Below are 72,089 nucleotides of genomic sequence, written 5' to 3'. Positions count from 1 at the left end.
ATTAACTCTCGTACGTCTTGTTATGAAAAATGATCATAAGTTATTAATATATACAATGTAGAATCAACCAGGGCTTCAAACTCTCAGAATCTAAGTAGAAACATAATTCTACCATCCCGACCTGGAACGGGCTTCACCAGCACAGGCGTGCTGTCTTTCTGTAAACCTGGCGCGGGCGCGTGCTAGCGCGGATGCGCCGACATTCTGTAAAAACTTCTACTTTTTATTTTCTTGCTGGTTTAAGTTGGCCTTTTCACGAGCAATCTTCTTGACACATTCCTAACATTATTTTAGCATCAAAATAATGCTAAATCACCTGAATCCCTGTTATATGCCTAAAATTCAAAAACACTACAAAAACATATCAAATACACAAATAACTCGAGTACAAAACACCAATTCAAGCCTTTATAGAGCATTCTAAGTGGACATAAATGCCACTAAACACTTCTTGAAGCATCATGTGATGTTCTATAATCTGGAATGCTGCTTGTAGGGTTTTTGGCCTTTTCTCAAAGATTTCCTCTAGGAGCAACCAGTGTCGAGATTTGTCGATATCCGATGTCAGGAAGTTGATAGCCATCTGCTCTATTAGATCTGAGATTTCTGCTATCTCTTCTCTGAATCGAGTTAAGAAACTTCGGAGACTCTCATTCGAACGCTGTTGCATTGTCATTAGGGACGCTGTGACTTTTATTCCTTTATAATTACTAGAGAAGCGAGCTTGGAATTTACTTTTTAGTGTTATCCAGGAGTCGATAGATCGAGGTGGTAGGTTGCTGTAGAGATGTACCTTATAGACATGTGGAGAAAAATTTGCATCGAGCAATTTCTGAGTTACCAAAAAAGCCATGCGGCCGTCGAATGTGTTGAGGAATGCCAACGGATCAGATGACCTGTCGAAATGGTTGAGGGCAGGTATTTTCAACATCTGGTCAATGCGTGCCTTCTCAAGGACCAGAGATAGAGGACTCTCACTGACGGTCTTGAATCCCGACTGATTGCGCGTTATGGTACGCATCTGCGCTATTTCCTCTTGCATTTTCGCAAATTCTTCATGGGAGATAGATTATATGGACTCGGTTTATTGAGAGATGTCGGCAGATGATACTGTACGTTGTCGATGCTCACGCGGTTGTGAGTACGTCGATTTTGCTGATGGTTCATACTCGTATTCGGTGTCATCATCTTCGTCATAGAGTTCACCCCTGGCCCTTGGTTTTCTATCGTCGTTCGTTGAAGCTCTCGCGGCAGGAGATGAATTTCACGCTGTTGTTCGAGCTTGGCTTGGAGTATTCGAGTCTCGCGCTCTATAAGTTTGAGTTATTCATCGAAGTAAGATAGATCCTCTGGATCTTCAGTGTTTTGAGCTTTTAACCTCTCGACCTTTTTGAGGTGAAGTCGCATGTCGCTGGAAAGCACCTTTTTACCCTTGGATGTTTGGATCCTCAATCGCCGATTTGATTTGAACTTTCTCTTCTTGTCTTGTTGATCTGTGTTTGTTAAGTTCAGCGGTTGATCATGAGAGGCTCCCTCCGGTTGGGGTAATAAACATTTCGGCTGTAGTGTCGATTTTCTAGGCAGTGCCTGACCACCGTGGCCTTTAGGATTGGCGACGATCTCTGCTGTCTGTTCCTTCACCTGAGTTGGTCCCGCTGTTGTCGGATCAATTTCTTCTACAATCATATCTCGGTTGGATCTTCAGAATAAAGCTCCTTCTAGCGCCAAATGATAAGCCTCGAATATTATTAATATATAAGACTAGTCTTTAAGGAGGTACTCTCTTTATTCAATTAGCCAACCTCTTGAAATTAGGTTGTGCCTTTATATATATAGGGAGTCCCAAATGGGATATTCTTTACAAATGGGCCTCTTGGGCCTTTGCATAAAATGTTATATAATTATTATAATTAAGTCTTGGTTTCCTCTTCCCTCTGGTCCAAGGTCCAACACTATGTATTTTTGTTGTAGTAGCCCGAAAATCATCATTGTCTCTCCACCTCAGTGTTCGTCGGAGATCAAAAAGTACTTACGATCCCTTGAAAAGATTTAACTTTAAAGGTAAAAAGATTTGTACTTGGAAATTTTCCAAGTAAAGAAATATGAGTAAGAAACTACCATTGTATCTACTTTTAATGACTGTGCTGGTTGTATCTAGTTTAGTTCCAGTTCGGTAAAAAAAATGGTGTTGCCGAATTATAGGATCTGACTTTTGATTAGGGCCGAGATAAACCGAACCTAAATCGAAAACCAAATCGAACCGGTAACATTCGGTTCGATTTGATTTAACTCTTTGTTAAAATTTCGGTCATTTCGATTTTTAGCGAAATAAAATCGGTTCGGTTTTTCAAAATTTTAATTTGATTTTTACCGAAATAACCGAATAATATATATATATATATTTTTGAATTATATTTTATATATAAAAAAAGTTTTTTTTATGGAGACCACATTTTTATCGGATACCTCGGAGACCACATATGTTTTGCAATCAAAACACTATGAAATATATTATTTTGTGAAGTATGTTTTACGAATATCACTAATTCATTAAAGATGTTGAAGATCATTTAAGTTTAATAAGTATAATGTGTATGTTCTGCAATTTGAACAAATGTTCTACAAACTAAATATGTTTCGTAGAATAAAATATTTTGTAATGTTCTACCTGCTATACATGTACGATATTCAATATTTTAAAAAAAGTAATGATCATTATAGAACATAATGCACAAAATAATACATTTTTCAATGTTTTTATGCAAGATTTTAGTTGCAAAATAAAAGTGGTCTCCGTGGTCTCCAACAAAAATGTGGTCTCCATAGAACTTGACTCTTTATATATAATATAATATAGATAATTAGATATGGTTAGTAAATATTAATTGAAAATATTAGAATTAGATATACATACACATGCGACTCGAGACTAACAAAGGCAACATATCCTATTATCCTAACCTAATTCACAATTTCACATAGACTTGCCGCGCCGCAGATTCTTCCAGACAACTCCAAGTATCAAATCTAATCTCCCGGTATCATTAATTCTTATTTTTCTTCAAAATCAAAATGGTAAATTTATCTCTTCTAATTTGGTAGTTTGTTCTTCATCTCTTCGATGCTACTTGCTAGTTTGTTTAATTAATATCATGTATGATGTATAAGTATAACTATATATAATCAATATTGCTTGCTGAATTTATTTTATTATTCACTAATTCACTTGTAACTTTATGCAGCAAGCCAACACTCAGTAATTTGAAACTTCAGGTAAAATGTCACAATCGCAACCTCAGACTTTTGAGACTGAGATGAGAGATTCGAATGATCTGAATAGTCAGGCAACCTCTGCAAAAACGAAGAGAAAGCCTATGAAAGAAAGGTCGATGGCTTGGGATTATTTTGACAAGTTTACGGATACGGATGGCACTAAAAAAGCAAGGTGCAAGTATTGTGGTAAGGAGTATTGTTCTAATAGTAGTTCAAATGGCACTTCATCACTCAATGTATGCTTTAAAGTTTGTAAAAAACTTCCACTTAATGGTGAATTGAAGCAAACACAACTATCTTTGAAACCGATAGGAGAAAACAAGAGCACTCTTAAGAATTTTTTTTGATCAAAAAGCTTTTAGACATAAATTAGCTTCTATAATTATTATTGATGAGTTTCCGTTTAGATTTGTTGAGGGTGAGGGATTTATTAATTTTATGCGTATTACCCAACCACTTTTTAAGGTCCCGTCTCGTTTTACCATCACACGAGATTGTTACCAATTTATTTTGGATGAAAAGAAAAGATTGACCACATATTTTAAGATGTTGGGTCAAAGAGTAAATATCACCACGAACACTTGGACTTCAATACAAAAGATTAATTATATATGCATCACGACTCATTACATTGATCAAAATTGGAAGTTGCACTAGAAGATAATTAACTTTTATCCTATAGAGGGTCATAAGGGTGAGCTCTTAGCTAAGGATATTGATTTGTGTTTGAAAGAATGGGGAATTTCAAAAGTGTTTGCGATAACGGTTGATAATGCAAGTTCAAACTATAGTTGTATTCAATTTTTTAAAAAAAGATTTACTTCTAGGGGATGTGATTTCTTGAAAGGAAAATATATGCACATGAGATGTATTGCACAGATAGCTAATTTGATGGTGAATGATGGACTTCAAGAACAAGATTCATCGGTTGTGAGATTGACAAAGGCGGTTAGGTTGTGAGGAAATCTCCGTCTAGAATAGCCAAATTCATGGAATGCATTGACTTAACAAATATTGCTTGCAAATCTATGTTGTGCTTGGATGTAAAAACAATATGGAACTCCACTTATTTAATGCTAAATGTTGCTCAAAAATTTCAAAATGTATTTGAATTGTTTCAAGGAATGGATCCATACTATGTTAAGGAGTTAAATGAGGCCGATGGGGTTCCTACTTCTTAGAATTAGGATAATGTTAGAAGGTTAGTGAATATCTTCATTCATTTTTATGAACTAACCTTGAGAATTTTGGGTTCTTTGTATGTCATATCTAATATTTTCTATCATGAGATTAGTAATGTTAATTACTTGTTGAAAGATTGGATGATTAGTGACGATGATGAAGTGAGATTGATGGGTAAAAAAATGAAAGAGAAGTATGATAAGTATTGGGGTGATATGCATAAAATGAACAAACTTATCTATGTGGTGGTGGTTGTTGATCCTAGGTACAAATTAGAGTTTATTGAATTTGTATTTTATGAGGAATATGGAAAATATGTTGGTTGGAAGTTGGCTAGTGACACAATTCTAGTGATAAAAGAGTTATTTGAAAAATATAAAAAGACTTGTCAACCTAAAACTACTCAATTTAATCAAGAAGCACAAACTTCAAGTAATTCCTCGAGCATAAATTCAAGTACATCTTCAAGAACGCAATCGGCATTGGGAGCTCGATTCATGAGACAAAAATGGAAAGTGGAGAAGTAGAATCTAAGAGTGAATTGGATCTTTATCTTAATTGTGTGTATGTTACGAAAGATGATGATGATTTTGATATTTTGAAATGGTGGAAAGTTAACTCAAGTAGATTTCCCATCATCTTACAACTTGCTCGTGATGTACTAGCAATTCTTATTTCAACTGTAGCATCGGAATCCACTTTTAGTATGGATGGAAAAGTACTTGATCTATATAGCAGTTCTTTGACTCCTAAAGTTGTTGAGGGTTTAATTTGTGCTCAAGATTGGTTGCATCGACCAAACGATAAAAAAATATTTGAAGAAGATATAGATGACCTTGAGAAATTCGAAGAAGGTATATGTTCATGTGTTTTGCTATTTGAATTGAATTCCATTTGTTTGCATGTTCATTTTGACTGAGTTTATATGTCCTTTTGATTTACAGCTTTTTCTGCCCTTAATATAAATGTGAACAAGGAGGGAGACAAGGCAGGGGAAACTATTGACATGGACAACTAGGTATGATTTTTTATCTGCTGTATGCTCTCTACTATTATCTGCTTTCTGCTATTTTTTTAATATATCATATTTTTTAAGATTGTGTTGACAGCTTTTGGATATAAATAGACAGTAGTAGTATTGTTTGGTGGCCTCTATTGGAGACCATTTCCTTTCATGGTTATACGTAAAAGGGACAATTGGCCCCTGAGATCTATGGAAGCAATATTCAAGGAACTGTTAGTTAACTGAATGTTGGATTGTGGTCCATTTATGCGACGCCCCCAAATCCACCCTTTCGTAGATTCGGGTCGCCACGATATCAAGCTTCGCACACCTGTATTATTATTTCAAACATAACCAAAATATGACATTTATAGTGAACACCATTCCACAGTTCCAAGATCGAGTCTCCTTCACAATTTGATTATTACAGGTACCATGGGAACCTACTACAAGTCTAGTTCATAGCTAAACATTATTACATAGAGATATTATATAGCAATCCCGTAGAGGCTGTCATCACGAACATGTTCCTTTCCTTTCCTCTGCCTTGGATAATTAGATGTTCTGCCCTCTTCATTCTTCACTATTTTGGATAAATACAAGTATAGCAAGAGTGAGCAACCGAGTGCTCAACAAGTAAAAATAAATTGACTTAACAATTTAAGTTCATGGGAATAATAGGTGCCAAGAGCAACAATAATTTATAGCACGAAGAGATAATGATATCATCAAAGAACCTCTTATCTGGCACAGTGCCATCGAATTTAAGAATAGCTGGTCATTTTCCATCCTCGATACATCAATGATGCAATCAACTATCACAGTGTACGTGACGGCCTCAACCCCGGGGTCAGGGGTTGATGTCACTAAACACAATTTCCAAAAATATAAACAACAGAATTATTATTAAAATATACTAACTTGACCCCGAACCAAGATCCGATCCAGGTTCAAGTATAATTCAGGTTCTGAATACTAGAAACTCGTTATTCAACATCTAACACACTTTAACTTTATTCAGCAACTCTTCAGACCTCATGGCCTGATACAAACTACCTCAGAGGAGCCGGGTCCAGTAGGGGCGGAAATATGGGTCGGTATAACTGATCTTCTAGGCATCTGCAAAATATACATAACAGTTTGCAAGGGTGAACATAATCGCTCAGCAGTACCAAAATATGAATAACAGAATAAAACAGTAATGTAACAAAAATAGGAACAGAACTGTAATCATGATATCAACATTATGCAACAAAATTAGAGAAAACTGGATATCACTAACTAGCATGCTTCATCAAAACAACATAGCAGTGTGCTGTAAAAACACCAGAGTCCAATTTTAGCATGCTAGTCACACTTATAAAATTACTATATCAACTATTCGTACCCTTACGGGAATCACAAAACCAAATCAGATACGTAGCGGATATGTGAAGACAGCTGATCAGGCTATCAACACCAGATGGCTCCAACTGCCATCTCATTTATGGCTCCAACTGCCATCTCATTTACCTGTTCAGGAACTCAGAGACTAGCTAGGTCTCTGACCTGCTGGACTAATCGGTTATACAGTGCGCGCAACCGAATTAGCCTCTTATGCCACCTCAATGGGCCTACTCTGGCCCCAATGTCTCCCATATCTGACTGTTTTATCCAGTTTTTAAAACACTTGTACCTATCTCATTTTCAAAATAATTTATTTAACCAGCACACATATAAAATCCATTTCGCAAATCATTTCATTCGAGATAGGTACCTTTCGAGGTTACTTCTCCCCAAAACAATTTGAAAACAGTGATTTATAACTACAGGGGATACGTAACTTAAAACGTTTCTGTTCCATTACGAGAATAAAACATTTAGCTATTCATATGCACTGAACCATAAAAGAATGATCAGGGGTACTTGCCTTGCAACGCTTTACAAAACCCTAAGTAGCTTTCACGCTGACTTTAATCCTGGAAAAACTCGATCAGAATCTACAAATACAGAATACCCTAATTAGTTACACCGACATGCTTGATATCCTCAAATTCTAACAACTCAATCCGATAGACCGACTCATATTATTATTATACACATAAACCCGTAATCACATATCCCGAACATAAATAGGGTAACACGTAGAATATAATTATGTACATTTACAATATATTTTTAGAAAAATTTTGGCAGCATCTTATTTGTTTATAAAACTACCTGTCGATTACGATCGACGTCAATAATCAAAATAATCCACAATATTACTCCACCATTTATACAACATACATTCCAACACCAATCAAAATTAATTATTTAAGTCCGAAAAAAAATATTTTACATAATCATTTTATTTATTTATAAAATTTAGGACTCAAAACATCGTCATCACCGTCCACCGTCCGCTCGTAATGAGTCATCGCGGTACGGCGGAAAAATTTATTGGTGCCCGAAATATTCGGGTATCCAAATAAATTCCACCGATTAACTAATAATAATTTCCCACACGAATTAATAATATCACGAATTTTACTCAGTAATTCCTGCATAAAAAGGGAAATAAAATTTCAGGGTTATATAAAAATGAATCCACTGCACAACTCGGCCCAGCAAGGCCCAACAGCAAAAAAATATCAATAGAAACGAACAGGGGAGCACACCCACGACCACGCGCTGCCCAAACACACACACACACACACAGTCGACACACACACACAACACCTCACACACATGCACACAACAATACAACGATGCACACACATTTATAAACACACATATACATATGTATATATGCATGTAATAGACTGAAATGAAACCGAAGCACAAGAATTGAACCCACCGGAAAACAACAGCGGCGGCTGTAAAAAAAGAGAAAGAAAGGACAGCAACTGCAACCAAGCCGAAGAAGAAAGGAAATAACAGAAGGGAAGAAATGAAGGAATGGAAAAGAGAGAAAGATGAGATCGAGAGTGAGAGACTGTGAGATTAAACCGGGGCACCGAGATGAACTGGAGAGGGAGTAAAAAAAATTTATTTCCTTAACAGGTGTAGCAACTGGACACAGGGCACAAACACATGTCCCTAACTTTATGTATAAAACGTACACGTAGCTGCAAGGATAAATATAAACTTTCTAAAGTCCGGGTTGCCCCGAATTCGAAATTAACGGACCGAGGTGCACGCAAAACAATTCCCGAAAATTACGAAAATAACATCAAAATGTCATAAATATCCCGAAGTTTACAAAGACATAATTTTTGAAATTTTTAAAACACTTTTTTTAAGGTGCTCGTTGTACCTGCTTTTTAACAAATAACGAAACGACGCGCGGGTGAAACGATTCCCGAAAATTTCCAAAATAATTTTAAAATTCTCAGAATAATACAAACTTAATAAAATATAAGTTTCATGATTTTTAAAGAATTCCTAAATTAAATATGGATTTTACAAATAAACACACTCAGAAAATCATTTAAGGGTAAATAATTAATAAAATATCGATTTCTCAATTTTATAAAGTCCTAAAAGTAAATATTGAAATTATAAAATTAGAAAACCAATTTTAAAGACAACCCAAATATTTATGGAATTAAAACTACAATAAAATCACTTTTACAAGCGAAATAAAAACATATAACTCACTAATAAATCACACAATTCCAATCCCACATATCAACAGATCTTAAATAATTAAATAACAACCAGTAACCGCTGCCAAAAATCAATAGACACATTTTATTTATTTGTTTAAACCTCTATTACATTTCCAAATAAAATAAAATACATGAGTCGTTATATCCTTTCCCCCTTAAAAAAAGATTCTGTCCCCAGAATCTGACTTAATTAAACAAATGAGGATATTTATCAAGCATGTCTGACTCTAATTCCCATGTAGACTCTTCTACTCGAGGATTTTTCTACAAAACTTCTACTATAGGAATCGATTTATTCCTAAGGACTCGTTCCTTACGATCTAGAATTTGGACCGGTTGTTCCACATAGGACAAATCTAACACCCCCAAATCCGGGGTCGGGGATCCGGGTTGTCACGAGTTCCATTTCCCTTAATAACACCCAATCTAAATAAACAATCAACTACTCCGTACTGTGACCCCACAATATACACACACACGCCACAAGTTATAGTCTCAGAGATGAATACCAAAAATAACACAAGTCATTTTATTCCACAATTATAAACCGTTACACCTTAAAAGGGTTTCTGAATAAATTTACATTTCTTTTCCATTATTACAATTCATATAGATACATAAGTCCGGTACAACAAAAGTTGAAAGCCTAGCCTACTGGTAGTTCCTACCTCAGCTACAACGACATCAACGCCGACAGGAAACTGCGGAACGTTTCCTATTCACTCGCGAATTGGGAGCTTGATCCTGTTCATCTTGTCTATCTGATGTTATGTGATGAAAGAAGAAAGCAAGGGTGAGCAACAAGCCCACCGAAATAATATGTATAATGAATAACAATATATGAGCATTCTCATAACACTCATGAAAGTCTTGGTCAAGAAGAATTGAACCAAGTTGATATCTTAACGCGACCAAGTCGCAAAATATTCAGTATATACATATATACTTTTCAAAATCTTTGAAATGCTCTGCCATGCATAATACACCCATAGTTCCAGTTTATAACTGTATAAAAAAAATCGTTGCAAGGTGATCTCATATATCTACCCTTGTCTCAACGTTTTTCTGAAAATCTTTGACATGCATAAGATAATCATTTACTAGATATAAGTTTAAAAGATGAAGTTACAAGATACTCCAGTATGCTTATATCTTTTCTGAATACTACTTGAACTACCACCGTTCAAGTTATAATTAGCTCATCACATATATAAAGCTACAAGGCATGACTTGTATAGAATCAATCTTTGAAATATCATTCAAAAGAAATGAAGTTATGAGATACTTCATTTGATGGAAACATCATTTTGAAAACTCGACCCTGCCAACACTCAACAATCGCCCAGCCGTAGCCTTTCTATCGAAGTGCTCTGGGTAGTGTTACAGAAATATCCAACTGGATGATGAACTCATTATGGGAGTTTGCCGCGCCAGGAAGACCACTTACGATGATCAGTCGTAGTAGTGCAACCCCACCATTTTCTACATGTAGAGGAGAACCTGTCGGATTTACTTGTCAACCGAACACTGGACTCCTAAGGAATGGACCATCTTAGCGGAACTTCCGGGCCATTTGGGCCAATAAATAAGGCTGGGCCGGCGCCGCTCGACCACTTACGCCACTCCTAGTTTAGATGAAATCCATGACTCTGAAACGTAAAGCTCGTCCCTGCTTTCCCCAAGTAGAAACTTGTTGATACGGCTCCACCAAGAAGTCGTATCTAGTTGGAAAGGAAAACTCACCGATATTTCCCAGGCGATGCCTGTTAATGGATTAACTTGTTCCAAGAATTTTACTTCCCGAGTGTTGGGTAAGTAATCAAAAATTCTTTTATCAAAATAGCAACCTTGTTGCGAATATAAACCACACCACAGAGCCGGATCCCTCAAGTTTTGAGCGAGTATTTAAATCCCCTTCGAAAGGAGGATCTTAAATATAAAAATGAGTTTTGGGATCCGCCCTAACTTTTAAAATCATTTTGAAGACTCGAAAACATTTTTAAGAATGTTGGAGTAATGCTGATTTAATAAAATAAATCAGTCCTAATATATTAGAAAATATCTGAATATTATTATTTAAATAATATTCCCATTAAGAATAATCTTTATAAAAATAATTGAAGTAGAAGTTTTAAAACTTATACTTGAAACGAATAATAAATAACCAAAGATATACTTATACGAAAGTATGATCTTTATTTGAATAATCGAAAATAAGCTTGATTATCGAAACATTATTCTTTAATAAAATAAAGAATATTATTTAGTAAATAAGCGGAGTCATAAGTCCTCGAATGAATATTAAAAAATAATATTCATTAAATAAAATAAACGGAGTCATATGTCCTCGAATGAATATTCAAAATAATATTCATTAATATGAATAAACGGAGTCATAAGCCCTTGAATGAATATTCAAAATAATATTCATTAATAAAAATAAAGTTATCGAATAAACCTTATTCGATTCATAGTTTTGAAAACTATATCTATATATATATATAAATAAATATATATAGTATACTCGGGAACATCGACTCCCGGTTTTAGAAAATGTTCATCTTTGGGTCCCCTATACTAATCGTATACACAATTACTGCTTATCTCTAGTATATGTATTATGCAACTAATAAGCATTAGAATCAATAGATATATATCAAGATTACGAAATAGGCATGCATATATACCATATCACATGCTCCAATATATCGCAAGATTTGCTAATTAATAATCATGCACTTATCACAAGATAATGCATATACATATATACATCACAACAACAGTATAACGGGTAGAAAACTTGCCTGAGTGCTCCGGGATAGACTTAAGCTTAGAGTGGGTCCGGTAACCTATGAACAACAACATAAGCTGAAATTAAACCACGGTCGCTTAAGAAACTAGACTTTAACCAAGGTTTCAAAGTAAGGCGAGGGGTAATGGCGCCGTTACTTAAAACGGTCGTTTCTCCTAAACCGTACATCGGATTCAAGCGAACCACATATCAAAACGAAGCTCGTAACATGAACTATCTAAACATGGCAAAGGTTAGAATCTTTCAGTGAGTTCACGGGTCCTAAAGTTAAGAACAGAACAGTTAAGGAAAATCGGGCATTATGACGTTTATGTTTACGCGATTTCCAATTTAATTAACACTCTAAATTATCATCAATTCACTCACAACCACCAATACAACAATATTCAACCATCATGCTACAAACTCTGTCCCCAACTCCAAGTTTTACCAATTTATCCAACCAATCAATGACCCAATATTCAAAACCAATACAAATCCACCAAAACTACTTATAATCAAAGATCAAGCCTTAATACTAACAATGCTTCAATAAAACTTAATGGAATCATAAAATCAAAGCTAGGGTTTGAAGTTGATACCTTCCTTGGTAGGTGTTAAGTTGCTAGAAAGCCTTAGGGAGCCTTAATCTAACCTCCTACAAGCTTGATCTTTCCAAAGAAATCAAGAACACAAAGTTAGGTTTTGAAGTTTCTAAAAGTCAGATTGAAAGAACTGTCAAAACAAGGGTCTTACCATGCTTATTTGGATGAGACTTGTGAACAAGATTTGTAGGCCATCTCAATACCTTTCCAAAGAGCTATAGAAAATACTATTTGAGTGAGTATTGAAGGAGATATGACAGTTTGAAGTTTCTGGGTTTGTCTTGGCCGAGAGCTTCTCTTCATGGGAGCAAAGTCAAATTTTTAATTTTTGTGTTATGATATTTTGCTTGGTTGATTTCCTTTTTTGGCTTGGCAATTTTTGATCTTTTACCATGGTAACTTTTGCATGGCCAAGAATCAACCAACAACACACTTCTTTTTGTCATGCTTATGTCACCATGCTTGTGTCACCTTTTTAACACATGTCCTTTCCTTGTGGTTTGATGATGTCACAATCCTTGGCTTCTTGTACAAGCTTGTCTCTTGGTCGCTTATTTGTTTTACGGTTCGCTTAACTTTCGTTCTCGTTCGTCGTTTGAGGGATCATATCCGAGATCTTATTACTTGGGTTCCCCTAAACCTTTCTCAATATTTTATATTCCTTTTATGATCCTCTCTTATAATTCTTGAATTTAAATCCTTTTAATCATGTTACCTTATACTCATTTCTTTCGGTATCTGGTGGTTTTCGGGAAAAATCAAAGTGTCCGGATTCGAATTCTAACGACCTTTACATACACTCATTTACTTTATGGAATACTAATACGATCTTAGAATTTCCATAACAGTACTCCTATATAGCATGGTCTGATAATTTTCCTTAATCAGCATCATCAGCAAAAGTTACTATTTATCCGTGTTTCAAAAATTCCAAAAATTGGGGTTATTACAGTCTCCCCTCCATAAAAGGATTCCGTCCCGGAATCAGATAGAAAATAAATAGGGATACTTTCTTAGCATTGCACTTTCTAACTCTCAAGTCAATTTTCCATATTGTGGTTCTACCACTAAACTCTGACTAGTTTGATAACCCTTCTCCCAAGCACTTGTTCATTTTCGATCTATAACCCTTCGTGGTTGCTCCATATAGGTTACGTCTGGTTGCATGTCGATGCGCTCATATGCCCCTATATATTTGGCATCCGGATTACACTTCCTTAACATAAATACGTGGAACACGTTATGAACTTGCTACAGGTTCGGGGGTAGGGCTAGCTCATATGCTAACTTCCCAATACATCTTAATACCTCAAAGGGTCCAACAATTCGTGGGCTTAGCTTTCCTTTCTTTCCGAACCTCATCCATCCTTTCCAAGGGAATACCTATAACAGCACTAGTCCCCTACTTCCTACTCTTTGTCCTTTCATGTCAAATCAACATACTTCTTATGTTCATCTTGGGCTACTACCAGCCGTCCACTGATTAGATCTATTATATCCCTGGTCCTTTGGACCACTGCTGGTTCGAGCAACTTGCGCTCTGCAACTTCATCCTAGTGTAAGGGAGATCGACATTGTGTTCCCTCAAGAATCTCATAAGGCGACATCTCTATAATGACATATGATCTATTATCGTAAGAAAACTCAATCCGCGTTAAGTGATCATTCCAAATTCTTTCAAGTCTATTGCACAGACTCTCATCATAGCTTCTAGCATTATAGCTTTTGCTTCTCAATACTCCTTCTTTTCTGGTTCGTAAGCGTTACTATCTTCCGTACAGAATACTATTCTAGATATACCTTTACTCGCTAGAGTTTTATAACCTTTTAATAACCACATCAACCTTAGTATCACGAACGTGTTTCCATTCCGAATACCACCATAACTTTACTACTCCTTTTTCAGCTGTTTCTATTTTCCAAAGTTTGATCAATCATATAAAAGTAAAGGAATTTGTTGAGAGATCACTATGATCATGAACACTTGTTCTATTGCATAGTTAGTACAGAAGGTGGCCAGCCTTTAGTACTTGACAAACAATTAAACAATAGATGGTATCCTACTAGGCTTCTATCACACAGATAGATAGTCATTCGGCAATACCTCCCCTTCTGGAAGGGTTGTTCTTCTCAGCTTATACGAAATGAAAAGAAATGAACGAATTGAAGAGAATTGTATATATGAAAAAAATACTGCCATACAATATCTGGCTTGGAATATACCTCTGAACTATAGAGGTTTGTCATAGGAGAACAAAACATATACGTATATATATCAACATCAAGTATTATAGCATCGCAATTCACGTGCCTGAATATCTACTGTTCCGTCCATCATTCTATGGACCCATGCTCTTGCTCGAGCTTATAAACCATCACCTTTGAAACTCCCTTGATATCGAAAATCGAATCTGAGATTTCATTCTAGACATCATCGTTACTAGAATTCTATGCTTGCACCGCAACCTTCCTCGTATAGTAATACGACTCTCTATTGATAAGAAGGAATAAGTATTCAATAGGTAGATAATCTACTTAATTAGTCTATCAATGATAACTTATACACCACCACGACCCGATTAGTGGTACTCAATCTCAACATCCATTCCAATACCACTCTCACGGTTGTAAGTAATCGGTTCATTACTCGTAGAATCATTCCTGCATTACTATGGTCCACCGTTAACCTACTGTAGTCATTCGCTTTCCATGAAGTCTTAATAGCTAACCATACAAAGTCCATACATATCGTATCGAATTCTTCTAAGGAGGTAACATGATCACCGTTCATGATTCATGAAGGACATCTCCTGAACTTGATGTATATATGACATGAAGTAGATAAAATTGCAGAAGAATATCAATCAAAGCAATAATAGCAGGTTATTACCGTTAGTAATCATATGTCCTCAATAAGAGACTGGAAACTCAAGGGTTCATTTATTCCTTTCATAATATGGCCCTGGCTTATCTCAAGATATGACCTTCTAAGATAGATAGCCCTCTTACGGCGTTTGCATAAATTAAATCTTTACCAAACTATTATTACGGTTGAGTATCGCACAATCATCAGAAGGAATGTCAATCTTTCATACCATAATACAACCTTCACGGCTTTAACCATCATCGCTGTATTCCTTTGGCACGAGCGCCTATAATTGTCCTCTTACACTTAAAGTGTCGGCCACCTCTTTGGCCTTTCCTGATAGTAAAATTTCCTTACAATCAATGTCATTTTAACCCCCTCCAACTAAATTTTCTACCTCATTTCAATCACTTCTTATGTGAAAATGCTTTTCTTAAGTCATGGTGAGAAAAAAAATCACCATTTTTCCATAAGTCATTGCCTTAGTCTTTAGATGTGAACATTGCCACGAATGACTCTCGATCATACTTAGGTAGTCTCTTATCTTGGGTCCTTTTTGTTTTCACCAATCTCGACCCTCATTGGATCGATCTATACTTTCTTATGGTTCAACACGTGCCCCACCTGGCATTATTATAATTACGTCATATTTCCTTTATCAAAATTTCTATGCTTGAGAACTTTGAATACTACCTTTCTCCTGGTAAAACCTCTAAGGTTATCCTTAAATCCTTCATCAGGTACACCCTAGGTACATGGAATATCAAGATACTATTTACTAATACCAGAATCATTGTCTATATAGTTCTGAAAACTTTCTCCACTGATCTTTAAAGATTGTTGTTGCCTTAATCCTTCATTCCGTATTACCCAAACTCATAATGTCCCTATTAAGGGTGAAATGCCAACCTTTATGAATTCCCCTATGATTCATCTCAAGTTATCGAGGTTCCATCCTTAATTCCACCTTTTAAAAAGGTACTTGCATCCTTCCATAGATAAATCAAGTCATGTATCCCTGATAAGGGTGTCTTATTCAATCATTCCCACCTCGATAGTATATGCCTAATTTCACGATAACATCTGCATTCAAAATGAGGTCAATCAATATGGCCTTCAAAAGATAACAACAGTTATCCGCTTTTCTTGCCTGATTTACTAATGATAACAGGGATGTTCTAGAAGATATTGGTCGTGTTCAACGTGAACTTCTTCTTAATAATTCCTTATTTACTTTTGTTGTTTATCTCAACAGTCATCTCAATGTTGGGATATCTTTCATACCTAGCGTCTCCCTTTCTGGGTATCAAGCCACCGGTCTTACACTTCACATTCTTGAAGGTCACTTCCTTCATCCAATTTTCCTAATTTCTTACTTCTATGTCTCCTCAGTCTATCCGCGTCTCATTATTTATCCTTCGAACTATCTCAAGGTTTCCTCGAATCCTCCCAACTTATAGGGGATAAAATATATGTATCTCTTATGCCTTCAACCATCAATTTTAACTCATGGTGAATCACCCTCATCCTGACGATTATATATTTTTCTATTTCTATTGCTACGAGTCTTTAGGGTTTCCTCATACCCTACTCCCTTATCATTCCTCAAACTCTATTGCCTTTATATTCCTTTCCACTTCAGTTTCTTTTTATTTTCCTTTCTCTTATCATTATTTCATGAACCAACACAACATAAGCATTGATTTCAAACATCCCGTCATTCTGGATTCGTGTCCTCAGAATGAATCTTGACAACTTTTACAACTTAGATTCATAATTCATCATACTCGTCTGCCTTTGTTCTGACTCTAAAGCTTTTACACTATCTCCATAACCTTGGAAATTACTTTCCCAAAAACAATTGACAGAACTTTAATCGGTTTATTATAACCTCTGGCCCCGTGTCTTTCTTGGCCTTTCACCAGTGGGTGGCCTCTCTCTTAGGAGGGTAAGTGACAAAAATAGTCTTTTGTGATTCGTCAATCATTTAGAATCTCAAATGATTCCTATATTTCCTCTAGCCAGGCTCTTGCCTCGACTGGGTCAGCTTGTTCCTTGGAACTCTGAGAGCTTAGCGACTTAAAGGTCCTGAAAGAATTTCTCACCATATTGTTTCCTCAGGGTGGTGGTTGGGGATAATAGTCTAAGTTCTGTCTAGAAAGGTCCATAAATTATCGTATAGGAGTACCGTATCGGGTCTCCTTTCCTTACTCGACTTCTGTTTCCTTAGTCTGAATGTTTCCTCTTCCTCCCCGTAATCGGGGTCATCCTACATGTTTTAAATCCTCATTTTCCACTTCATTATGTTATGGGTTCCTTCTATCTTGATGGCGACCTCCCTGACTATCACGTTCAGGGTTTGCTCTAAATCTTATTCCTCAAACTAGCTTTCATCTAAGATCTCATCTTTAAGCTCTTGAACATTTGGAACCCAAATTATATAGGAATACCTCATTATTCCCTTATCATCTTTCTCGGTATTAATCTCTTATCTATTTGTTGGCTCTCTGCCTTCATTCATCACTTTTTCTGGCATAATATGTTTTTTCCAATAATTCGGGCTGTATTGAAATCTCAAACAGCTTTTCGGTACCGGCTCCGGTTACCTTCACTTCTATTTCCATTTTCTCAAAATCTCTTATAAACTCTCCCAAATACATTATCATCTTGAGTTTCTCCTTTTTACTAAGGGCATCAGCCACCACATTGGCTTTCCCCGAATGATAAAGAATCTCCCAATCATAATTCTTGATTAGCTCTAACCGCCTCCTCTGGCGTATGTTGAGCTCTTTCTACGTAAAAATGTACTAGAGCTCTTATGGTTTGTGTAAATCTTGCACTTCTCTCCATACAAGTAGTGCCTCCAATCTTTATGGAAAAACTATTGCCACGAGCCCAAGCTCATGGGTGGGGATATCGAATTTTATATTCCCTTAATTGTCTTGACGCGTACGCGATTACCTTGTTGTGCTGTATAAGAAGCACCCTAATTCCTTATACGAAGCGTCACTATACATCACAAAATCTCCTTTTCCGTCCGGCAATGCCATCATAGGGGCCGTCACCAATCTTTGCTTCAGTTCTTGAAAGTTGTTCTCGTATTTCTCTGTCCATTCGAACTTCTCAGTCTTACGAGTAAGCGCGTTAAAGGGGCTACTATCTTTAGGAACTTGAACGAACCTCCGGTAGTAACCGGCCAATCCTACCTCTGGTAGTCGCCCTAACCATAGTCATCAATTCCTCAGTGGTCCTTTATTCATTCTTGTCAGGATCCTCCACGGGATTCTTCTCAGCAACAATCCCTTCTAGGACAACATCCTCAACCGCTACATCCTCAATGTGAACATCATCCGGTCCCGCGTTAGGACGCTCTATCGGATCCATAATCTGATCTCCAATAAGTAATAAAACATCATCGCGTTGTTGCTCCTCAACCTCAGGGTTCGGAGTCCCGTTACCATATACGATAACGAACTACGCTTCTATCACGATATTTATAAGGGTTCCCATAAGGGTTTTAACTGTCAGTACTACGTTAGGTAGTCCGACTATGAACTTGGCAAGTGTTCTTATTATCTTAGTGAACTTATTATTTATAACGTCATATCATCTCTGAGGTTTATAACGCTTAGCTCTGATATCATTTCTGTAACACCCCCAAATCCGGGGTCGGGGATCCGGGTTGTCACGAGTTCCATTTCCCTTAATAACACCCAATCTAAATAAACAATCAACTACTCCGTACTGTGACCCCACAATATACACACACAAGCCCCAAGTTATAGTCTCAGAGATGAATACCAAAAATAACACAAGTCATTTTATTCCACAATTATAAACCGTTACACCTTAAAAGGGTTTCTGAATAAATTTACATTTCTTTGCCATTATTACAATTCATATAGATACATAAGTCCGGTACAACAAAAGTTGAAAGCCTAGCCTACTGGTAGTTCCTACCTCAGCTACAACGGCATCAACGCCTACAGGAAACTGCGGAACGTTTCCTATCCACTCGCGAATTGAGAGCTTGATCCTGTTCATCTTGTCTATCTGATGTTGTGTGATGAAAGAAGAAAGCAAGGGTGAGCAACAAGCCCACCGAAATAATATGTATAATAAATAACAATATATGAGCATTCTCATAGCACTCATGAAAGTCTTGGTCAAGAAGAATTGAACCAAGTTGATATCTTAACGCGACCAAGTCGCAAAATATTCAGTATATACATATATACTTTTCAAAATCTTTGAAATGTTGTACCATGCATAATACACCCATAGTTCCAGTTTATAACTGTATAAAAAAAATTGTTGCAAGGTGATCTCATATATCTACCCTTGTTTCAACGTTTTTCTGAAAATCTTTGACATGCATAAGATAATCATTTACCAGATATAAGTTTAAAAGATGAAGTTACAAGATACTCCAGTATGCTTATATCTTTTCCGAATACTACTTGAACTACCACCGTTCAAGTTATAATTAGCTCATCACATATATAAAGCTACAAGGCATGACTTGTATAGAATCAATCTTTGAAATATCATTCAAAAGAAATGAAGTTATGAGATACTTCATTTGATGGAAACATCATTTTGAAAACTCGACCCTGCCAACACTCAACAATCGCCCAGCCATAGCCTTTCTATCGAAGTGCTCTGGGTAGTGTTGCAGAAATATCCAACTGGATGATGAACTCATTACGGGAGTTTGCCGCGCCAGGAAGACCACTTACGATGATCAGTCGTAGTAGTGCAACCCCACCATTTTCTACATGTAGAGGAGAACCTGTCGGATTTACTTGTCAACCGAACACTGGACTCCTAAGGAATGGACCATCTTAGCGGAACTTCTGGGCCATTTGGGCCAATAAATAAGGCTGGGCCGGCGCCGCTCGACCACTTACGCCACTCCTAGTTCAGATGAAATCCATGACTCTGAAACGTAAAGCTCGTCCCCGCTTTCCCCAAGTAGAAACTTGTTGATACGGCTCCACCAAGAAGTCGTATCTAGTTGGAAAGGAAAACTCACCGATATTTCCCAGGCGATGCCTGTTAATGGATTAACTTGTTCCAAGAATTTTACTTTCCGAGTGTTGGGTAAGTAATCAAAAATTCTTTTATCAAAATAGCAACCTTGTTGCGAATATAAACCACACCACAGAGCCGGATCCCTCAGGTTTTGAGCGAGTATTTAAATCCCCTTCGAAAGGAGGATCTTAAATATAAAAATGAGTTTTGGGATCCGCCCTAACTTTTAAAATCATTTTGAAGACTCGAAAACATTTTTAAGAATGTTGGAGTAATGCTGATTTAATAAAATAAATCAGTCCCAATATATTAGAAAATATCTGAATATTATTATTTAAATAATATTCCCATTAAGAATAATCTTTATAAAAATAATTGAAGTAGAAGTTTTAAAACTTATACTTGAAATGAATAATAAATAACCAAAGATATACTTATACGAAAGTATGATCTTTATTTGAATAATCGAAAATAAGCTTGATTATTGAAATATTATTCTTTAATAAAATAAAGAATATTATTTAGTAAATAAGCGGAGTCATAAGTCCTCGAATGAATATTCAAAAATAATATTCATTAAATAAAATAAACGGAGTCATATGTCCTCGAATGAATATTCAAAATAATATTCATTAATATGAATAAACGGAGTCATAAGCCCTTGAATGAATATTCAAAATAATATTCATTAATAAAAATAAAGTTATCGAATAAATCTTATTCGATTCATAGTTTTGAAAACTATATCTATATATATATATAAATAAATATATATAGTATACTCGGGAACATCGACTCCCGGTTTTAGAAAATATTCATCTTTGGGTCCCCTATACTAAGGGTATACCCAATTACTGCTTATCTCTAGCATAGGTATTATGCAACTAATAAGCATTAGAATCAATAGATATATATCAAGATTACGAAACAGGCATGCATATATACCATATCACATGCTCCAATATATCGCAAGATTTGCTAATTAATAATCATGCACTTATCACAAGATAATGCATATACATATATACATCACAACAACAGTATAACGAGTAGAAAACTTGCCTGAGTGCTCCGGGGTAGACTTAAGCTTAGAGTGAGTCCGGTAACCTATGAACAACAACATAAGCCGGAATTAAACCACAGTCGCTTAAGAAACTAGACTTTAACCAATTGAACACTAACGTTTGCTTATGGTCATTTCTACGCTTAACAAATCACATAAGTCATTCGAGTACCCTCGGCTCCACCATTTTTAATAAATTAACCGTTACGAATTTTAAGGCGACGCTTTCGCGAATACCCTACCAACTGCCTAGTCCACTTTACATAATTTTTTCATACTCCAATTAGTCATTTAAGGACCTTAACCAAGGTTTCAAAGTAAGGCGAGGGGTAATGGTTCGTTCGCGAAACGCCGTTACTTAAAACAGTCATTTCTCCTAAACCGTACATCGGATTCAAGCGAACCACATATCAACACGAAGCTCGTAACATGAAATATCTAAAAATGGCAAAGGTTAGAATCTTTCAGTGAGTTCACGGGTCCTAAAGTTAAGAACAGAACAGTTAAGGAAAATCGGGCATTATGACGTTTATGTTTACGCGATTTCCAATTTAATTAACACTGTAAATTATCATCAATTCACTCACAACCACCAATACAACAATATTCAACCATCATACTACAAACTCAGTCCCCAACTCCAAGTTTTACCAATTTATCCAACCAATCAAAGACCCAATATTCAAAACCAATACAAATCCACCAAAACTACTTATAATCAAAGATCAAGCCTTAATACTAACAATGCTTCAATAAAACTTAATGGAATCATATAATCAAAGCTAGGGTTTGAAGTTGATACCTTACTTGGTAGGTGTTAAGTTGCTAGAAAGCCTTAGGGAGCCTTAATCTAACCTCCTACAAGCTTGATCTTTCCAAAGAAATCAAGAACACAAAGTTAGGTTTTGAAGTTTCTAAAAGTCAGATTGAAAGAACTGTCAAAACGAGGGTTTTACAATGATTATTTGGATGAGACTTGTGAACAAGAGTTGTAGGCCATCTCAATACCTTTCCAAAGAGCTATAGAACATACTATTTGAGTGAGTATTGAAGGAGATATGATAGTTTGAAGTTGCTGGGTTTGTCTTGGCCGAGAGCTTCTCTTCATGGGAGCAAAGTCAAAATTTTAATTTTTGTGTTATGATATTTTGCTTGGTTGATTTCCTTTTTTGGCTTGGCAATTTTTGATCTTTTACCATGGTAACTTTTGTATGGCCAAGAATCAACCAACAACACACTTCTTTTTGTCATGCTTATGTCACCATGCTTGTGTCACCTTTTTAACACATGTCCTTTCTTGTGATTTGATGATGTCACAATCCTTGACTTCTTGTACAAGCTTGTCTCTTGGTCGCTTATATGTTTTACGGTTCGCTTAACTTTCGTTCTCGTTCGTCGTTTGAGGGATCATATCCGGGATCTTATTACTTGGGTTCCCCTAAACCTTTCTCAATATTTTATATTCCTTTTATGATCCTCTCTTATAATTCTTGAATTTAAATCCTTTTAATCATGTTACCTTATATTCATTTCTTTCGGTATCTGGTGGATTTTCGGGAAAAATCAAAGGGTCCGGATTCGAATTCTAACGAACTTTACATACACTCATTTACTTTATGGAATACTAATACGATCTTAGAATTTCCATAACAGTACTCCTATATAGCGTGGTCTGATAATTTTCCTTAATCAACATCATCAGCAAAAAATACTATTTATCCGTGTTTCAAAAATTCCAAAAATTGGGGTTATTACAACAAATCTGGTTGAAGCTCAATCGGTTCGTATTCTATGACTTGATTTGAATTAGGGACATAGGGCTTTAACATAGACACGTGGAACACATTATGGATGTGCTGCCACTGCGGTGGTAACGCTATCTCATAAGTGACCTTTCCCACTTTCTTCAAAACCTCAAAGGGTCCTATGAATCTAGGGCTAAGTTTACCCTTCTGACCAAATCGTACTAACCCTTTCCAAGGTGATACTTTAAGTAACACCAGAGCTCCTATCTCAAAGTCCATATCTTTCCTATACAAATCTACGTATTTTCTTTGTCTATCTTGAGCCGCTTCCAACCTTTTCCGAATCAACACTATGGCCTCTTTGGTTTGCTGAACCAACTCAGGACCTAACACTTTCTTTTCTCCTACCTCATCCCAATACAACGGTGACCTACACTTTCGTCCATACAAAGCTTCGTAAGGTGGCATCCCAATACTGACATGGTAGCTGTTATTATACGAGAACTCAATCAAAGGTAGATGCTCATCCCAATTACCTTTAAAATCTAGAACACAGACTCTCAACATATCCTCTATGGTCTGAATCGTTCTCTCACTTTGGCCATCCGTCTGAGGATGATAAGCGGTGCTCATATTCAGTTTCGTTCCTAGGCACTCTTGGAATTTAGTCCAGAATCTGGAATTAAATCTCGAGTCTCGATCCGACACTATAGAAACATGCACTCCATGTTTGGTAACTATCCCATCCAAGTATAACTTAACTAGCCTTTCCAACGAATACCTTTCATTAATCGGAAGGAAATGCGCCGACTTAGTCAACCTATCAATGATTACCCAAATAGCATCATGATTCGCTCTCGTCTTTGGAAATCCCACTACAAAATCCATAACAATCTCTTCCCATTTCCACTGGGGAATCTCCAAAGGTTGTAACAATCCACTCGGTCGTTGATGCTCTGCTTTCACCGTTTGACACACGTGACACTTACTTACCCAATTGGCAATATCCTTCTTCATTCCTGGCCACCAAAAATTTCTCTTCAAATCCTGGTACATCTTGGTACTACCAGGGTGGATAGAAAACCTAGAGTTATGCGCTTCCTGCAATACTTTGTTCTTCAATTCCGTTACATTAGGAATCCAAACTCTGGACGAAAATCTATACAAACCTTGACTATCTTTTTGAGAACATAACTCTTCTCCCGTTAACGTATCCGATTCCTGTTCCATAACTCCTTCTTGACACCTTTTGATCTTTTCCATCAATGCCGGCTGGAAAGTAACTTCATATAGTTGCTCCTGACTTTCATTCAGAACTCGAACTTCAATTTCCATTCTTTCCAAGTCTTGTGCTAATTCTTCTGCAATCTTAACCAAATTCAACCTTTCTTTCCTACTCAAGGCATCAGCCACAACATTGGCTTTACCTGGGTGATAATTAATCGAACAATCATAATCCTTAATCAACTCCAACCACCTTCTCTGTCTCATGTTCAGATCTTTCTGCGTGAATATGTACTTCAGGCTCTTATGATCGGTGTAAATATCGCATTTCTCTCCATACAAGTAGTGACGCCATAATTTTAAAGCAAATACTATAGCCTTCAATTCAAGGTCATGAACTGGATATTTTTGCTCGTGAGGCTTTAGCTGTCTGGAGGCATAAGCAATCACTTTGTCATGCTGCATTAACACACAACCCAATCCTTTCAAAGAAGCATCACTGTAGATTACAAAGTTCCCCGTCTCATCTGGCAATGCTAATACTGGAGCCGTCACTAATCTTCATTTTAATTCCTGGAAACTTTCTTCACACTTTTCCGTCCAAACGAATTTCTCATTCTTCCTGGTCAACTTGGTTAATGGGGATGCAATCTTCGAGAAGTCTCTTACGAACCATCGATAATATCCTGCTAATCCAAGGAAACTCCTTATTTCCGTTGGTGTCTTCGGTTGCTCCCACTTTGATACGGCTTCGATCTTTATTGGGTCTACTTTGATACTTTCCTTACTTATTACATGACCAAGAAACTGTACTTCCGTCAGCCAAAACTCACACTTAGAAAACTTCGCATACAATTGCTTTTCTCTTAACTTCTGTAGGGAAATCTATAGATGCACTGCGTGATCTTCTGGGTTCTTTGAATATATAAGAATGTCATCAATAAATACAATAACAAACTTATCCAGATACTCCTTGTATACCCTATTCATCAAATCCATGAAAGCCGCTGGTGCATTCGTCAATCCAAACAACATCACTAGAAACTCGTAATGGCCATACCTTGTTCTGAATGCAGTCTTGGGGATATCCTCAGGCTTTATCTTCAGTTGGTGGTAGCCAGATCTTAAGTCAATCTTTGAGAAATAACATGCTCCCTTAAGCTGATCAAACAAATCGTCGATTCGTGGCAAGGGATACTTATTCTTTACTGTCAACTTGTTCAGCTCTCTGTAATCAATACACAATCTCATGCTTCCATCCTTTTTCTTCACAAATAGCACTGGAGCACCCCACGGGGAAACACTGGGTCGAATAACTCCCTTATCCAATAATTCCTGAAGTTGCTTAGCCAATTCTTTCATTTCCATCGGGGCCATCCTGTATGGAGCCTTAGAAACTGGTTCAGCTCCAGGTATCAAATCAATGGAAAACTCTATCTCTCGATCAGGTGGCAATCCTGGTAACTCTTCTGGAAAAACGTCAAGGAATTCTCTTACTATAGGGATCTCATCCTAAATAGGGGTCTCTTTCTTCGTATCCACCACATGAGCCAATTACGCTTCACATCCTTGCCTCAGCAATCTTCTTGCTTGCATCACTGAGAGGAACTTCCTATCTTGCCTCTACCCTTGGTAACTGATCCTTTTATTATCCGGGGTGTACATAACAACTCTCTTTTTCTTACAGTCTATATTCGCCTTATGTAAAGATAACCAATCCATGCCTAAAATAACATCAAAGTCACCCAACTCGAAAGGTATTAAGTCAACAGGGAACATGTACCCTGAAATCTCGAGGGAACATCCAGGACAAAATTATTTTACAGGTACTTTATCTTTATTAGCCACTTCTATGGTTAGAGGTTCATCTAGGTCTTCTAACATCATTTGCATTTTATTCACACAATTCACAGATATAAAAGATTTGGACGCTCCCGAATCAAACAAAACGATAACAGGTACGGAATTAAGAGTAAGCGTACCTGCAACCACATCAGAGTCATGAACTGGAGACTTCTGGGTCATCTTAAAAGTCCTAGCTCTCGCAGTACTGGTTGCTGGTCCTTGAGGCACACTCCTTCCCGCATTACCTTGGGTCACTGACTTGTAATTCCTAGCTATGTGTCCCACTTTGCCGTAACTAAAACAAGTAACTCCTTGAATCTCAGACTTATATTCCGTGGAATAGTGACCTTTCTGTCCACACTTAAAACAATTAACATTCTCTCGGCACTGTCTACTGTGCTTTTTCCCACACATCCTACAATTAGCCACTGGCTTACTCATTCTCATCGGGGCAGAGTTAACTGAAGTAGTACCGGGTTTAGCGTGGGGAAAATCCTGCCTCTTGAACCTCTTATTCTTATTCCTTCCAAACCAACGCTGGAACTTCCGACTCGCTATTCCTGATTCTGATCTAGTGGGTCCACTTTCAAATTTCCTTTTCTTCTCACCCTACTCCTTTGCAGCTAATTTTTGATCACTAGGGCAGCCTGAACTACCGAAGTATACATCTTGAGTTGTAAAGCTACAACTCCACTCCTTATTTCTGGCTTCAACCCTTGCTGAAACCGCTTCGCTCATTGAGCTTCTGAACTCACATATTCTGGTGATATACGGGCCAGCTCCGTAAACTTTGCTTCATATTCCGTGACACTTTTATCCCCTTGTTTCAGTTCCAAAAATTCCACTTCCATTTGACTATGGAGATAGTCTGGAAAGTATTTCTCAAAAAAAAAACTCTGTAAATCTGGTCCATGGAACTGGACCTTCTCCTTCTAGGGCTCGCGTAGACTCCCACCAATAATTTGAATCATTCCTTAGAAAATAACTAGCGTAATCAGTCTTTAAATTCTCACTCACCTTGGTGAGCGCAAACGCCTTTTCCATCTCCTTTAACCATATCCTGGCAACAACAAGATCTACCTCTCTTTTAAACTCTGGGGGCTTCACCGCTTGAAAAGACTTAAAACTAAACCCCTGATTTGCCCCTCTTACCTCATGCTGCTGCTGGATTTGTAGTTGCTGCTGTTGGATTTGCTGTTGTTGTTGTATGAGTTGTTGTTGCTGTTGTTGTTGTTGCTGCTGGAATTGTTGTTGCTGTTGGGCCAGCTGTACAAACTGCTGACGCAACAAGTTCATCATGTCACTCACGGAAGGATCCCCAGCAGATCCGTTATGGGGCTGAGAATTTCTCTTTGGTGGCATCTCCTGAAACATAACAGTCATATATAAGAAAATGAGTTGCTCCAACAGTTGATATTTATGCATCAGGAGAGCGTTGCCACTAAGACAATATTCTCATCCCCATTTTAATTGGATCCGTCCTGAGTGAATGATTATAATCTAAAAATACCATCAACAGAAACAATAATAATAATAACAACAATAATAACAATGCACAATATATAAAAACTGAACAATAAGATAAAGCAGCTGAAATACAATAACCAACAGAATCCAACCAGTACAACTGAAAATCCAACTAAAAAGAACCATCCGAATACACACCAAAATTGGCTGTCATAACAGCCTCGCCTACTACAAACTATCACAACATAATGTACATATACAAAGTAAACAACTACAGAACTCCTAGAAGTCACTCTGAGCTCTGCATCTCTCTGCTGCGACTCTGTCTAGCCACTACCACTGCCACCAATGGAACCTAGCTCAAACACTAGCCAGTTCACTAGGTTCTGATACTGCACCGCTCTGAACTCTGAACTAATGAAACGGTCAACAGATCTAGCCCTCTCTACAGCCATCCGGGTCAATGCTCGCACACGGGCTCGCACCTCAGGGGAATGGGAAGAAATACCCTGAAATGGTGCAATAGGTACCTGATCCAACTGAGCGGCAAACTCTGGACTCTGATCTCTGATAAAAGAAGTATTCACCGCCCTATGGACATGGTAAGGGATTGGTGAAGAAGTACCACTAGGGGCTACAAGAGGTACCAGAGGTCTCATCATGGAAGAACTGGGACCGCAGCCGGGAGGGAAATCCCTGACAGCAGACACAGACTTACGTACCCAACGGGGATGAGGACCAGATCCAGGGATGTCTCTCGGCACAAAGGAAGGGACTGGGGGAGGAGGCATAGGGGTCTCCTCAGTAACAGCATCCGGGGGTCTCTCAGAATCTGAGCTATCCAAATCAGAAGGATTCTCCTGAGATGGAGAACTCCAAATCGTAATAGGCTACTGCCAATATAATAAATATACAGGCAAGACACAACCAGGTCAAGGAAATTCTATCAAAACATTTAATCGATGCCAGGGTAACACCGTCGGAACCCTCGACTGACTCTAAAGGTTTGCTCCTCTATATGAGTTGCTGACTCACACTTAAAGTCTCACGTTATCACCTACTTGACACAATCCCTAACCTGAATCAGGGACTTGAACCTGTAGCTCTGATACCAACTGTGACGGCCTCAACCCCGGGGTCAGGGGTTGACGTTAGTAAACACAATTTCCAAAAATATAAACAATAAAATTATTATTAAAATATACTAACTTGACCTCGAACCAAGATCCGATCCAGGTTCAAGTATAATTCAAGTTCTCAATAGTATAAACTCGTTATTCAACATCTAACACACTCTAACTTTATTCAGCAACTCTTCAGACCTCATGGCCTGATTCAAACTACCTCAGAGGAGCCGGGTCCAGTAGGGGCAGAAACATGGGTCGGTATGACTGATCTTCTAGGCATCTACGAAATATACATAACAGTTTGCAAGGGTGAGCATAATCGCTCAGCAGTACCAAAATATGAATAACAGAATAAAACAGTAATGTAACAATAATAGGAACAGAACTGTAATCATGATATCAATATTATGCAACAAAATCAGAGAAAACTGGATATCACTAACTAGCATGCTTCATCAAAACAACATAGCAGTGTGCTGTAAAAACACCAGAGTCCAATTTTAGCATGCTAGTCACACTTATAAAATTACTGTATCAACTATTCGTACCCTTACGGGAATTACAAAACCAAATCAGATACGTAGCGGATATGTGAAGACAGCTAATCAGGCTATCAACACCAGACGACTCCAACTGCCATCTCATTTATGGCTCCAACTGCCATCTCATTTACTTGTTCCGGAACTCAGAGACTAGCTAGGTCTCTAACCTGCTGGACTAATCGGTTATACAGTGCGCGCAACCGAATTAGCCTCTTACGCCACCTCAATAGGCTTACTCTGGCCCCAATGTATCCCATATCTGACCGTTTTATCCAGTTTTCAAAACACTTGTATCTATCTCATTTTCAAAATCATTTATTTAACCAGCACACATATAAAATCCATTTCGCAAATTATTTCATTCGAGATAGGTACCTTTCAAGGGTACTTCTCCCCAAAACAATTTGAAAACAGTGATTTATAACTACAGGGGATACGTAACTTAAAACATTTCTGTTCCATTACGAGAATAAAACATTTAGCTATTCATATGCACTGAACCATAAAAGAATGGTCAGGGGTACTTGCCTTGCAACGCTTTACAAAACCCTAAGTAGCTTTCACGCTGACTTTAATCCTGGAAAAACTCGATCGGAATCTATAAATACAGAATACCCTAATCAGTTACACCGACATGCTTGATATCCTCAAATTCTAACAACTCAATCCGATAGACCGACTCGTATTATTATTATACACATAAACCCGTAATCACATATCCCGAACATAAATAGGGGTAACACGTAGAATATAATTATGTACATTTACAATATATTTTTAGAAAAATATTGGCATCATCTTATTTGTTTATAAAACTACCCGTCGATTACGATCGACGTCAATAATCAAAACAATCCACAATATTACTCCACCATTTATACAACGTACATCCCAACACCAATCAAAATTAATTATTTAAGTCCGAAAAAAATATATTTTACATAATCATTTTATTTATTTATAAAATTTAGGACTCAGAACATCATCATCACCGTCCACCGCCCGCTCGTAATGAGTCATCGCGGTACGATGACAAAATTTATTGGTGCCCGAAATATTCGGGTATCCAAATAAATTCCACCGATTAACTAATAATAATTTCCCACACGAATTAATAATATCACGAATTTTATTTAGTAATTCCTGCATAAAAAGGGAAATAAAATTTCAGGGTTATATAAAAATGAATCCACTGCACAACTCGGCCCAGCAAGGCCCAACAGCAAAAAAAAATCAACAGAAACAAACAGGGGAGCACACCCACGGCCACGCGCCGCCCAAACACACACACACACGGTCGACACACACACACAACACCTCACACACATACACACAGCAATACAGCGATGCACACACATATATAAACACACATATATATATGTATATATGCATGTAATAGACTGAAATAAAATCGAAGCACAAGAATTGAACCCACCGGAAAACAACAGCGGCAGCTGTAAAAGAAAGAGAAAGAAAGGACGGCAACTGCAGCCAAGCCGAAGAAGAAAGGAAATAACAGAAGGGAAGAAACGAAGGAAGGGAAAAGAGAGAAATAGGAGATCGAGAATGAGAGACTGTGAGATTAAACCGGGGCACCGAGATGAACTGTAGAGGGAGTAAAAAAAATATATTTTATTTCCTTAACAGGTGTAGCAACAGGACACCGGGCACAAACACGTGTCCCTAACTTTATGTATAAAATGTACACGTAGCTGCAAGGATAAATATAAACTTTCTAAAGTCCGGGTTGCCCCGAATTCGAAATTAACGGACCGAGGTGCACGCAAAACAATTTCCGAAAATTACGAAAATAATATCAAAATGTCATAAATATCCCGAAGTTTACAAAGACATAATTTTTGAAATTTTTAAAACACTTTTTTAATGTGCTCGTTATACCTGCTTTTTAACAAATAACGAAACGACGCGCGGGTGAAACAATTCCCGAAAATTTCCAAATTAATTTTAAAATTCTCAGAATAATACAAACTTAATAAAATATAAGTTTCATGATTTTTAAAGAATTCCTGAATTAAATATGGATTTTATAAATAAACACACTTAGAAAATCATTTAAGGGTAGATAATTAATAAAATATTGATTTCTCAATTTTATAAAGTCCTAAAAGTAAATATTGAAATTATAAAATTAGAAAACCAATTTTAAAGATAACCCAAATATTTATGGAATTAAAACTACAATAAAATCACTTTTACAAGCGAAATAAAATCATATAACTCACTAATAAATCACACAATTCCAATCCCAGATATCAACAGATCATAAATAATTTAATAACAACCAGTAACCGCTGCCAAAAATCAATAGACACATTTTATTTATTTGTTTAAACCTCTATTACATTTCCAAATAAAATAAAATAAAATAAAATACATGAGTCATTATAGTGTACCGTCCTCTGGTGAATCTTACACTCACCCGATCACGGCTCATCGTAAGAACGCCCAACACACACTTTCTAGCATAAAAGAAGGGTTAACGTCTTAACCCTCGGCTACATTCGAGCCGAATAACAAGTCCACACATCGGACTTGTCACATTATAGATACCGTGGTTATTCCACGTTGACCAGTATTGATGTACACATCCGGATTCAATTTTCACATCACTTTACATCACACTGTTTATAATTTCATCACATAACCTGGTTCGAACAATAAACCAGTTTTCACACTTATAATATCATTGTCACATCGATATGAATGTTATATGGATATCTGTATAGTATGAGGGTTATCTCGAACAAATGAGATTAACCATGTCAAACGATGTTCTTGAACGTCTTCATCAAGTGAATAGCTCTGAACAAATAATTGATTTACAAGTTGTGAGTTTTGGAAAGAGTTCAATAAAATTGATAAAAGATAATTCACATTTAAAGATGATTAATAATCAATCTGACTGACGATCAATGTAGATTCAAAAATGATTTAGACTATTATAAAAATTTAAATTCGTCTGATATGGAAGAGATGACTGATCTGAATGATAGAAACAGTCGGGTATCTAAGTAAGGAATTCATTGACGGAATTAAGATTTAGAATTATCGACGAAAGGAAATAATCGTAATGAGGTCTTCAGAATTTAAATTCACAATATTCATCATTAATGAATAAGACATATAAGTCATAAAAAAGAACAGAGCAGAGAAAACTTGTCTCGTATTCGACAATTCGCGTTCACGCAACAATACTTCCTTCCCAGTTAACAAAAATATTCTCGCTTTGGATATTTTTCTAAAATAATAAATTGCATTCAAATCAATTTTAGAAACAATATTCGAAATATGATTACTCTTATAAATCTTAGCTTGTAATATTTATTTTGACGTGTTATTCAATAATAGAATATAATCTAGCGGTCATTATGAGGTATTTAATCACCGAATAAAATAATCCTTCTCTTGAGAAAACATTACAAATTATCAATAAGTGTCATTCATTAAAAACTTAAATTTAGTGTAACGCTATTTTAAATAAGCGCAAAGTGGAAACAAATAATATTTCTCCGACGCACCATTTACTTTTATATTCTTAGTAACTATTCGTTTATTAAGCAATAATTTTAAGAAATATATTTCTTTTATTGGTTTGTCACTTGATCCGAGTTATTTATTCTTTAGCGATTCATTCCAACACGGCATACAACTAGTATTTACGCTCTTTTTAAGTCTCATTATTTTATTAGAAATTTCCAATTTATTATCTCCTCTTTTTTTTATTCCAAAAAAGTATGCTTTTTATTCTCTCCCATTTATTAAAGGAACGAATCTATTAAATCTTTGAACGTAAAAATAATACCCATAATTATATCCACTCTCTTTTATTAGATCCTTAATTACTAAATCAACTAATAAATTAATAATTCTCCACTTATTCATTTAATTTTATTAAACACCCACAATTCCATTTTAATCCCTTTTTATTTTTTTATTCCTATTATAAAATATTAACCAACCAAGGATTTACCAAACTACCCCTCCCTTTTTCTTCCTCATATCACCACTGCCATGGCGGCACCGGCGATGGCTGCCGCCCGGTGGTGTCCGTTGAGCTAAATAATCATGTTTTCTACTCTTGTTTTATTCCTCTTCCTCGGATCTATCTACCTACCCAACTCGTTTCCCAATAAACTTCCCGGAGTTGGTTTTCCAGCCAAACTCCGGTTCTCTCTCTCTCTCTCTCTCTCTCTCTCTCTCTCTCTCTCTCTCTCTCTCTCTCCCTCCCCCTCTCTCTCTCTGTTTGTCTCCCTCTCCCTCTCTCTTACTCTCTTTCCCTCCTTCCTCCTCTCTCTTCCGACTTCTCTTTCTCTCCCTCTCTCTCTCGCCCCCCTCTCTCTCTCTCTCCCTCTCTCTTCTCTCTTCGCTTCTCTCTTTCTCTCTTCTCTTTTCTCTTCTCTCTTCTTCCCTCTCTCCCTCTCGGCTTTTGCCGATCACCACCACCACCGCCTCAGGTGGTGGTTCCGCCCCTTCCCACTCACAAACCAAACTCAACACCCACTTGTTTATTCCAAAACTCCAAATCACAAATCAATACAATCAAAACCGCAATTTCACACTTCTACCAAATTTCAACCAAACCACAAAATTAATTTACTAGTTCTAATTTTATTAGCCTAATTATAAACATATACACATGAATTGGGTTCTACCCTTTATTGGGACAACTATCCAAGCCCAACTACTACTAATTTCCTAAATCAATTACTAATTATCCATAAATAGATTAAGAGAAATACTAAAATCAATTAATTAGCAAAACCCAAAAATAATCAAGATATTCACATTCTCATAGATTACTAGTTCTTTCAATAACATTTAATACACATAGCAATGATTAGGAATACTAATACAACTCAATTAATCATACAATTTATTTACAAAATAATCACTCAAAAATGAACAAAATATTAAGAAAATAAAAATAAAAATAAAAGGGGTAGCGTAATTACCTTAGTAAAATGAGGGGTTGATCAAGAACTCTTAGAAATCACTTCTTCTTCCCAAATTACTTTGCTAGATCTTCATTCAATCACTCTTAATTAACCCAACTTACACTCTACCTAATAATTATATAGATACTTATTTAAGGTTTTTTTTTCTTAGAGGTAGTAGATGGATACAAGTCTCATATTTATACCCAATTCTAACCATAGTTAGTTATTAATTAATCACTAACCAAAGAGGGTTAGTATTCTCTAGAACCACCTTTAAGATTTTAGAGTTTACTAGGAGAATTTTAGAAACTATTTTTTTATTATTTTTTATACTATTAATTCGAATAATTCGAAGATAAAGGAATAAAAATAAAAAGAAAAGAAAATAAAATAATAACAATATTCGCATATATATAGACCAAAATAAATCCTCCTTTATTATTTCTACAAGAAAGAATAGAAATCAATGCCATATTTCAAAGAGATAAATTATTAGTCGAGAGAAATAATAAAAATTGAATATTTGCAAATAAAAGAAATACCCTTTAATACACAAGTTTTTTCGCAGAAATTAGCATACTACCTTTGGTTTATTACATAGCACGAGTCATTTATTAATCTAATATTAAGGGTTCGATATTTAATCGAGATACTAAGTAACCAATAATAAAGCTTATTAAAAATAAAATAAATTGGATTCTTGATTTATTTGAATAAAAAAACGAAGGCGTCGCTATCGATTCCAATAGTAACACGAAGTTTCTAAGGGTTAAACGATCCCTTGAAATAAAAAATATTATTCCTGAATATCTTTTTCGGGCATTACATTCTCCCTCCCTTATAGGATTCCGTCCTCGGAATCACCGCAAACTGAGAATAATGAGGGGTAATTCTTTCGCATATCCTCTTCAGGCTCCCAAGTCGCTTCTTCTACGGAATGATTTCTCCAAATTTTCTTAACCAACCTGATTTCCTTATTTCTTAGCTTCTGGACCTTTCTATCCACAATTCGAACAGGTTGTTCTTCGTACGTCAAGTCCGATTGTACTTCAATTGGCTTGTAGGCGAGTACGTGACGATTATTAGGATGGTAAGCTTTTAAAACATATATGTGAAATACATCATGGATGTATTGAAGATCTGGTGGTAATTCTAACTGGTAAGATACAGTTCCTACTTTCTTCAAAATCTCGAATGGACCAATGTATCTAGGACTTAATTTCCCTTTCTTTCCAAATCTCATAACTCCTTTCCAAGGCGATAACTTTAGCAATACTTTATCTCCAACCTCAAACTCTTTGTGTCTTCGCTCTAAATCATCGTATTTTCTTTGTCTATCCTAGGCGGCTATTAACCTTTTCTTTATAATTCCGATAGATTGAGTTGTTTGATGAACTAATCCAGGTCCATAAATCTTTCTTTCTCCCACATCTTCCCAACATATTGGAGATCTGCATTTCCTACCATAGAGTGCCTCAAATGGAGCCATTCCTGTGCTTGAATGATAACTGTTGTTGTAAGCAAATTTTACCAATGCCAGATGATCATCCCAATTTCCTTTGAAATCTAAGACACAAGCTCTTAACATATCTTCTATTGTATGTATAGTCCTTTCACTCTGTCCATCTGTTTGGGGATGATATGCCGTACTCATTTTTAATTTCGTGCCTAAACATTCCTGGAAACTTTTCTAGAATCTTGATGTAAACCTCGCATCTCTATCTGGCACAATTGATACTGGTACTCTATGTCTAACGACGACTTCTCTCAAATATAGGTTGACCAATTTTTCTATAGCGTATCTTTCATTTATTGGAAGAAAATGTGCAGATTTGGTGAGTCGGTCGACTATAACCCAAATGGTGTCATGGTTAGTCTTAGTTCTTGGTAAACTGACTATAAAGTCCATGGTGATATGTTCCCATTTCCATTCAGGGATCTCTAAAGGTTGTAACATGCCAGTGGGTCTCTGATGTTCAACCTTTATTTTCTGACACGTTAAACACTTACCTACCCATTCAGCAATTTCTCTTTTCATGTTGGGCCACCAGAAATTTTTCTTTATGTCTTGGTACATCTTTGTGCTCCCAGCGTGGATAGAGTATCTTGAATTGTGGGCATCGTTCATAATCTCTTCCTTTAGTTCTGACACATTGGGAATCCAAATCCTTGATGCAACTCTTCGAACTCCTTGGTTATCTGTTACACTTAAAATCTCTTCTCCCGTCAGGTTAGCCTTATTAGTTTCCATGATCCCTTTTTGTCAACGTCGAATCTTTTCCATTATTTGGGGTTGTATTCGTATCTCATAATTTCTTTCATTCGCGTTGACATGAATCTTTATCTTAATTTCTATTTTCTCAATTTCTTGTATCAATTCCTTAGATGTCACAAGTATCTTCAACCTTTCTTTTCTTCTTAAAGCGTCCGTGACCACATTTACCTTTCCAGAGTGGTAATTTATGGTACAATCATAATTCTTGATCAGTTCTAGCCATCTCCTTTTCCTCATATTTAATTCATTCTGGGTAAATATGTATTTCAAGCTTTTATGATCTGTATAGATTTCGCATCTTTCTCCATACAAGTAGTGTCTCCATAAGCACAAAAAATATCGCTGCTAGCTCCAAATCGTGTGTGGAATACCTAGTCTCATAATCCTTCAATTGTCTCGAGGCGTAGGCAATGACGTTTCCATTTTCCATTAATATGCAACCTAGTCCCTTGAGAGATGCGTCACTATAGATCACAAAATTTCCCGAAAGGTCTGGTAAGGTTAGTACCGGGGCATAGGTCAACCTTTTCTTTAATTCTTGGAAGCTCCCTTCGCATTTCGAGGTCCATTCAAATTTTTCACTCTTCCGTGTGAGATGGGTCAAGGGCGTAGCTATCTTCGATAAATCTTGTACAAATCTTTGATAGTAACCGGTTACTCCCAGAAAGCTTCTAACTTCGGTCGGCGTCTTTGGTCGTTCCCAATTTGCTACAACATCAACCTTTGCAGGATCTATTGAAATCCCTTCACTACTGACGATATGTCCTAAGAATTTCACTTGGTCTAGCCAAAACTCACATTTTGAAAATTTTGCATACAACTTTTCCTTCCTCAGAGTTTCCAGTACTAGTCCTAGGTGTTTTGTGTGTTCCTCGCGAGACTTAGAATAAATCAAGATATCATCGATGAAAACTATCACAAACTTATCCAAATATTTCTTGAATATTCGGTTCATTAAATCCATGAAAGTGGCAGGGGCATTCGTTAATCCAAATGGCATCACTAAGAACTCGTAGTGTCCATACCTTGTCCTAAACGCCATCTTTGGCACATCCTCGAGCTTAATCTTTAACTGGTGATAGTCAGATCTTAAATCAATCTTTGAAAAATATGTAGCTCCTTTCAGTTGGTCGAACAGATCGTCAATCCTGGGTAGAGGGTACCTATTCTTGATGGTAAGCTTATTTAGTTCTCGATAATCTATGCATAATCTCATATATCCATCTTTCTTCTTCACAAATAAAACTGGTGCTCCCCACGGTGATACACTGGGTCGAATCACTCCTTTATCTAGCAATTCCTATAGTTGCGTAGCCAACTCCTTCATCTCTACGGGGGCCATTCGAGATGGAGTTTTAGAAACAAGTGTCATCCCTGGAGCGAGATCGATTGTGAATTCGATTTCTCTATCGGGGGTAATCCGGGTAGGTTTTCGGGAAATATATCCTCAAAAACCTTTATGACAGGGATTTCTTCTAGCCTAGGAGTAGACTTTACTGTATCTATAACGTGTGTGAGATATGCTTGACAGCCTTGGCGTGGTATTCTTCTGGCTTGCAACATAGTGAGAAATTGACGGGTTTGCTTCTGACCAGGAAGAATTACTTTCTTATTATCCAGACTTTTTAAGCTAACTCTCTTTAACCTACAGTTGATCTGAGCATCGTATCGCGTCAACCAGTCCATTCCCAATATTACATCAAATTCTCCCAGTTTAAAAGGAATAAGATCCACAACAAAAGGTTTTCCTTGAATCTCTATCGTACAATTAGGGCATACTCGGTTAACAGGTATAACTTCTTGATTTGCAATCTCTACCATCATATCTTCCTCTAACGATGTTAATTCTAATCCCAACTTATTCATAAAATTCTCAGATATGGAAGATCTAGTAGAGCCAGAGTCAATTAACACACAAGCATTTACAGAATTTACTAGGAGCGTACTTGCGATGACATCATTATTGTAATATCTGGGATATATCGTGTAATTATTTTTGCTAATAAATATATATTATGCATGTTCAGTATTTATTCTGTGAATTATGTGTTAAGTGGTATATGTGTTTGGATGTTTAATATTGATATAATTAGAGTATTTTAATTTTTATATCTTCCTAATTATTTTTATGATGATTTGTGATTTTATAGGAAATTTATGGATTTAATAAATTCTTTTTCCGAGTATCTATAAACTATTTTATATAATCGGGAACCAGCCGACTTACCCGTTTTTATGTTTTTATAACCCGAAACTCTTTCGAGAACTTCTTTAACCTAATTGCGATATTCCGAGCATTTTCCATGTTTCGACTTTTTGGATCCGGCGTACGGTTTGTCCTGTGCGGGTCCCGGCGCAATATTTTCGATACAAAATTCGTTTCGGTAATTAATAAAACTCGTATTTTCGATAAATGAGATCTTTTTATTAAAATATTATAATTATCACCTCGTAATATGTGTAACCAAGCACTGAGACCAAGACCGCAGTACAAATTGTACATATTTGGATAATTATCCCGAAGCCGGTACCGTTTTGGATCTGTTTTTATAAATAAACGTACTATTTTATATCCGGAATGATCCAACGGGGTACTAATTTTCTGTAAATATAAATAACCCTTACCGTATTTATTTCCGTACAGAAAATCAATTGCAAACTAGTTAAATCTTTATAAAACAAAGAAAATTCTATATTTATATTTCGTTCTTCGTAATCAAACTCAAATCCGGAGGCGTTATTGATATCGGATTTTGGCGTGCATATACTCAAAACGAAGCTATTGATTTGTACTTTCAAAATCATCCATCAGAATCACTGCAGAATCAAAGGTTAATTTCCTATAAACTGATTTATATTCAAATTTTTAAGAATTAAAATTTGGGTTTTGAGTTCGAGCAATTGTTTGGATGATTTGATGATTTCATGTTGTAGAGCTTCTCTTCCTGATGATTTTGGTATGTCATATGATCAATTTGGAGTCCAATAACATGTTCAAATTAGGGTTTATACTCGTTTGAATGTTCTTGACTGAATTTGGGGGTTTCTTATTTAGGGATTTATAGACGTTCTAGAGGGGTGGGTAACGTTCCTTATGAAATTTGCAATCGATTAGTATAAGTCTTGCCAATCGACGAGGTGTTAGGGCGAAAATACGCGCTAATAACACACGCAAGTATACGCGTTCACAAGTAATATAGAATACTTTCTAGTTCGTTCCCACAGAGACTCAGACTAATTATGTTCAATTAAACTCACTCACCAATGTATGATTACTTCTCAATGTTAAGACAATAACACTTATAATTGATTAACTAATTATTAACTACAATTAACTACTAGATTTAAGCACTTAATTAACACTTGAATTAACAATATTAAAACACTCATGAGATCACAACTTCATTACTACTTCCTTCAATAGCTATTGTTCTTACCCTTAGCATGCAACAGTGATGATATTAATCGAATAACATGAAACTGATAAAAGCCAACTTTCATTATACTAATACCATTATACCAAGCATCCACAATTAAGATAGAAGTTGAATAGGCATCAATTATGTTGAGTCCCTATATGTCTACAGAAATTGACAACATAACGATTTAAGCACAAGTTATTCCTTTTGATTACATAGGGCGAATAAAACGGTTAGAGTTACCCACTAATCATGCATACTCGTACATGAACCTATACTAGCATGGCAAGTTCTAAATCTCAAGATCCACCGTCGCTTCACAAGAGATTAACACCCTATCTTATATGTTCGCGATGTAAATAAGACGATTACGCACAACCAATACTAGATATCATACAATCATCACACACTAAGGTATTAAACAACTAACTAAAGAATTCCATAGTAAATCCGTTACGACCCCATGATCACGATTAGCCCATGATAGCACTCATCGTCATCATGGGTTCATATGAAAACAAGATAATAACACACGAGAATAATAACTAAAACTACTTATATTAAACCAGAGTACGTCACAAGAGTAAATAGGTTCAAAGTAAAGAAAACTAGCATCCAACATTACAACGAAACAAAGAATCATAAGAAAATATGCTTCCTCATCGTTGCAGTGTGCTAAAACGGTCTTCTTCCTTATCTCCTTGCTCTTTGATTAATACTACGATCCAACCTTTTTGAAACGTCTCTGAAATCTACTTATATAGGAGTCCCATAAAGCCTAGCTAACTCAGAAGTTGGAAGTCAAACAGAAATAGGAGTCTAAAATAATAATTCTGAAAATTCGACCCTACGCGATCGCTCAGCATTCCTGAGTGGGCGCTCAACTTCCTGAGCGGTCGCTCAGCAGAGCTGAGCGGGCACTCAGCCCCCTTCTAGAAACTGATCTATTTTTCTTCAGTTTTTTCGCTGCAATCTACTCCTATCTTCCCTCTTACAATGCTAAACACATGCCAAGGCTTATTATTGATGAATTCTCTCCCGAAATGCAATTAATACCCTGGAATGCATAAACACTAGAAAAACGCATCAAATACATAAAATACTTGATTTCAAGACACCAATTCAAGCTATTATAAGACATTCTAAGTGGTATAAAATGCCACTTATCACACCCCCAAACTTAAATCGATGCTTGTCCTCAAGCGTCACAGACTCAAAAACAAAACGAAAACATGCATGAATGCAATCTATATGAAATGCAACGATCCCCCTTACTATGACCAAACTAACCAACTTACGACATCTCAACAAATGCAATTAGGCGAATAAAGATCAATCAAATTATGCAAACTAACATACAGCCAGAAACGTGGTGTGTGCAGGTGCTTAACAGATATGCTTCGAAACTAGATCCATTATCATAACTCGACTATCCTCAAGGAAATCGTATGATTATACGAAGAATAAAATTCTAGGCATAAAATGACTTATAACACTACAAGACTCTGGAGCTTATTACGAAATCATGCTTTTTATTTATAACAATAAATGCTTATTTGACCGTGCAATGAGTGAGGTCCACAAAAGACTTATACAATGGCATCCATGTAGCGAGCGTTAGGTGCGGATCCCAGACTATAAAAGCCTTAGGTCACTAGGCACAAAGTCCCCTAAGAACTTAATAACTCGAATACCAAAGAGCCCACTCGTGATCAATTATGCATTAACTCTTTATTTATTTTTTTTCTTTTATATTTTTTTCTATATTTTCTTTTTTTTTCTATTTTTTCTCAAAATTTCTGAGCAAGCGCGTTTTGCTCCCTTTTGCTCAACCCTAGACTACTCGCATAAGAATACGAGCCGGCTACTAGCCATTTGACACCTAGCCACAATTAGCAATGAATTCCATTTTTCACTCCATTTTTTTTTCTTTTCATGCCTTTTATCACTAAGAACCTATTATAAAATTCTAAGCATAATCAATAGATTAACCTCGAAAATCATCAAATCATAACAACAATCTAGTCCTTAAGCATTCTCTAAGACTTAGTGAAATTACAAGTGTTTCTAGCATGCACGTCAACCTACAAGACTCAACATCCTTTAACGCTATCACTACACTCGCATCAACATCACAAATTAATTGGTAAATCAGCGCAAAAGGGATCATGGCATATGCATGAGCTACATGACATGATAAATAAAGCTATAAATAATAAAATAAAGCTATAAATAATAAAAAAAACTATATGGCAAAAAAAATGTAATTATATGAACTAAACTATCATGAATATGCAACTATATGACACACACACAACATATTCCTTAACTACCACCCCCAAATTTAAAATCTTCACTGTCCCCAGTGAAGGTAGTAGAAAGGAACACAGGGTATACCTACTCGGAGAGATCATCATCATCATCACCCTCAGAGGGTGGTGTATCAGGAGGCGGATATGCAGAGTTCACACCAAAAACTGGCCACTGGATGTCAGCTCCAAGGCCTCGAAAAGTAGTCCCAAGTGCAAGGGTGAGCTCCTGAGCAAACCTGCTCTGTGTCTCGTACATAGCGTCCATCCTCCTCGACAGCCTCCTATACTGGGCATCAGCCATCCCAGCACCCTCCTGAGCTCTAGAAGAACCAGCCTCATCTCGCCTCGGCCTCTCCATGGTAGCTCCTCATGCTGGACGCCCTCGTGGAAGATGATAACCCAGCCCATGTTCCTTGGGCTCACCACCGGTCCACTCCTGCATCACATGTAGAGTCCCGGAGGTGCGACCGGCAACTGCAACTGCTCATGAGACGACCACTGAACTCCCACTGCTCGGCAAAGCTTTGCCACCGTGGATGTATAAGGGATGTTCATGTACTTAGCTCCCCTCAAAAACTTCAGAATTCCTTGGTAGATGAACTCACCAAGGTCCACATAGTACTCCTCATTCAAAATTTCCCATAACAACTGTGCTCTCTCAACTGTGACTTCATGTGCATGTGAAGTAGGCAGAATATTAGCGCAAATAAAAGCATTCCATGCACGGGCATACCTGTTCATCGCAATCGCTGAAAAATGGCGATACTCGTTAGTCCCAGTCTTAAAGGTCCAAACTGTGCCCGGCCGAGAGTAGCATAAATTAAGTCCAAGTCAAAATCCTCAGCAGTCTTCTCGTTCCAATTCTCCTCTGTGGGCTTCCTCTGTCGCTGCCCAATCACACGACGAATCGCCGCAGGGTGATAATCCACAGTCATCCCCCGAACAACAGAATACCCATTCTTCTCAGCCTTCGCGTTCGCATAGAACTCGCGAACCACGCTCATCGGAACTGCTTCAGGAGACTCACAGAAAGCAATCCAACCCTTCTCAGCAATCATAGGCAGCAACTCACCATCCCTCCCCGATGGTAAGAACCCCCTCTCCTTCAAAATTGGCTTACCCAGAAGCCTAGTATACTCCTCCTCAGCAGCCCTATCATTCAAACGAGGCCTCGCAGCAGTACCCCTCGAAGAATCAGCAGTAGGGACAGTGCTGCTGCTATCGATAGTCCTTGATCTCTTGGGTGCCATCGAAATTGAGTAAAAGTGTTTAAGATTTGTATTTTTGGATTTGGGAGAGAGTTTAAGGTTTAAAAGTGTACGGGGAGTATATGGAATAGGTGAATGTATATATAGGGTAGGGATTAGGGTAAAATTTGATTAGGAGTGGGTTTGAGGGTTAAAAACATGGGATAATGGGGAAATAAGTTATGGGTAATGGGCTGTATTTTGTTTTTTTATTTTTCAATTTTTTTTGGATTTTGATTGGTCTAAAAAAATTTCTCCCAGTCGGCCCTTGAGAGGTCGCTCAGCTCTTCTGAGCGACCGCTCAGGGGTCTTATGGATTTTTTTCCTTGCCCTATTTTTCTGATTTTTTTTATGGTTTTAGATATGTTACTAACTTTTAAGGGTTCCTGTATCAACAAATCATGGGTTGCCTCCCAAGAAGCGCTTCTTTTTCGTCATTAGCTTGACGTAGCGTACCTTACTCAAGTTGACAATAAAACGGCACTAACCACCTCCCGGTTTTCCGTGTCCCCATAGTAGTGCTTCAAATGCTGACCATTAACCTTGAATGCTTGGTCCAGATCATTCTCAAAAATCTCCACCGCTCCATGTGGAAACACAATTTTGACAGTAAAAGGTCCAGACCACCATGATTTTAACTTCCCAGGAAAAAGTCGGAGACGAGAGTTGAATAAAAGAACTTGCTGTCCCGACAGAAATAACTTAGGATGAAGCTTCCTGTCGTGCCACCTTTTCACTTTTTCCTTGTACATTTTGTTGTTCTCGTACGCTTGGAGTCAAAATTCATCAAGTTCATTAAGCTGAAGTATTCGCTTCTTTCCAACTGCATCTAGATCCAGGTTCAACTTTTTCAACGCCCAATAGGCCTTATGCTCAAGCTCCGCAGGTAAATGACATCCCTTACCATACACAAATTGAAACAGGGACATTCCAAGTGGAGTCTTATATGCTATTCTCTAAGCCCAAACAGCTTCATCGAGCTTTAAAGATCAATCCTTCCTTGACGGACAAACAACCTTCTCTAAAATGCGCTTGATCTCTCTGTTAGATACTTCCGCTTGACCATTTATTTACGGATGATAGGCAGTAGCAACACGATGATTCACATTGTAGCACTGCATCATAGAAGTAAACTTACGGTTGCAGAAATGCGACCCTTCATCACTTATGATTACTCATGGCGTTCCAAACCTTGTGAAAATCTGCTTATGAAGAAAGTTCAACACTGCATTTGCATCATTCGTCAGTAGAGCCTTGACTTCTACCCATTTTGAGACATAATCGACTACCAACAAGATGTACTGATTATTGCAGGACGAGACAAAAGGCCCCATGAAATCGATTCCCCGAACATCAAAGACCTCGACTTCAAGCATCACATTTAACAACATCTCATCCTTTCTCATAAGATTTCCCACTCTTTGGCAACGATCACACCTTAAAATAAACTGATGAGCATCCTTAAATAAAGTAGGCCAGAAAAAACCTGCTTGCAGAATACGAGCTGCCGTCTTCTTACCACCATAGTGTCCACCATAAACTGTGGAGTGGCAGTCTCGTAATATCCCCCCCGTCTCACAAAATAGGATACATCTCCTAATGATCTGGTCAGCTCCCTATCTAAATAAATACGGTTCATCCCACATATACCACTTCACCTCATGCAGAAACTTCTTCTTTTGAGCTGTGGTCAAATTAGGAGGCATTATATTACTGACAAGATAATTCACAATATCTGCGAACCATGGCTCTTCCTCCTGAACTGCGAACAACTGCTCATCCGGAAAAGATTCATTGATCAATGTCTTATCATGTGAAGTAGACTCGGGATTCTCCAATCTAGAGAGATGGTCAGCTACTTGATTCTCAGTACCTTTTCGATCCTTGATCTCTAACTCAAACTCCTGTAGCAAGGGTACCCAACGAATGAGTCTCGGCTTCGAATCCTTCTTGGAAACCAAATAGCGAATGACCGCATGATCAGTGAACACTGTCACCTTTGTCCCAAGCAAATAAGATCAAAATTTTTCAAAACCAAAGACTAAAGCCAAGAGCTCCTTTTCAGTAGCGGTGTAGTTCATTTGGGCCCCATTTAAGGTCTTGCTAGCATAGTAGACCACATGAAAGAGATTATTCTTGCGCTGCCCAAGAACTGCGCCCACCGCATACACTCGCATCACACATCATCTCAAAAGGCTCTGTCCAATCAGGTGCTGTAATAACTGGTGCAGTTATCAAACTCTACTTGAGAGTCTCGGATGCCGTCAAGCAGTCATCATCAAATTTGAAAGGCACATCCTTCTCAAGCAAGTTGCACAACGACTTATATATCTTTGAAAAGTCCTTGATGAAACGTCGATAAAAACCCGCATGACCAAGAAAACTACGGATTCCTTTCACAGAAATAGGTGGTGGAAGATTTTCAATGACTCCCACCTTGGCTTTGTCCACCTCAAGACCCTTGCTAGAGACCTTATGCCCAAGAATAATGCCTTCACGCACCATAAAATGACATTTTTCCCAATTGAGCACCAAATTAGTTTCCACACACCTTTTGAGTACTGCACGAAGATTATCCAAACATTTATCATACGAATGTCCAAAGATGGAGAAGTCATCCATGAACACCTCGACATTATTTCCAATCATGTCAAAGAATATAGCCATCATACATCTCAGAAAAGTGGCCGGTGCGCCACATAACCCAAACGAAACTCTGCGAAAAACAAATTTGCCAAATGGACAAGTGAAGGTAGTCTTTTATTGATCCTCTGGTGCAATACAAATCTGATTATACCCCGAATAGCCATCCAGAAGACAATAATACTCATGCCCGACCAGCCTGTCAAGTATCTGATCAATAAACGGAAGAGGGAAGTGATTCTTCCTCGTGGCCTTGTTCAACTTTCTGTAATCCATACATACCCTCCATCCTGTGACTGTTCTTGTGGGGATGAGCTCGTTCTTCTCATTTGCTACCACAGTGATACCTCCTTTCTTAGGTACACATTGCACGGGGCTCACCCAAGAACTGTCAGAAATAGGATAAATGATTCCTGCATCCAGCCACTTCAGAATTTCTTTCTTCACCACTTCTTTCATGATAGGATTAAGTCTGCGCTGTTGCTCAACAGTCAGCTTACTACCCTCTTCTAGCAGATCTTATGCATGCAGTATGAAGGGCTGATCCCTTTGATATATGCTATAGTCTATCCGATAGCCGATTTGAATTCTCTCAAGATCCTTAAGAGCTTGTCCTCCTCACTACTTGAAAGGTCAGATGCAATTATAACAGGTAAAGTAGATGCATCACCTAAAAAAGCATACCTCAAGTGTTCAGGCAATGGTTTAAGCTCTAAGGTAGGTGCTTCCTCAATAGATGGTTTGAGCTTTCCTTCAGCATTTTTGAGGTCAGAAGTACCAAGAGATTCAAATGGCATGTCTAGCTTTCGCCTCCAGGGAGAAGCATTTAGATATTGTAGTTGCTCATTGCCATCCTCATCATCACTGTAAAAATCCCCCACTAAGGCTTTCTCTAATGCATTAGACATTAGCATATGATCAAGTTCTGAAGTAATCGCAGAATCAATCAAATCCACTTTTAAGCAATCCTCATCTTTTGAAGGGAATTTCATTGCTTTGAATACATTGAATGTCACATCCTGATCCTGCACCCGCATTGTAAGTTTACCTTTCTGCACATCTATCAAGGTACGACCTGTAGCCAAGAAAGGTCTTCCCAAGATTATGGGAATCTTCTTATCTTCCTCGAAATCCAGAATAACAAAGTCTGCAGGAAAGAAGAGCTTATCCACCTTTACTAGCACATCCTCCACTATGCCTCGTGGGTAAGTAATAGAACGATCAGCCAATTGTAGAGACATGTAGGTGGGCTTTGGATTAGGAAACAATAAGTAACACGTCTTAATCACTGAGTCCTAATGACCAATGATGGTAAGTACATAAACTAAACAAATACGCCGAGTCCCCGGCAGCGGCGTCAAAAACTTGTTAGGGCGAAAACACGCGCTAATAACACATGCAAGTATACGCGTTCGTAAGTAATATAGAATACTTTCTAGTTCGTTCCCAAAGAGACTCAGACTAATTATGTTCAATTAAACTCACTCACCAATGTATGATTACTTCTCAATGTTAAGACAATAACACTTAGAATTGATTAACTAATTATTAACTACAATTAACTACTAGATTTAAGCACTTAATTAACACTTGAATTAACAATATTAAAACACTCATGAGATCACAACTTTATTACTACTTCCTTCAATAGCTATTGTTCTTACCCTTAGCATGCAACAATGATGATATTAATTGAATAACACGAAACTGATAAAAACCAACTTTCATTGTACTAATACCATTCTACCAAGCATCCACAATTAAGATAAAAGTTGAATAGGCATCAATTATGTTGAGTCCCTATATGTCTATAGAAATTGACAACATAACGATTTAAGCACAAGTTATTCCTTTTGATTACACAGGGCGAATAAAACGGTTAGAGTTACCCACTAATCATGCATACTCGTACATGAACCTATGCTAGCATGACAAGTTCTAAATCTCAAGATCCACCGTCGCTTCACAAGAGATTAACACCCTATCTTATATGTTCGTGACGCACATAAGACGATTACGCACAACCAATACTAGATATCATACAATCATCACACACTAAGGTATTAAACAACTAACTAAAGAATTCCATAGTAAATCCGTTACGACCCCATGATCACGATTAGCCCATGATAGCACTCATCGTCATCATGGGTTCATATGAAAACATGATAATAACACACGAGAATAATAACTAAAACTACTTATATTAAACCAGAGTACATCACAAGAGTAAATAGGTTCAAAGTAAAGAAAACTAGCATCCAACGTTACAACGAAACAAAGAATCACAAGAAAATATGCTTCCTCTTCGTTGCGGTGTGCTAAAACGGTCTTCTTCCTTATCTCCTTGCTCTTTGATTAATACTACGATCCAACCTTTTTGAAACATCTCTGAAATCTACTTATATAGGAGTCTCATAAAGCCTAGCTAACTCAGAAGTTGGAAGTCAAACAGAAATAGGAGTCTAAAATAATAATTCTGAAAATCCGACCCTGCGCGGCCGCTCAGCATTCCTGAGCGGGCGCTCAGCCCCCTTCTGGAAACTGATCTATTTTTCTTCCGTTTCTTCGCTGCAATCTGCTCCTATCTTCCCTCTTGCAATGCTAAACAAATGCCAAGGCTTATTATTGATGAATTCTCTCCCGAAATGCAATTAATACCCTGAAATGCACAAACACTAGAAAAACGCATCAAATACACAAAATACTTGATTTCAAGACACCAATTCAAGCTATTATAAGACGTTTTAAGTGGTATAAAATGCCACTTATCACGAGGCCTGTAAGAGACGTGTTGTCGAATTGAAGTTTTCGTCGGTGTTCTTGGGAGTTTTTGTAATATCCGGGATATGACGTGTAATTAATTTTATTAATAAATAAATATTATGTGAGTATTACATGAATTTTTGGTGAATTATCTAGTGAAGTGGTATCTGTGTTTGGATATGTAAATATGATATAATTTGAGTATTTTAATTTTTATATGGCCAAAATAAAATATGTATAATTACCATATTTTTCTATTAATGTTTATGTTGATTTATGATTTTATAAATGATTTATGGATTTAATAAATTATTTTTCCGAGTAATTATAAACTATTTTGTATAATCGGGAACCAACCGACATCAACCGTTTTTATATTTTTAAAACCCGAAACTGTTCCGAAAACTCCTTTCTAACCCAATTGCAATATTCCGAGCATCTTCTATGTTTTGACTTTTTCGATCCGGCGTACGGTTTTGCCCGTGCGGGTCCCGGCACAATATTTTTGATACAATATTTGTTTCGGTAAATCGATAAAACCCGTATATTCGATAAACGGGATCTTTTTATTAAACTATTATAATTATCAACTCGTAGTATGTGTGACCAAAGCGCTGAGACCAAGACCGCAGTACAAAATATACAGATTTGGATAATTATCCCAAAACCGGTACCGTTTTGGATCATTTTTCTCAAATAAACGTAATATTTTATATCCGGTATGATCCGACGAGGTACCAATATTCCGTAAGTATAAATAGCCCTTACCGTATTTTATTTCGCACAGAAAATCATTTACAGACAGTAAATATATAAATTTATAGAGAAAATCTATATATTTATATAAACTTTCAAGAATCAAACAAGTTTTTGGAGGTGTTATCGGAATCCGTTTGGGAAGCTCAAGTACTCAAAACGAAGCTCTTGAATCATACTATCAGATTTCAGAACTGGTTTTTGTGCAAAATCAAAGGGTATTTTCCTATATTTTTATTTATTTTCAAATTAATTTGATTTAAAATATGATTTTTTTGTTCGAGAGATTGTTTGTATGATTTGATGATTGCACGTTGTAGAGTTATTCTTCCTGATGATTTTAATATATTATATGACTAATTTGGATATCAATAACATGCTCAAAATTGAGTTTGATTCTCGAATTATTAAAATTTGGGTTTGACTGTTCTTGATTGTTCTTGAATGAAATTTGGGCATTTTTAACCCAGGGGTTATTAGTCCAATTAGTTGATACCATTAAATTGATCGTTTAACAAGAAATCGATTGAGGTAGGTTTCATGAACAGAGGATTCCGGAAAGGGCCTCGCCGGAGTTTGAAACTCGATGGCGGCGTAAACTTCCGTCGTAATTTTCGGCTGATTCATTGATATATTGAACGAATTGTTTACATGAATCTGTTTTTGGAGGCGAGTAGATCATTTCTTGTTAGTTTCGTGATGGTTTGGGTATGTTGCAGGTCGCCGGAAAGCTCGGCGGTCGCCGTTAATGGCGACCGGCCGGTGAATGGCGACGGAGAAGACGAATAAGGGGGCAAAAGTGCAGTTAAGCCCCTGTACTTTTGCCGACCTTGCAAATCTTGGATTTCAGTTTCGAAAATTTGTAAAAAATCGTATTTCTGTTTAATTTATTTTCAGAAAATTGTTTTAAATTCTTTAAAAATTTCAAAAATCAATATTTTTAATTTTGAAAATTATTTTTAATTAAAATAAATCTAAATTATTTAAATTAATTAATTTTAGTTAATAATTAATTATTTAGTTGGTCAATTAATTTAAATATTAATTGATTAATTAATTTAATTAGTTATTAATTAATTTTAATTGATTATTTATTTGGATTTAATTATTTCTTTTGATTTAAAAATTTTGAAAAATAGTTTCGAGCTTTAAAATATTATTTTAAATTATTTTCAAGGCTCGATAATTATTATAAAATTATTTTAAAGTAAGATTCGGGTATTCGAATCCTATTATTTTATTATAAATGAATCATAGTCCCGTTTTAATTCTGAAAAATGTTTGAAAATTCGTATTAAATACCTGGAAAATCATTTTGACCCCGAATCTTCTTTGAAAAATTATTTAAATTAAATATCTTGCATGTTATGTGCTACGTGCTACGTGCTATCTGATTGATGTGTTATATGCCTATGTGTTTATTATTGGACTGTTTTAGCCATAACTTTCAATCTGTAAATCAGATTTGGGTGAAACGAAGGGTAGATAAAACTTTATGACGTCTATACGACGATTAGAATAATGTGAGATGAATATTGATAGATACTTATGATACCTAGCAGAGTAAGCGAGGCGTAAAAAAGGAAGCAGGTGATCAGAAAATGGAATTGTCGCGTAGAAAATAAAGCAAGTGATCAGTGCATAGAAGCGAGGCATAGGAAAAGTAGACAAGTGGTTGTTGAGTAGAATCATTAGACGAGTACAAGTGAAGTTGGAATAAATTGAGATAAGGAAAGTACTTCTAAACCTTTCTCGAGATATATTGCAAATATTTTTGAATTCTCTTGGGACATATTGTCAATATTCAAAATAGCTCTGTTTTATATTGTGAGTACTTTGAATCAAACAGCCTTGAACCTGGATCATATCATTTGATCTTTGAGCCGTAAGCCTTATTCCTTGTAAACCATCCCTTGTTGATTTCCAGATACTAAACCACAAAAATATGATACTACTCTCCAAATATATAACCACCAAACACTAAACACTGGAACAGAATTGTTTGAACATATAGAAACTTTTATACCCTAACCATTCTTTGTAACATCAAAGAAGTAAACTTTGAAAAATCATTGTTCATCTAATACCTGATTCTCTTACAGGCTGGAGGCCATTTCTTATACATACCTTGATATACCCTCGTGATACTCATGAATCGCATCATGCTTTTATACAAATATTTATCGCTGTTGATTATAATCTTATTTTATTGAGTTATATTGTTTATCATACTGAACTGCTTTAGAATTGGATAGTTTTCTTTATGTGGACCAGAATCGTGGTCAGACCAGATTCGTGGTCGAATTAGGCCAGTGTGTGCCTTGGATCCAGTTTATAGAGCAGAGCCGTGTGCCTTGCTCGGGGTTAATGCGTGACTGATTAGCAGCCTAACCTTGGTTTTAAAATTTAAAAAATGAATATCCAATTCTAATGATTGTTTAACAAGAAACTCGATTCCTCTGAATCATCCCATTTGAATATTGTTTAACCTCAGTTATCGTTATTGTGACTTGCTGAGCTAGTTAGCTCACTCTTGCGAATCTTTTTATGTATTCTACATTTAAAAAGGATATGGTTGATAGGAAGGTTTCCTCAACCCAGTGTTCGAGCTAGGATTCCAGATTGAGTTGGATCGAGCTAGCAGGAGCTTTATACGGAACCATGTTTTTGCTCAAATCAGGGCTCGCCGGAGTTGTTTTCCAATCGCCGGATTCTGGGTTCATAAAGAACCCGTTTCTGTTCTTTGCGACCCGAAATCCAACCCGGTTTGACCCCGTTTTGATCCAGATTTTTATAAAAATCAATTCCTGATTCTTGTTTTTACAGTTTAGTCCCCCAGGGTTTTCAAACTTTGCAAAAATTTGATTTCCGTTTTAAAAACTTTTAAAATCAGATTTCTTTTATAAATTCATTTCCAAAATTGATTTTTATTTTCAAAAATTCTAAAAATCATTTATTTTAATTCCAAAATTCATTTTTAATTCAAAAATAAATCTAAATTACGTAATTAATTAATTTTGATTAATAGTTAATTATTTAATTGATCAATTAATTTAAATATTAATTGATTAATTAGTTTAATTATTTATTAATTGATTTTAGTTGATAATTTAATTGGATTTAATTATTTTAAAATGATTTAAAAATCCTAAAAAATAGTTTCGAACTTTAAAATATTATTTTAAATTATTTTCAAGGCTCGATAATTAATATAAAATTATTTTAGAGTCAGATTTTAGTAATCAGACTCTGTTTATTACCCGAAATTGATCCAACGACCCGTTTTGACTCCGAAAAATGTTTTAAAAATCATATTAAATACCTGAAAGAATGTTTATGACCCGAGACCTCTTTAAAAATGGAATTTCATTAGTTGTTTGATGTGCTATGTGTTATACGTGACTTGTTTGTTGGACTATTGATCTATATGTTCAGTGTTTATTTGTTTTTAGCATAACTTTCAATCCGTTAATCGGATTTGGGTAAAACGAAGGGTAGATTGAAGTATATACCGAATAAAATCACATGGGTTGAGTATTGATAGATACTTATGATATGTGAGCAGAAGAAGCAAGGTGTAGGAAAGGGAAACAAGTAGTCGAGAAGTAGGAGATTGTGATTGGAAATCGGTAAAGTATAGCGAGCTAGTACCAGGAAAGTGTTCTAAACTTTCTCGAGATATATTATAGATAATTGATAGTCTTATTTTATATTGTAAGTGCTTTGAAGCACTGAACCCTAAACCTTGATTCCAGTTATTGATCTTTGAGCCGTAAACCTTATTCTTTCTGAACCATTGATTATTGATTACCCCAATATAAACCATTGAGATACGATACTACTCCACAAATATATACAAACCAAATACCAAACACTGAACCAAGATTGCTTATATACTCAATCCATTGTACCTTATACATTGAAAGATCAAATCCTTGTAATAATGAAACTTTGATTCTCCTGTTATCCAGTTTTTTCACCACTTGATAGCGATACTTCCTTTGTGAAAATTAAAACCATCTCATGATTGGAAATCCAATATTTCTTATGATTCCGTTTATTGCGTTACATTAGTTATTCTGTTATTATGTTAGAATTGGATTATTTTATAAAATTGTGGACCAGATTCATGGTCATACCAGATTGGTGGTCAAGTTAGGCCAATGTGTGCCTTGGATCCAGTAATTAGAGCAGAGATGTGTGCCTTGCTCGGGGTTAGTGCGTGACTGATCAACAACCTAGCCTTGGTTTTAAAAATGAAAATATAATATCCAAATCTAAAACATTAGTCATTGTTCACTTGATACCTTAACTTATTTCACTTGATCGTTATTCTCAGTCTTGTCAATGTGACTTGCTGAGCTAGTTAGCTTATTTGTGTGATGTTATTTATATTCTTTTCTAGTTAAGAAGGAACCGGTTGGTAGCGAGGATCCCCAATCCAGTACGAGAGCTAGGGATCCAGGTTGATCTAGTTAAGCTAGCCGACAGCTTTTGGAGTAGTTTAAGTTTAATGAAGTTTGTAAATGTTTATTAATCAGTTGTAAGTTTAAATAGTTGAGATTCGGGTGTTTATAATATAAGTGTGTGTATGGCTTGTGTGCATACTTTAACCTATTGCGATCCGTTGTAATTGGAAAGTAGGGTCACTGCATATTATTATTATCTTTATTATTGTTATAAAGCAGGTTATAAATAGGTGTATGTGTGAGTGGACCCCAAACTTTTGACCCGGGTTTGGAGGGCGCCATAATTATCAGTGATTGCATCCTTTAAGGTCATGTTGAAAGTGCGCGCAATAGATTTGATGTTGGCATTGCTTGAATTGCGATTGTCTTGGGTTGGTGGTGCCATAAGTCTAGGTACTTCACTTTCCTTCCTGATTTGACAACATTCGCGAGCGTAGTGTCCTTTCCTTTCGCAGTTGTGGCAAATGATGGCTTTGTCCTTATAATTGCTGGCATAATGTCCTTTCTTTCCGCATAAATAGCAAGTAGCATTCTCCTGACAACATTGTCTACTATGCTTTCGTCGATAGGTTTTACAGTCTGGCAGTGGTGGTCTTCCTTGAAGTAGATTCGCAGTTTGAGGAGTCCAAAACTTGGCCTCGTTTCCTCGATTATCTTGATGTCCAAGCCTTGGTCTATCCATCCTCCGATCCTCCCTTTTCACAAATGGTTTCTTATTCTTATTTCCATCAAAATTTCTTCCAAAATTCCCAGCATTGTTCGAAAACTTTCTCTTTATACCTCCCTTATCCTTGGTATATAGATCATTCCCGCTCTCTACAATTGAAGCCTTGTGTACCAAAGTCGCATAGTTGGAGATCTCGAGTACTGCAACTCGATTCTGAATCCATGGTGGTAAACCTAGTTGAAAATGCCTAGTTCTCTTTTCTTCAGTGTCAACATGGTAGGGTACAAACCTGGAGAGTTCTAACTTATTCTCATATTCCGCGATAGTCATGCTTCCTTGCTTCAGCTCCAAAAACTTTAATTTCATTTGTTGTTCCAAGTGTTTGGGGAAATATTTCTCAAGAAATAAAGCAATAAATCTTTCCCTCGGAATTATCGGGTTCTCTTTGATAGCTCGCTTAGCTTCCCACCAATAATTAGCTTCACGATTTAACATAAATGCAACAAAGATGGTTTTCTTGTCTTCTTCTACTCCCACAATCTCAAAGGTTTTCTCAATTTCCCGGAGCCAAATCCTAGCTTCTATGGGATTAGTTGTTCCCTTGAATTCAGGTGGGTTCAGGCAATTGAAGGATTTAAAAGTTACAGTAGACTGAGTTTGCTATGCTCGGGGCCTTCTAGGTTCAGGTGGATTCTGGGTTTGTTGTTGTAGGAACGCAAGTAGAAGAGCAGTAGGGTCATTATTAACTGGGGGTGGATTCTGATTTTGATTCTGTCCTTCATCTAGATTTTGACCTTGTTCATCAGCTGGTTTAGGTTGAGTGTTTCCACTCTCTTCCACCTCAGGGGTTAGTCTTGAGTTCCTTGGGGGTCTTTACCTTCTTTTCGTAGGCGGCATCTTTTCACTAATAAGAAGAAAATATCAAGATTAATCAAATCAGACCAGCAAGGTCTGAAACAGTTACGATACTCCAGTACTGTTGAAATATAGGAACCGATTAAATCTCAATGAATCTTATTGAACTTGTCATGTTCTTCAGAAAATACATTAATGATACTTGTTAGGAAATGAATAACACACAGGGGGGTGAATGTATTTTTCTATTTTTGAGCTTTTCTTGAATATTTTCGATTGAACAAAGTAAATTTAATCTTGTAGAGACGATGTGTTAATGCAGTAAATAAACATGCAATAAACAAGAACACAATCTTTTCAAAACTCACTTAATTTTTATATTAAAAATCAAAAATGTTTTGCTACAAAATTTCTAGGCTCTTTGTTTAAAGAGCTTAGCTTCTTCTTGAGAGAGTTACAAGATTTCTATCTAAATTGTTACGTCTGACTAAAGGACCAGTGTTAACTTTATAATTCAGTTAACTGCTAGTTTATACAGTGTACAATAAGACATGCTATTAGCTTTTCTAAATTGTCAGTTGTCATTTCTATTTATAGAAAAGTAACTCTTTTTAATTTCTGGCTTGGCATATCTTTAGCATCCTGTGATTATCTTAATCTTCCTCTGTCAGTTAATCTTCACCATTGATCTTGCACATTTTTCAGGCTGCTTTTTGTAGACTTGTCAATCCATCTGGTTGGATTATTTATTGATTGTTTATCTTGAATATTGAACTAGTCTGTGATTTTGTACTTTGAAATTTTACCTCGAGATCTCCAGTTTAGGTCTATAAAGAACTTGACATCTCGATAAGTATATTGGCTTATCGAGATCTCTAGCACTCTATATTTAATTTGGCTTGTAGAGGTCTCCAGTTTTCTATAAGTGAATTTTGGTTTGTCGAGATCTCTAGTCTTCATATCTTCACTTTGACTTATCGATATATCTTAGTTCTCTAGTGGCTTCTTGACTTGTCGATATCTCAGAGTTCTCTAGTCAAATTTGACTTGTCGATATCTCAGATTTCTCTAGGGAATTTTAGCTTATCGATATCTCTGAGTTCTCTAGTGAATTTTGACTTATCGATATCTATGAGTTCTCTAGTGGAACTTGAATTATCGATAACTCAGAGTTCTCTAATGAATGGTGACTTGTCGATAACTCTGAGTTCTCTAGTGAAAAAATTACTTGTCGATATCTTCAATCTTCATGTCCTCAATTTGGCTTGTCGATATCTCTAAGTTCTCTAGTAGCTTTCTGAGTTCTCTATAAGCTATTCTGGAGTTCTCGAATGACTTCTAAATAACATTAAATCTGTGACTTGTAGAGATCTTGACTTAAAATATTTTTCTAAAACAGATTTATTCAACTCCAAACTTCTTCATAATTCTTCTGAGGCATGATCTTCTTGATCTTCTTCCAGATAGAATTCTTAGGCTTGACACTGTTTATAGAAAAAGACTCCAGTCTGCTCCTTTGACATGTTTACAGATTTTAAATATTACAGTATAAAATACAAATTAAGATAACAATACAACTTTCTCAGGGTTGACAAATTATCTTAGTCTTGTTAAAGTACAGGCATGTCTTATACAACAATCTCCCCTAATTTGTGAAAAGATTGCTTAACACAAATTCAAGCCTGTTAACAAGACTAACCCTAAGTTTAAAATGATGGAAAATAAAATTAATACATAAAGCATGATAGAATTACAATTTTTGTACAACATATGTTTTACAAGGTTCAATGGTTACAAGTATCAGGTAAAGTCAGTTTTTGTGTCTGCTTCTTCCCTAAGAACATCCTTCAAGTGTCTAGAATTTCAAGTTCTTCTATGATAGGTGTTCCACTTAAAGCTTCTACAAGTTTTTGTCTTGCTACCTTAGGGTAACCACTGTCTAGAAATTCTATGTAGAATCTTGAGAATCCACCAGCTTTGATGTTTAGAAATCTCCCATCTTTAGAGATTCTGCTCATTCCTTTTTCTTTCAACTCTTCAGATCTTTTTATGTACATCTCTATTTCTTCATCATACTTCCCCATTCTCTCTTCAGCTTTAGCCTCTTCTCTTTTCTTTGTTTCCTCCATTTCAATCAACCATTAAGCTAGAACTGATCTCCATGCCCTTGTAGCAGTATCCTTGTCCTTTAGTAAACTTATTATTCTCTTAATATCTGAAGTTGAAAGAGAGTCCATTAATCTACTACTAAGAAAGGTGAAGGAAACTTCCCTAAGGGATACAATCCAAACTTTGACTATTTCCTCAGCAAGTTATTGAAAATGGTCATCATCTGAGTTATACCAATTTATAGGTAGAAAGTCAGATTGCTTGAAACAGTTCCAGATGGCTCTTTCAGTGATTTCCACTTTCTTTGTAGACTTGACTTTCTTAGGCTTTCTCCCAACAGATTTGTGCTTGAATTTTAGTGAAGGTTTGGCTAAAGGTAGGGTTGTCATTTTCTTGAGATTTGTCTGGCTTGTTGTGATTGGGATTTTTAGAAAAGAATTGGATGTTTGTTTGTAAATAAACTTTGGCTTTGAGGTTTGAGGTGGTTTGGTGTTTGAGATAGTTGATGTTATAGGTTGAGCTGTGGTTTGAGCTAGTTATGTTTGGATTTTTAGGGTTTGGTGTGGTTCTGAGCCAACATGAAGCTTTTTGCTTCTCCTCTCACTCCTTCTCTTATTTTCTTCATCTTTCTTGTCATCCTCCTTCTTCTTCTCTCCACTCTTGCTACCAGATGGCTTACTAGATTGACTTGGATTTGAGCCAAAAGGATTTTGATAATCTTTCTTCTGCTCATCATCATCCAAATCATCCTTGTTGATCTGTGTTTTGGGCAAGTTAGCTTCTGCATTATCCAGATATCTCCTTAGTAGCTTTATTATTTCCATATAATCATTGTTCTTGTTCTTCTTGGTTTTTAAACTAGTTCCAATGATCATGATAAGCTTCTTATTACTCATGACACACTGTTTGGGGATATCAAAATGTTTGAATTGTTTGGTGTTTGGACAAATGTATGCTATACCTTTGCTTGGCTGTAGATATGCTTCAGGAAAGGAGCCACTTGAGCATCTCTCAATTCAGTTAATAGCAAGGTATCTTCATGAGTTATAACTTTGACTTTGTTGATGAAGATATCTAACTCAGATACCCTTCTTGATACAAGGTAATTAAGGGACACCTGCATACATCTGTCTGTCCCTGAGTCATTTGCATTGATCACTATCCTCTTTTACAAAAAGTTGTCCTGATTGATCATGATCACTCTTATGAAATTTATTGTCTTGTCCAGGGCCTTTTTATATGTGAAGTGATTGTTGTTGAGAGAAGCTTTTAAGGCTTTGAGTAGTTCATCAAACTCTCTGCTCAGACTAGGTCCTTCAGCAGCCCTAATAAGTCTCTCCATGTCAAGATCAACTTCTTTAGATAATTTCTTTTCAGCACCCTGGACTTGTTGTTGAGATGACCTTGATTGTGCTAATCTAGCCTCTATCTCCCCCTTAGTCTTGTTGACAGGCATGAGGATGAGAGTAGGGATTTCAGGCCTTACTTGTTCAGGTGGGTAGATAAGGTAGTGGTATGTTGAGTTTGCCCATGATGGCTCCCAAAGCTATAGAATTCTGCATTTGAAGATGCTTATGGGAGTCCACCAGGGTTTGGATATCTTTTTGTTGGCTCTTGACAAGAGATGTCAAGGCCTGAAATTGTGCAGTGAGAGAAGAGTTAGAGTCTTGCAATGCTGTGACTTGACCTTGTAGAGATTGAATCTATTGATTTGTTGAAGTAGATGCAGGTTGATGGGAGCTTGATGTAGAGGCAGCAGTAGATGACCTAAATGTAGTTTGCACAAATTTCTGAATCTTATCCATGACCAAAGGAGAAGGAGTGTATCTTGCAGTGTGCATCTAATCTAACTTCAACCTTGTGTCATTAGAGTTGGTGATATGGTTTTGAACTTGATTGTGCAAGGTAACAAAGGAATCCTTGAGTTATGTCATGCTGCTATCTACACCATTGAGATCATATCTGGACATCTGGTCTGAGAAGTGTTTGAATTGATTTTTGATCTCAGTTTGATAGGGAATGAGTTCATCCATCTTTTCCCTTAACATCTTCCCGATCCTGTCTTCATGACCAGTCAATTTGACTTCAAGAGCTTTACCAATAAGGTGAAAATCCTTGAGTTGAGCTTTATGTGTAACGACCGAGAAATTACGCTTGTATTATATCATAATAAAGATAAATTGTGTGTATTATTATGTGATTAACTGTGTTGAGTCATTAAACCCTAATCGTTATGTGCTACGTGTTGTCTGTTATGATCCGAATGTGTTTTGGATATTTATTGAATGTTTTATCGCAAGTTATATATCTTATATCAAAACCCGTACAGCTCAAACAGTGTTTTAAAAGCCCGTATTTCAAATAAAATTATTGGTCCTATTTTACCAAAAATGCCCTATACCATATCGCTATTTTGAACCCCTAGACGTTTTACAAATTGACCTTTTTCGCGAAAAACGACTTTTCCGGACCCCTTCGGGTACCAAAAACCCCACAAAAATCACATTTTTATTTTTATATGATCATAAAATTATCATATATCATTTTTCTTTGTATTTTTGTATTTTTCACAATTTTTGGGAATTTTTAGTATTTATTTTGTATTTATTGGATATTTAAAAATTCATTATTAATACCCAAAAATTATAAAAATTGGGGCCAAATATTTTTATTAGGAGTGTAATTAGACCCTTAATTTTACTTAGGGGTATTATTTTCATAAATATAAATACACGATTTATTAGTAATTAAATCAGTTAATTATTCAGAAAAATCAGTAAATAAAAAGAAAAAGAAAAAAAAAGAAATTAGGGTTAGGGTTTTGTGAAGAACAGAGCAGGAGGATCAAAGGCGATTTTCATCGTGATTCCGGAGTCCAAATCGTTAGTGTAAGTATCCGTTTTGAAGCCCAAGAATCGTAGTTTTTGATTATGTAATTAGTTTTAATGTTTGATTATCTGATTTTACTTTCATATTTTCGGGTTTTAATCGCGAATTCGGGTTTGAATTTCTGTTGATTGTTTAATGATTTCGTTGCCATGAGGTTGTAGATCGTCGAATAGGGAGTAGTTTGGTACCGGATTCGTGGTGTTTGGCTTTGGTTTTGGGTTCGTCGGAAAAATGGCGACGCCGCCGTTGTTCTTCGTCTCCGGCGGTGTTCGACGAGGAAGGAGGACGGGGAAAGGCCAGGAAGCAGAAGGGGAGATGTCGTTGTGTTGTTATGCTTCGAGAAGAACCTGGAATCGAGCGTTTGGTTCGCCGGAAAATCTCCGCCGGCGTCGGATTCTGGGAATGCGGGCGGTGTTCTTCCCGACCCGATCGGGTCGGGGACAACCCGGTTTGCAACCCGGTTTCGACCCGGTTTCAATCCTAAAAACCCTAAATCCTGTTATGTTTTTGTGTTTCTAAATAAATTAATTATTTATTTATATTTTAGTAAGTAAAAATCAGTTTTAATAATTCTAATAATTAATTAAAAATTAGTTTTATATTATGAAAAATAGTATTTATAATTTCTGAATTATTTTATTTAATTATAAATTTGAATTTATTTATTTAATTAATTATTTAATAATTTATCTAATTATTTATTAATTATCTAATTAATTAATAATTGGGTAATTAATTAATAATTAGGTAATTAATTAGTGAATAAAGATTAGCAATAATTAAGTGAGGTAATTAATAATCTAATAATTAGTTAATAGTGCGAATAATGATTCGATAATTAGAATTATTATTGGAGCGTTAGTTATTCGAATAATATTGTAATAATTATTCGTACCTTATAAATAGTTATCGGTAATTATCTGTTTAGCAAATCGTACGAGTTTTAATAATAATAGAATAATTCGATAATTAGGCGAGAATTGCGAGTAGCTCATAATTATACGAGTGATTAATCGTTAAGTGATTTATAATTCGAGTAATTCGTAGTTATTTGATAAATAATGTATCAGTTAATTGTATCGATTGATTATTTGTAAATAATCGATCTGATCGGGTAAGCGTTAATAATTAGTAAATTAGTGTAGTAAATTGTAATTAATCCTAATAATTAGGGATTAATTATTTTAAAATGCAATAATTATTAAATAATTATCTAAAAATATAATTAAGGATTATTTAATTATAATTAATTATTTATAATTAGTTATTAATTAATTAAATCTTGTTTAATTCATAATAATTAAACCGTTAGTCCGATTTGAGCAAAACGAAGACCCCTAGACTCAGAAAAATGAGACGAATCCAATAAAAATAATTGTGAGTCATAAATTCTCCCGGAAGAGAGTGATCTTGTGATAATTAATAGTTCGTAGGCCCTAATAGGGGTATAACTGAGTTGGATAAATCCCGAAAAATTATAATAAAATCAGATACGACTAGTAATGCAGGTATAAGCCCAGAATTGATTCTAAAAAAATAATTATAAATCTAAAAATTAATTATGTGCCTTACGTGCTACGTGCTTTATGTGATTATGTGAATAGATGTGCTGTATAAATGTATATATATATATGCGAGTCAGATAGAAACGCATGGGTAGACTGATAAGGTTGCGTGATATCAATTCAAGATACGCGTATATAGTAAATTATCTAAACGCCTATCTTTCCATGATTTGTTCAGTGTTAGCAAGGCAGAGCAAGCTAGGGTCAGAAGACAGTGAGTTAAACCAGGTTAAGTACGCGCAAGGCAAGTTTTTCCCCTATTCTAAATTCAGAATAGTGATTTATATTTCTTTTCTATCGTATCAATTCTCTTTGATAATCATTGTTCATATACACTGTTATCCATTTATTATTACTTGTTCCAGTTTCATTTCAATTCTTGATTTACCCAATTTATTGAATTCCCTGTTCATATTTCAATTCTTTTACCCTACATATACTCTGGTATATCCTGGTGTTGGGATATATCAATAGCATACCGATTGTTCCGGATGCTCAGCCTTGGACTGGATGGTTACTATAAAGGCTGGGTTTTTCCCAGACCATTAATTAATAGGCCATAGTTGCCTGAGTACTCCTTATGTTGGTTGGGTCTATGCAGTTGGGTATAGATCCGCACTATATTCTGACTGATCAGTAGATTATAGTGCATATGTTGGTTCTTGTTTCCAGTCTTGTTCATTTGGCACTCGCCATCATTGGCAAATTATTATCATATACAGATACAGATGGTTGTTCAAACCAGCAGCTTATTGTTTCATTTATTTCTCTCTCTTTATAATATATATATATATATATATTGTTGCAGGCTTGTTGAGCAATTTTGGCTCATTTCTTTTATTGTCACTCCTATTGTTTTACAGTTAAGGTAGAGAATGAAACCCATCAGGACCCGCATAGTCAAGAAGCGAGTCAAGCAGCGGGACCCTCTTATACCAAGAGTGTTCCTTCCTATTCTCAAAGAGAGTTTTGAATTGCCAGATCAGGTGTAGCAGGATAAGTAGTAATGTTGGGTTGAATAAAAGTTTTGTGTAGTTTGAATAAAAGATTGTGTAGTGAAACTGTAGATAGAATGAAGTTTGTAATAAAGAGAGTTATTGAGATAGGTTTTATTTAGTTGGGTTTGTAATAAAGTGTAGTGCATGATTCTTGTTTTCAAACTCAACCCTTAAAAGATCCTGAGTAGTGATAGTTCGGGGTAATTATTATATTTATATTCCGCTTGTGCAGGTATAGTTGGTAATTGTTGTTAATAATGCCCCAAATCTATATCCCGGATTTGGAGGGTGTTATAGTTGGCATCAGAGCTTAGGTTTGACCTTTGAAAACAAGAATGTTAGGGCTAAGATAAGATAGGAAAATGAGATAGGATGAGATTAAGAGTGTTAGGATTGTTTGTCTATGTGATTAGAAGTTATGAGTTTAGGATTGTGATTTGATTGTTTTTGTGTTATTATTTTTATGTATATTAGATGGCTTCTTTATCATCATCTATGGAGAGGACCGAGACAGATCCAGTGGATGCACAGGTAGTAGCCCCAGTGTCAGAGCAGATCTTACCTCCATTGCCACCTGAGCCAGCACCAGAGATACCACTTCCCCAGAGGTACCAGGTTTTGCAGATTATTTTCCATATTTTGAGCCAGAGATACCAGATTTTCCACCATTAGAGTTCCCGAGGTTCGATATTCCTGATATGGTTGATCTTCCGCAGTGGGAGGATTTAGAGCCTCAGATTCCTATGCCACCAGTCGAGATTCCAGAGCTGCCACATATGGAGCCAGAGGCAGAGCCGCCAGTGTATGCGCCTATGGAGCAGCCTGTCTTATTTCCTGCCCCATTAGCCATTTATGCACCTGTTCCAGGAGTTTATCAGTTTCCTCAGCCGGAGTTTATAGATGAGATCGTGGTAGATGGACCATTACCTTCTCGAGGTTCCAGCACTGATCTTCATGAGCATCATACAGTGACTTACCAGCGCTTTCAGGCAGAGAGGGAGGAGAGGATTAGATGGCAGAACCAGTGTAGAGAGATCCTTGGATTGTATGAGACACAGACAGATGATCCTGTTAGAGCATTACGACCAGATTATATACTGAGAGAGAGACTACATCAGATTCGTCAGAATAGTTTTCAGCAGCTTACTGATTTGAGACAGCAGGATCTTAGCACGGAGACAGCATATCGCAGAGCATTAGGACTTACCGAGGCAGTGCTAGAGGCATTGCAGGAGGAGTTGAGCCACGTACCACCATGATTTTGAGATTAGCAGATCGATGAGTGTTGTATTATGTATATTTTGTAGATAGAGGCAGTATAGTATTGTATGAGTGTAGCTACTGACTCTGACTGATAGTAGTAGCAGTACGACTGTTATATCATAGGTTTTTGTATCAAGCATTGACACCTGTAGCTGGTGTTCTACCTATATATATATGAGATAATCTTTTGCACGTTTTCTTTATTTTATTCCCAATCATTTAAGCATTTACATTTATTTCAGTACCATTGCATATTTACAAATGTAGTTTTATTCACGATCATGTTGTAAAAAAAAAAATTTAATTAAATTTAAAACATATCATACTGTTTTATCTATTCAGTTATTTAATAAGTTATTTTATTTTCTCAAATCGACTGTTTTAATATATGTTTAATATACTGTTATTAAATAAGATCCATTATTTATTTACCAGAAAAATGGCACCTAAGAGAAAAGCGCAGCCCGACTCATCGAATGGAAACACCGATGGCCAAAACAATAATAAACAGATGGATCAGATGTTTAATCTCATGCAACAGTAGATGTTGATGATGCAACAACAAATGCAGCAGCAGCAACAGCAGTTCCAGCAACAGATGTTACAGCAAGCCGCTCATCCAGGACATCAAATACCACCAGCAACACCTACGACTACTTTCAAGCAATTTCAGTCGGTGAAGCCACCGAAATTTATGGGTTCCACAGATCCCACAAAAGCGAGAGCTTGGCTGAAAGAGATGGAAAAGGCTTTTTCGTTGGTAAAGGTTGAGGAAGAGCAGAAGACAGATTTCGCTAGCTATTTTCTAAAAGGCGAAGCTAATTACTGGTGGGAATCAAAGAAAGCTTTGGAAGAAGGTGTGGTGACCTGGAACAGATTCACTAATCTTTTCTTGGAGAAATATTTTCCTCGTTTTATGAAGAACCAGATGGAGATCAAGTTCCTGGAGCTGAAACAAGACAACTTATCGGTTGCAGATTATGAGACCAAGTTTACTGAATTGGCAAGGTTTGTTCCAGAGCAGGTGGATACGGACGAGAAGCGGGCCAAGAGATTTCAGCAAGGACTGAAACCATGGATTCGTAGCAGGGTAGCTGTGTTTGAATTGACAACTTATATGGCTGTTGTTCAGAAGGCTATGATTATTGAAGGAGAAAGCGAAGCAGCTCAGAAAGAGAAAGGACCAGGGAATTTTCAGAATCGTTTCAACAAAAGGCCGGGATTTCAAGCTCGGGGAAAAGTAAATTTCAAAAGGCCAGAGCAGAACAATCAGAGGATGGGAAATCGACTTCCAGCCCCAATTCAGCAGAGACTTATCCGACCGCTTATACCTGACTGCAGAACGTGTGGTAGAAAGCATACAGGAGTTTGCAACAAGCTAAATGTTACGTGTTTCAAGTGCAAGCAAAGGGGACACTATTCTGGAGAATGTCCAATGGGAAAGGCAGAAGTTACTTATTTCCAATGTGGGAGAAAAGGACATATCGCCAAAGACTGCAGAGGAATTGCAATGGCTGCCAGTATTCCAAGAATTTTAGCATTACCTCCACCTCCACTACCACAGCAAAATCAGCCCAGAGCAAGGACTTTCAACATGTCAATGAAGGAAGCGGTACAGAGTCCGAATGTGGTTGCAGGTACACTCCCTGTAAATTTCGTAAATGCTTTGGTATTGATTGATTCAGGAGCTACTAGATCTTTTATTTCTGAAGCTTTTATCTCTAAGATAGATTGTGAGATTCAGTGGTTGGATGAAGTGTTAGTCATAAAATTAGCAAATAATGATCAGATTGCAGTAGATCGAGTATGTCCGAGCTGTGATATTGAGATACGGAGATGTCATTTTTCAGTTGATTTGATACCTTTTAGGTTAGGGGAGTTTGATATTATTTTAGGAATGGATTGGCTGTCTAGTAATAATGCTCAAATTGATTGTGCGAATAAGAGAGTGAAATTGCAAACTGAAGAAAATGAAACGGTAATATTTAAAGGTGAGAAGCAAAAGCAGAAATTCCTATCAATAATGCAGACGAGAAGATTGCTACGTCAAGGATGTCAAGCTTATTTAGCCTATGTACGGGATGTTGAAAAGGGAAATTTGAAGATTGAAGATATTCCTGTAGTTTGTGAATTTCTTGATGTTTTTCCAGACGAATTACCAGGACTTCCACCAGATCGAGAAATCGAATTCACTATTGACTTGACGCCAGGGACTGAACCAATTTCGAAAGCTCCATATCGAATGGCACCTGTTGAAATGAGGGAATTAGCAAAGCAGTTGCAAGAACTTCTTGACAAAGGAATTATAAGGCCAAGTGTATCCCCATGGGGTGCGCCAGTATTGTTCGTGAAAAAGAAGGATGGTAGTATGCGACTGTGTATTGATTATCGTGAGCTGAACAAGTTAACTATCAAGAATAAATATCCTTTACCTCGCATTGATGATTTATTTGATCAACTAAAAGGAGCAGCATGGTTTTCGAAAATCGACTTACGATCAGGCTATCATCAGTTAAAGATCAAGGCCGAAGATATTCCAAAGACAGCGTTTAGAACAAGGTACGGACACTATGAATTTCTTGTAATGGCTTTTGGATTGACGAATGCACCTGCAGCATTTATGGATTTGATGAATCGAATATTCAAGAAGTATTTGGATAAGTTTATCATTATATTTATTGATGACATCTTGATCTATTCAAAGACGGAAGAAGAGCATGCAGCGCATTTAAGAACGACATTGGAGATATTACGGAAGGAGAAGCTTTATGCAAAATTTTCCAAATGCGAATTTTGGTTGAAAGAAGTGCAGTTTCTAGGGCACATCATCAGCAGAGAAGGCATTCAAGTTGATTCAGCAAAGATTGAAACTGTGTTGAATTGGGAAAGACCAAAGACGTTGACAGAGGTTCGAAGTTTCTTAGGTTTGGCAGGATATTATCGAAGATTTGTCAAAGATTTTGCGAAGATAGCAACACCGCTGACCAAGTTAACTCAACAAAGTGAAAAGTTCGAATGGAATAGTAAGTGTGAAGAAAGTTTTCAAGAGTTGAAGAATCGGTTGGTGACGGCACCAGTATTAGTACTGCCAGACGAGCAAGGAAATTTTGTTATTTATAGTGACGCTTCATATCGTGGTTTAGGATGTGTGTTGATGCAACATGGTAACGTCATTGCATATGCGTCGAGATAACTTAAACCTCATGAGCAGAAATATCCTACGCATGATCTGGAATTGGCAGCAATTGTATTTGCATTGAAGCTTTGGAGACATTATCTGTACGGTGAAAAATGTGAAATCTACACGGATCATAAAAGTCTGAAGTATATCTTCACGCAAAAGGAACTAAACATGCGACAACGTCGATGGCTGGAATTGATTAAAGATTACGATGTTACAATCAGTTATCATCCAGGAAAAGCAAATGTTGTAGCAGATGCGCTAAGCAGAAAAGAAAGATTGAATCGGTTAACTTCATGCGAAGAATTGGCCAAGGAATTCGACAAATTGGAAATCGAAATTCGTATTCCCAATGAATCTGCAGAAACTATCTACGCTATGACTTTCCAACCAGAATTGCTGGAAAAGATTCGCCGTTGTCAAGAAGAAGTGATGAGTCAAGACGATAACTTAACAGGAGAAGAGATTACAACTCAGAAAGATAATGAAGGAATTTTACGTTTTGCGTCAAGAATCTGGATCCCTAACGTGGCAGAATTAAAAGAAGAAATTATGCGAGATGCGCACAATTCGAAGTATTCCATTCATCCAGGAAGCACGAAAATGTATCGCGATTTGAAGAAAAACTTTTGGTGGCCGAATATGAAGAAGGAGATAGCAGAATGGGTGAGTAAATGCTACACATGCCAGCGAGTTAAAGCAGAACACCAACGTCCGAGTGGGTTATTGCAACCATTAGACATTCCAGAATGGAAATGGGAACATCTAGCGATGGATTTTGTGGTAGGACTACCGAGGACTAGGGCAAATCATGATGCGATATGGGTAATCATTGACAGACTTACGAAGTCGGCACATTTTCTACCAATTAATGAAAGATTTTCGCTCGACAAATTAGTGCACATGTATCTCAAAGAAATTGTGATGCGTCATGGAGTACCAGTATCAATTATATCGGATCGAGATCCTCGTTTCAATTCAAGATTTTGGAGACAATTCCAAGAATGTCTAGGAACGAAGTTGAATATGAGTACAGCCTATCATCCGCAAACTGATGGTCAAAGTGAAAGGACAATTCAAATGATTGAAGACATGTTACGAGTTTGTGCGATCGATTTTGAAGGTAGTTGGGATGAACATTTACCCCTAGTGGAATTTTCTTATAATAATAGCTATCACGCCAGTATTGGAATGCCACCGTATGAAGCATTATATGGAAGGAAATGCAGATCACCAGTGCATTGGGATGAAGTTGGAGAACGGAAAATTTTGGGTCCAGAATTAATTCAGCAGACAGAAGAAAAGATTAAACTCATTCGAAAACGAATCGAGACAGCACAAAACAGGCAAAGAAGATATGCAGACCAATCAAGGAAGGATGTGGACTATCAGGAGGGAGAACGCGTATTGCTCAAAATATCGCCATGGAAAGGATTGACCAGATTTGGCAATAAAGGAAAATTGAAGCCACGATACATTAGACCATTTGAGATTTTGAAGAAAATTGGGAAGTTTGCGTACGAATTAGCTCTACCACCCCATATGCAGCATGTTCATAACGTATTTCATGTATCTATGCTTAAGAAATATAACCCTGATATAAGACATGTAATAGAGTATGAGCCAATAGAACTTCAGGCAGATTTATCATATGTAGAGCAGCCGATAAGAATTCTAGATAGACAAGAGAGGGTATTAAGGAATAAGTCTGTATCATTAGTAAAAGTTTTGTGGAGAAACCCAGTGGTTGAAGAATCAACCTGAGAGCTTGAGAGTAATATGTTAGAAAAGTATCCTCAGTTATTTACATAGTATGATTCTGAGGACAGAATCCTGTTAAGGGGGGGAAAATGTAACGACCGAGAAATTATGCTTGTATTATATCATAATAAAGATAAATTGTGTGTATTATTATGTGATTAACTGTGTTGAGTCATTAAACCCTAATCGTTATGTGCTACGTGTTGTCTGTTATGATCCGAATGTGTTTTGGATATTTATTGAATGTTTTATCGCAAGTTATATATTTTATATCAAAACCCGTACAGCTCAAACAGTGTTTTAAAAGCCCGTATTTCAAATAAAATTATTGGTCCTATTTTACCAAAAATGCCCTATACCATATCGCTATTTTGAACCCCTAGACGTTTTACAAATTGACCTTTTTCGCGAAAAACGACTTTTCCGGACCCTTTCGGGTACCAAAAACCCCACAAAAATCACATTTTTATTTTTATATGATCATGAAATTATCATATATCATTTTTCTTTGTATTTTTGTATTTTTCACAATTTTTGGGAATTTTTAGTATTTATTTTGTATTTATTGGATATTTAAAAATTCATTATTAATACCCAAAAATTATAAAAATTGGGGCCAAATATTTTTATTAGGAGTGTAATTAGACCCTTAATTTTAGAGGGGTATTATTTTCATAAATATAAATACACGATTTATTAGTAATTAAATCAGTTAATTATTCAGAAAAATCAGTAAATAAAAAGAAAAAGAAAAAAAAAGAAATTAGGGTTAGGGTTTTGTGAAGAACAGAGCAGGAGGATCAAAGGCGATTTTCATCGTGATTCCGGAGTCCAAATCGTTAGTGTAAGTATCCGTTTTGAAGCCCAAGAATCGTAGTTTTTGATTATGTAATTAGTTTTAATGTTTGATTATCTGATTTTACTTTCATATTTTCGGGTTTTAATCGCGAATTCGGGTTTGAATTTCTGTTGATTGTTTAATGATTTCGTTGCCATGAGGTTGTAGATCGTCGAATAGGGAGTAGTTTGGTACCGGATTCGTGGTGTTTGGCTTTGGTTTTGGGTTCGTCGGAAAAATGGCGACGCCGCCGTTGTTCTTCGTCTCCGGCGGTGTTCGACGAGGAAGGAGGACGGGGAAAGGCCAGGAAGCAGAAGGGGAGATGTCGTTGTGTTGTTATGCTTCGAGAAGAACCTGGAATCGAGCGTTTGGTTCGCCGGAAAATCTCCGTCGGCGTCGGATTCTGGGAATGCGGGCGGTGTTCTTCCCGACCCGATCGGGTCGGGGACGACCCGGTTTGCAACCCGGTTTCGACCCGGTTTCAATCCTAAAAACCCTAAATCCTGTTATGTTTTTGTGTTTCTAAATTAATTATTTATTTATATTTTAGTAAGTAAAAATCAGTTTTAATAATTCTAATAATTAATTAAAAATTAGTTTTATATTATGAAAAATAGTATTTATAATTTCTGAATTATTTTATTTAATTATAAATTTGAATTTATTTATTTAATTAATTATTAAATAATTTATCTAATTATTTATTAATTATCTAATTAATTAATAATTGGGTAATTAATTAATAATTAGGTAATTAATTAGTGAATAAAGATTAGCAATAATTAAGTGAGGTAATTAATAATCTAATAATTAGTTAATAGTGCGAATAATGATTCGATAATTAGAATTATTATTGGAGCGTTAGTTATTCGAATAATATTGTAATAATTATTCGTACCGTATAAATAGTTATCGGTAATTATCTGTTTAGCGAATCGTACGAGTTTTAATAATAATAGAATAATTCGATAATTAGGCGAGAATTGCGAGTAGCTCATAATTATACGAGTGATTAATCGTTAAGTGATTTATAATTCGAGTAATTCGTAGTTATTTGATAAATAATGTATCAGTTAATTGTATCGATTGATTATTTGTAAATAATCGATCTGATCGGGTAAGCGTTAATAATTAGTAAATTAGTGTAGTAAATTGTAATTAATCCTAATAATTAGGGATTAATTATTTTAAAATGCAATAATTATTAAATAATTATCTAAAAATATAATTAAGGATTATTTAATTATAATTAATTATTTATAATTAGTTATTAATTAATTAAATCTTGTTTAATTCATAATAATTAAACCGTTAGTCCGATTTGAGCAAAACGAAGACCCCTAGACTCAGAAAAATGAGACGAATCCAATAAAAATAATTGTGAGTCATAAATTCTCCCGGAAGAGAGTGATCTTGTGATAATTAATAGTTCGTAGGCCCTAATAGGGGTATAACTGAGTTGGATAAATCCCGAAAAATTATAATAAAATCAGATACGACTAGTAATGCAGGTATAAGCCCAGAATTGATTCTAAAAAAATAATTATAAATCTAAAAATTAATTATGTGCCTTACGTGCTACATGCTTTATGTGATTATGTGAATAGATGTGCTGTATAAATGTATATATATATATGCGAGTCAGATAGAAACGCATGGGTAGACTGATAAGGTTGCGTGATATCAATTCAAGATACGCGTATATAGTAAATTATCTAA

General features: G+C 36.3%; 1 protein-coding gene across 1 annotated transcript; it reads right to left on the bottom strand.

Annotated features, from left to right (window-relative positions):
• Nucleotides 1-38,000: 38,000 nt before the first annotated feature.
• Nucleotides 38,001-58,771, bottom strand: LOC141660856 (uncharacterized). The gene is made up of 3 exons (XM_074467839.1): nucleotides 58,454-58,771; nucleotides 54,877-55,511; nucleotides 38,001-38,520 (listed from the first exon to the last, which is right to left on the bottom strand). Exons 1-3 carry the CDS (start codon nucleotides 58,769-58,771, stop codon nucleotides 38,001-38,003), a joined length of 1,473 nt encoding a protein of 490 aa, XP_074323940.1.
• Nucleotides 58,772-72,089: the final 13,318 nt, after the last annotated feature.

This window comes from Apium graveolens, chromosome 5 (genome assembly GCF_009905375.1).
Source record: "Apium graveolens cultivar Ventura chromosome 5, ASM990537v1, whole genome shotgun sequence".
Lineage (NCBI taxonomy): Eukaryota > Viridiplantae > Streptophyta > Magnoliopsida > Apiales > Apiaceae > Apium > Apium graveolens.
Note: the sequence above shows the minus strand (reverse complement) of the source record. Positions and strands in the feature narration are given on the sequence as shown.

What these genes read in the sequence shown, in the direction of transcription:
- LOC141660856 (XM_074467839.1), bottom strand. Translation starts at nt 58,771, where the DNA reads ATGAGTAATAAGAAGCTTATCATGATCATTGGAACTAGTTTAAAAACC. An exon ending in GGAGAAGCAAAAAGCTTCAT is followed by an intron (nt 55,512 to 58,453) that starts GTTGGCTCAGAA and finishes CCTGAATTCAAG; the next exon opens with GGAACAACTAATCCCATAGA. An exon ending in AATCGAGGAAACGAGGCCAA is followed by an intron (nt 38,521 to 54,876) that starts GTTTTGGACTCC and finishes TGGCTCTACTAG; the next exon opens with ATCTTCCATATCTGAGAATT.